General features: G+C 52.6%; 4 protein-coding genes across 4 annotated transcripts; all 4 read left to right on the forward strand.

Moving 5' to 3' along the window:
* Positions 1–4194: 4194 nt before the first annotated feature.
* Positions 4195–5594, forward strand: LOC121062545 (olfactory receptor 14C36-like). Its single transcript, XM_040542592.1, has one exon. It carries the CDS (start codon positions 4225–4227, stop codon positions 4981–4983), a length of 759 nt encoding a protein of 252 aa, XP_040398526.1. The 5' UTR covers positions 4195–4224; the 3' UTR covers positions 4984–5594.
* Positions 5595–24833: 19239 nt separating this feature from the next.
* Positions 24834–28738, forward strand: LOC121062512 (olfactory receptor 14C36-like). Its single transcript, XM_040542562.1, has 2 exons — positions 24834–25761; positions 28623–28738. Exons 1-2 carry the CDS (start codon positions 24834–24836, stop codon positions 28736–28738), a joined length of 1044 nt encoding a protein of 347 aa, XP_040398496.1.
* An 11335-nt stretch (positions 28739–40073) lies between these two features.
* Positions 40074–41000, forward strand: LOC121062513 (olfactory receptor 14C36-like). The gene has a single exon (XM_040542563.1). The coding sequence runs from the start codon at positions 40074–40076 to the stop codon at positions 40998–41000; it is 927 nt and encodes a 308-aa protein (XP_040398497.1).
* Positions 41001–56610: 15610 nt separating this feature from the next.
* LOC121062514 (olfactory receptor 14C36-like) lies at positions 56611–57537 on the forward strand. The gene has a single exon (XM_040542564.1). The coding sequence runs from the start codon at positions 56611–56613 to the stop codon at positions 57535–57537; it is 927 nt and encodes a 308-aa protein (XP_040398498.1).
* The last annotated feature ends 9167 nt before the right edge of the window (positions 57538–66704 follow it).

Consider the following 66704-nt stretch of genomic DNA (forward strand, 5'->3'; position numbering starts at 1 on the left):
TCCATGTAAACATGGATTTTTTTCCTTTTGTTGTTTTCCTTTTCTTGTTAAAGGTCCACACATATGCTTTTCTCCTTCTCTAGCTTGGAAAGTTCTCTTATAAAGAGATCTTCTATTTCCAGCTGCTTTCTCTACTCTTCTGTTAAGAGGAATCCTCCTGGTTTGTGTCTTGTCCTTGTCTCTGGGTTTGCTTGGCCAGGTGTGTGTCTGTTGTGGTTTAGCCCGGCTGGCAGTCAAACACCACACAGCCGTTCGCTCACCCTCCCCCCTCCCTCTCCGGGATGGGGGAGAGAAACGGGAAAGTGAAGCCTGTGAGTTGAGATAAAGACAGTTTATTAAGACAGGGAAAAGAATAACAACAATAATAATAATAATAATAGTATTAATAGTAATAATGTGTATGAAATAAGTGATGCACAATGCAATTGCTCACCACCCGCTGACCGATGCCCAGCCTATCCCCGAGCAGCCGGCCACCCCTCCACCCCGGCTAGCCACCCCTATATATTGTTCAGCATGACGTCAGATGGTGTGGAATACCCCTTTGGCCAGTTTGGGTCAGCTGTCCTGGGTCTGTCCCCTCCCAGCTTCTGCTGCATCCCTAGCCTGCTCGCTAGCAGGACAGAGAGAGGCTGAAAAGTCCTTGGCTTGGTGTAAGCACTGCTCTACAACAATTAAAACATCAGCATGTTATCAGCGCTCTTCTCATTCTAATCCAAAACATAGCACCCTGCCAGCTACTAGGAGGAAAATTCACTCTGTCCTAACTGAAACCAGGACAGTGTCTCAGCACTTCTGCTGAGCCTTCGCCAGCTCCATTGCCCTTCTTTTGCACAAGACAAGGCAGAGGACTTGAGGTGAGCAGCCTTGGGCCTGCTGAGGGACCTGCTTGGAGGATTCCTTTGGGATATGGCCCCCCCTCCCTGCAGAGAGGAGGGGTGCAGGGAGATGGTTGATGTTTGAGCATCGACTGATAGAATGGACTGGGGTGGAAGGGACCTTCAAGGCCATCTAATTCCACCCCTCCTGCCACGGGCAGGGACACCTTCCACCAGACCAGCTTGCTCAAAGCCCCATCCAACTTGGCCTTGAACACTTTCTGGGATGGGGCATCCACAGTTTCACTGGTAAACCTCTTTCTAGGACTCACCACCCCGATAAGAAAAGAATTTCTTCCTCATACCTAATCTAAATCTACCCTTCCTTAAGATTCAAACCATTCCTCCATCCTTGGTCTACCATCTCCTTGTCAAGCTCATGAACGGTCCAACCTGACACACGGGAATTAAGCCAAGTGGCAGGAGGCTGGCACGAATGAGAAAGGAACTCCTGACCAAAATCAACAGGAGAAGGAGGCAGATAAATGGTGGGAGCTTGCTGCCTCCCAGCATCAAAGGCTCAGTAATTCTGAACAGGAGATTCGTTACAGTTTGTGAGTTTAGGGAATGGGGGGGGGGGATTGTGGGGCAAGCTACTGGCTAGACAGAGGGCCCAAGTCCAGCTGCTGGAGGGATCCATATTGTACGTGTGTCTGTACAGGTATATGTTTTCCCAGAAAATACCCTAGCATACAAAGAGCCCAACACACGTTCCCTCTGGTCCTGGCTTTGCTTGCTTTGTAGTGTCATTGGGTGTTTCAGAGATGGTTCTCATGGTAATTCCTGCCTGGGTCGGAAATTCCACTGAACAAGTACCTCCCTTAGTGCCTGTAGAGTCCTGACACTCCTCACGCTGTTATCTTGTGAGAGTCACCACCATCAGGGTGAGCCATCGGCACCCAACCATGAACAGGTGACACAAGGGAGCTTCAGGGCAGGGGGACCTTGGGAATCTCCAGCCTTCAGCCAACAGAAACCCCCTGCAGGTGGCAAGGAGACGTGGCCAGTGCTGCACGTGGGGCAGAATACCTGCGTCCATCAGGGCAGGCTTGGACGTGAGCAGCTGAGGGGGGACCCTGGGGAGAAGGCCTGGGTGCTACGAGGACACCATAGGAGCCAGTGGGACATGCTGACGGGGAGCAAGGCCAGCTCCTTACCGGGCTGCACTAGGGGCAGCGGGGGCCACCCAGACCACTTGGGTTATCGTCCCCCTCGACTCAGTGCTGCTGTGGCTACCCCTGGAGCAGGGTGGCCCAGGCTGAGGGACCTGGGCTCCTTTGGCCCTGTGTCGTGCAGGCTCTGGGCAGTAGAGAAGTAGGCTGAGACTGCTTGAGGGGTGGTTGCAGTGATGGTGGAGTTTTTCCTCTTTGTATGAAAGAGCATGAGAAAGAAAGAACATCACAAAATTGAGATTCGGGGTGGTGAGATGGGGGCTGAGGTGAAATGTTTCTCAAAGAGCAGAGCTGTGGTGCAAGACGTCACCCAGAGGGTGTCAGGATCAGCCCCTGGCTTTGTGTTTCATGGATTACTGAGGGCAGATGGAGAGACATCAGTCAAGGCAGGGAGGTGCAAGGTGGGGAAGCAAGGTGGCTATCTAAGTCCTGCAGGGAAACAGGTGAAGACATGCAACAGCATAGGATGGCCTGTGATGGTTATTGTTAAGGATCCTTTGCAAGATGAAAGCCCCCGACAGAGCCAACAGCTTTGTCTGCTGGGCTCTGGCTCTTGTCTCTGTCAGTGAGGCCTATGAGGAGACACCTCATCCTTACAGCATTAGGGTCTCAATGCCTCCTCATCCCCCTCCAGGAGCCTAGGAGATGTGCTCCTGTAGTCTTGTACTTGGCACTGCCCTTACCCACTGCGCACTGACCCAGGAAGAGCCCTAAACCCCGCTGGAGGGACAGGATCTCCCTCCCAGAGGCTGGGGTCAGGGCCCAACTTCATGGGACACATCAAGGTTTCCTCAGCATCAGGGCCACCTTTCCTGGGCCTTGGTCTCCCCGTCATCACTGCCTGCACTTTTCTGCTCTAACAAGTCCATTGGGAGGCTTTGTCAGTAATGTCCCTCAGTGGGACCGTTAACACTGTGAGAGGCTTTGGAGTTTGCATCAGACTTGGACTACTTGAGAAGCTGCTTCAGCCACCCAGGAGCAGCTCCTCTGCCAGGTGCAGCAGGGCTGTGGGCACTGCCTGCAGCTGGCATGGGGAGAGGAGAGAAGGGGGAGAGAGGTTCAGGGCAGCCTGGCATAGAAAGGCAGGGGAGAGCTGGCCGAGGGAGAAATCCTCACAGCCACCTCCCCACGGTAAGTGTCCGGGTGCAGGGCAATGCCGCTGCGCACCCTGCCAGGCTCTCCTGGAGCTGGCACATCCCTCAGGCGATGGCAGCTGTCAGGAGGACGCTCGGTGTTGGAGTTGAAGGGCACGCAGGGCTTGTGTGCTGCAGGGTCAGCGTGCAGGGCCCGAGGGCTCCCTTCTCTTGGGGCCGGCTGCAGGCTGTGCAGCCGGGGGTGCAGGCAGGGGTGCCCAGGGCTGTGGTGCAGAGCAGGGTCCCTGCTGTGCCCCAGGGGCTGTGTGCCGGGGCAGGGCCTCTGCCGCCTGCCAGGCTCAGCACTCAGCCTGCCCGGGGAGCTGCCCAGGGGCTGCGGGGAGAAGCTGCGGGTGGAAGGAGCCCTCCCGGCACGGCACGGCAGGGCATGGGAGGGTCCTGGAGGATGGTAATGGAGTAGCAGCATCTGTATTAGAGACAAGGGCTCCTCAAGCACTGCTGCAGGTCGGTGAGCAACCTCAAAAAAAATCTCTTCACGCACATCAGCCTACAGACAGTACCAACATCATCTTTGTTATTTCCTGAGGAATTATTTGACCTTCTCCTCATGACCTGCAAACGGGGAGATGTCCCTGGCCAATGGGCTTCTCTGATCACTTTGGGTTCCCTTTTACCTGTTAATGTAGACCAGGTCTGACTGCTGTAGAGCCCACAGCAGAGCTCCCTGCTTCTTGTGGCACTCTCAGAGCACCAGAGGTAAGCCAAGGAGCTGCATCCATCTCTTCCTGAAATCAATGAGGCAGAGTACGTTGTGTTTGTGGGTGTTCTGTGAGACATGCAATGGGCTTTGCTCAGAGAAGTCTAGATTTTGCACTCTTTTTGTCGACAGACAACCTTATCCAGTGGCAGGAAATGTGTAACAGCAGCTCCATCACCGAGTTCCTCCTGCTGGCATTCGCAGACACGCGGGAGCTGCAGCTCCTGCACTTCGGGCTCTTCCTGGGCATCTACCTGGCTGCCCTCCTGGGCAACGGCCTCATCCTCACCGCCGTAGCTTGTGACCACCGCCTCCACACCCCCATGTACTTCTTCCTCCTCAACCTCGCCCTCCTTGACTTGGGCTCCATCTCCACTTCTGTCCCCAAAGCCATGGCCAATGCCCTCTGGGACACAAGGGCCATTTCCTACCCAGGATGTGCTGTACAGGTCTTTTTGCTAGTCTTCTTGATTTCAGCAGAATTATCTCTTCTCACCATCATGGCCTATGACCGCTACGTTGCCATCTGCCAGCCCCTGCACTACGGGAGCCTCCTGGGCAGCAGAGCTTGTGCCACCATGGCAGCAGCTGCCTGGGGCAGTGGCTTTCTCCATGCTGTGCTGCACACGGCCAATACATTTTCACTCCCTCTCTGCAATGGCAATTCCCTCAACCAGTTCTTCTGTGAAATCCCCCAGATCCTCAAGCTCTCCTGCTCAGACTCCTACCTCAGGGAAGTTCAAGTTCTTGTGCTTACTGCTTTTCTATTTGGGAGTTGTTTTGTTTTCATTGCTCTGTCCTATGTGCAGATCTTCAGGGCCGTGCTGAGGATCCCCTCGCAGCAGGGACGGCATAAAGCCTTTTCCACGTGCCTCCCTCACCTGGCTGTGGTCTCCCTCTTTATGAGCACCATCATGTTTGCCCACCTGAAGCCCCCCTCCATATCCTCCCCATCCCTGGACCTGGTGCTGGCAGTCCTGTATGCAGTGGTGCCTCCAGCAGTGAATCCCCTCATCTACAGCATGAGGAACCAGGAGCTCAAGAATGCCATATGGAAACTGATGACCAGGTGTTTTTCATAACCAATAAACATTCTTGCCTCTCTTCTTCTGAAAACAACCGAAAACGTTACTCATGATAGGCCATACCTGTCCTTTGTTCTTGTGTTGCTGTTACTTTCCACTAATATTCTGAGTAATTTTGTTCACTTAGAAATAATATTCTTCATTTTGGTTTTCCATTTAAACCAAATAAAGTAACATTTTTTCTTATATCCTTCCTCTGAGGCCTTTTCTGTGGCTGCAGGGACAGTGCCTGTGTGCAGAGGTGGAGGGGAAAAGAGTCGTGGCCCAGCAGTCCAGCCCGGGAGCACCAGCGCTGGGTCCATGCAGAGCTGCTCTCCTGCCACTGCCACCCTCTCCTGCTGAGCCCTGCTGGCGGTGTAAGGCCTGGCTGCTCCTGTAGCTTGGTGCCAGTGTTGCTGTGTGGCCGTGCTGGGACCGTGGGCAGGGACAGGCAGGGGGCACTTGAGTGACACAGCAGGCCTCCAGAACAGCATTTCCCTCCTAAAAGGGCCGTGCCTGAACGCTCACGTCATCTTTTGGAGTTGCCGTCACATCAGAACTTGCTCAAAGAGAGTCCCAAATGCTCCCTGGACATAGGACGTGCTGGGAGAAGAGCAGGGCCTGTCCAGGTGCAGGGGAGACATGGGAACAGAAACCCTTTGCTGCTGCTGCTACCTGCAGGCACATCGTACGCCCATGGAGAGAGGAACAAGAGCGAGCACAAAGGCCATCAGCTATCCCTAGGGGAGTCATGAAGACCAGTGGGGCAGAGTGTCTTCAGGTCCCTTCATCCTGAGAGTAACAACCATGGGGCATCTGCCTGAATAGCACAGAACAGTCCAGGTGGAAGGCACCTTCAGAGACCGTCTAGTCCAAAGTGCAAGACCTGAATGCAGCTCTGAGATGTGCTTCCTTGAACCTCCGAGGTCCCTGTTCCCATTCCTCGTGCCTTGGGGCATCTCAGAGGAGGGCAGAGCAGGGCGATGCACCGCAGGGCTGAGGTGCCTCCCAGCCTCCGGCAGTGGCTGCAGGAGCCAGAGGCACCCTGCAAGTGTGCAGTGCACTGCCTGTGTGTGTGCAAGGCAGGGACTCGTGTCTCTGAACAGCCCAGTGTGTATGAGCAGTACATGAGGCCAGCTCAGACGTGGGCACCTCACAGAGCCCTGACATTTCTCTGTGCAGAACTCCAGTAATTACCCCCAGAACTCCAGTAATTACCCCCAGTGTTCCCATGAGATTTCTGTCACTCTCCTTGCACAGGTTCATTGCAAATGCCTCTCTCTGACATATCACGCTACCCTGCCTTCTGGACTGGTGGCCACAGCAAACTGGTGGCTGTTGGTGACAGCCAACATGGCTTCACTAAGGGCAGATCGTGCCTGACAAATCTGGTGGCCTTCTACGATGGGCTTCCAGCATTGGTGGAGAGGGGAAGAGCAACCCACGTCATGAACCTTGACTTGTGCAAATCATTTGACACTGGCCCACACGATATCCTCGTCTCTCAATTGGAGAGACATGGATGTGATGGATGGATCACCTGGTGGGTAAGGAATTGGCTGGATGGTCACCCTCAAGGAGCTGGAGTCTACAGCTCAATGTCCATGTGGAGGTCAGTAAAGAGTGGTGTTCCTCAGGGGTCAGTATTGGCACCAGCGCTGTTTTAACACTTTGTCAGTGACATGGACAGTGTGACTGAGTGCAGTCTCAGCGAGTATGCTGATGACACCAAGCTGGGTGGTGCTGTCGATACACTGGAGGGAAGGGATGATATGCAGATGGACCTGGACAGGCTTGAGAAATTTTCCTGTGAGAACCTCATGAGGTTCCCAAAGGCCAAGTGCAAGGTCCTGCAACTGGATTGGGGCAATCGCAAGCACAAATACCGGCTGGGTGGAGAATGGCTAGAGAGCAGCTCTGAGGAGAATGACCTGGGGTGTCGGTGGATGAGAAGTTCAACCTGTGCCGGCAATGTGAGTTTGCAGCCCAGAAAGCCAACTGTATTCTGGGCTGCATCAAAGAAGCTTGGCCCAAAGGTTGAGAGAGGTGATTCTCTCCTTCCACTCTGCTCTCTGGAGACCCCTCCTGGATTGCTGCATTCAGCTCTGGGGCCCCAAACTCAAGAAGGACATGGAAGTATTAGAAGGAGTCTAGAAGAGGCCAAAATGTGTGAAGAGGCTGGCTGTGGGTCCCCTCTGCTGCAGCCGCCTGATGGAGTGTGGCAGGAGGAGGGCAGGCAGGGCTCGTGGCAACCACACTCACGGTTGCCTTGCCACAGGCTGCTGCAGCACTCGGGCACGGCAACCACAGCCCCAGCCCCTCGCAAGGCACCGCAGCTGCTGGGACAAATGCAGATCCTGATACAGAGCCAAAAGAAAAGGACGTCATTGGTGAATAAGCTGAAGAAGACTGGACCCAGTACTGACCCCTGGGGGACACCAGTAGCTACAGGCCTCCAACCAGACTCCGCACCACTGAGCACAACCCTCCGAGCTCTGCCATCCACCCAATTACCAATCCACCTCACTGTCCACTCATGTAGACCATGCTTCCCGAGCTTGTCTATGAGGATGTTATGGGAAACAGTGTCAAAAGCCTTGCTGAAGTCAAGGAACACCACATTCACTGCTCTCCCCTCATCTGCCCAGCTAGTCGACTCATCATAGAAGGCTATCAGGTTGGTTAAGCGTGATTTCTCCTTGGGGAATCCATGCTGACTACTCCTGATCAACATATCCTCTACATGCTTGAAGATGACCTCCATGACCAGCTTCCGTTGCGGTACATTCCAGAATGGGCAGTTTCTTGTGAAACTCTTGGATTTGGTGAATAAATCTCATTCCATTTTCCAAGGAGAAGAGAGCCTCTCTTTCCCACCTTGTGATGCTCTGCATCAGGGGCAGAACAGCTCCGTACATGACAGCAGGCTTGGAGTGGACTGCAGGAAGAGCAACCAGGAGGAAAAGAGCCTGGGCACAACTAGGGATGCCATATGAGCCGGCAGTGTTAAACATGGATATGGTCATGTCCACATTGTGCTGCACTAGGAGGAGTGTGTCCACCCAGGCAAGGGACTTCTCATCTTCCATGACTCCACACTGGTGTGGCCCTAACTGGAAGAGTCTTTCCCAGTGTGAGGCTCCTTTTCTGAGGGAATAGTGAGGAATGGAGAGGGTTCACAGGAGGTGTGCTAAGACAGGGCTAGGGGTCATGTGTGTGGAGGCTGAGAGACCTGCGCTTCCTAGGCCTGGTGAAGCTCAGGCTCAGGGCACTCTTGTAGGAGCTCCTGAGGGCTGGAAATCTGCTTTCAGAGATGATGGCCCATTTTGGGTAGGGAGAAAGAACGTGAGAAAGGAAAGCCACCACAATCTGCTGTTTTGGAGGTCCAGCATGGTGATGAGGAGAAAGAAATGCCACTCCAAGGGCAGTGCTGTGGTGACTCACAGGGAGTCTGGTTCAGCCCATGGCTTTGTGTTTCAAGTCAAAGACAGTGAGCACAAGCAGTTCCTAATATGGGTAGGGAGATGCTGTGGTGGGGAAGCAGGTTGGATGTCCCCAGGCTGCAGGGAAAATGGTTCAGGCATGGGGCAGGATAGGACAACCTGTGGGGAGACGTCCAAGGGCACTGACAGGGCTGGAAGGCCCTGACAGAGCAGAGGTCTTTGTCCCCTTGGCTCTGGCTGTTGTTTCTGCCACTGGGGCCTATGAGACGACACATTGTGCCCCTGGCACTGAAACCATGTGGCCTCCCTGCAGCCCTGTGCACTGGTGTTGTACTGTTGTCCTTTAGTTGCCATCACACACCCCAGATCCCACTGCCCCTTGAAGGGGCAGAAGTGTGAGGCACACTGAGAGGGGCAGTGTGAGGGACAGAAGCTCTCTTCCCAGAGCTGGGTGTCAGGCCTTGGTGTCTGCTTTGATAAAACACATCAAGGTTTTCCTCGGCATCAGGGCCACCTTTACTTTGCCTTTGCCTGCCTGTCGTCACTGCCTCCCATTTCCTTCTCTAACAGGTCCGTGGGGGAGCTGTGGTGGTAATGGCCCCCAGTGGGAGCAATTAACACTCCCAGAAACTTCAGCATTTCTTCTGGCCTTCCCTTCTTGTGCACCCTGCACTATCTCCTCTCAGTACCAGAGGTCCACGGACTCAGCACCAAATACACCCTGGGGCTCAGTACAATGCAGAGAGCCCTCCTGTGCCCTCTTTCTGCCCAGCAGTTCCTTCAAGGCTTCAGGGCTTGTACATCTAAGTGGGGAGATTTCGGGAGGGTAGTGCATGAGGCAGATTTCAATGAACAGTTGATAATAAGGGGGTTTTCCCTTCAAGTTGGATTCTTTATTGATTTATTTCAATTCCCTGCCCTCTCCCTTTGCTATTGATCCAGAGGGTCTCCTAAGGAGGCCTGGTCAGCTTGGAAAAGCAGTCCCTTGAGGCCAGGCACTCTGTGGGCAACCTTGCTCCTCACCTCCCCAGCCCCACCATTTCTCTCAGGAGCCACCTGGGACTTGCAGCACTTCTCCTCCCATCCGACTTCTCCAGTCGGGGCTGCAGCTGCATGTTACAGCTCCTTTGCACCAACTCCCAGACCTTTTCCCCACAGAACTGCCTGCACGCAGGCACAGAAGGATTGCTCCCCGTTGAAAACCAACCAAAGTTAAGTGTGGTGCAGTTCAGTAAACAGTAAAACACTCTCCTCAGCTGTGTGTCCAGTGCAAGCTGCAGCTAATGACGTTCACCTTCCACAAGGGATGGCCATACAAGAACTGTTTTAGACAGAGTGTTTGAGGTGATGAACATGTGCTCTTTTTTAAATTTTATTTATTTATTTTTATTTCCTTTCCTAAGTTGGAATAGTTTGTTCACCTTTCCAGGCAGACCTTGCTAGGTTCAGAGGTCCCTCTGTACTGGGGTTCGGAGCTGTCAAGAGGACCTGTGGGAGACCGGAGGCCCTCAGGAGCTGCAGGTGGAGGCTGGGCAGTGTGTCTCAGATCATCAACGCTGGCCATTATTAACTATTAAAACAAAGGAAAACAAAATCACAAAAATCGTAAAAGCGGAAATGTGCATCCATAAACTATCAATGTTTTAGAAGTTTGCCTTTATTTCTGTTTAGTTTTGTTTTCTTTTTTTAAATTTTTATTGACATTTCAAAACATTTCTAGTATTGTTAGGCCAACACCATTAAATAAGATCATTCTGCATCTTGTACAAAGCCCTGTGCTCCCTCCCCCCCCCCCCCCCCCCCCCCCCCCAAATCTTATCTGCCCATGCAAGGTCCATGACAATTCACAGTCTTTGCAGAAAAGTAAATAACACCGAGATGTTGACCTTGCTGCACAGATGGAGGAAATCAGGGCCATGAACCTGCATGCAATATTCATTTTTCCAGGTGAAAGGAAAGTGTGGCAAAAGTAGAAAACATGCTCAGCTGTCCTTTAGGGCCAGGACAGAGTATGCATTTCCCTTCAGACAGGTGAAGAGACGGAGTTCACCTGCCTGGCTTTAGATGGTCCCCTACAGCACAGGAGGATTCAGGCCCCACAGCATCTCCTCTGTCGCCACCAGAAATTGGGCCTGAGGTCAAAGGACCATAAGGCATGTTGGCAGGGACCTCAGGAGGCCTGCAGCCCAAGTTGTCACAAGCACAGCCAGAACAGGCTGTTCAAGGCTTGATCCTGTTGCATTTTGCAAAACCAGCAAAGACAGAGACTGCACAGCCTCTGGGTGACACCTGTTGCTGAGCTCATGATTAAAAGGCTCTTTGCCTTCTCTCCGGCCTGAAGCTCTCCTCTTTCACCTTCACAGCTCTTGTCTTTTGTCCTCCCACCCTGAACCCAGCTGAAGATCCTGGCTCTGCATCCTCCACAACCCCCTCACAGATACAGCCGGAGGAGCTCCCCCTCGTCCTGCCCTTCTCCAGGCTGGACAAGCCCAGCACCCTCCGCCTCTCCTCACAGGCAGAGTGCTCCAGAGCATCTTGGGGGCCCTGTGCTAAACCCACTGCAGCTTGCTGACATCCCTCCTGTCCTGGGGACCTGAAATCTGGATGCCATCTTCTGGATCATCTCTTCCCTGCATCCCCTGGCCATTCCCAGCTCACACAGCTCAGGATGCTGCTGGCTGTCCTTGCTTGTTACAATTCCTTTGTTATTATGCTTCTTTCCTTTTCTGTCCTCTTCAACAGTTTTTACCTCAACCGACAATTTCTTCCCATTTTCTGATTCTCTCCCATATCCCTGAGCACAGAGGAGAGGGAGCTTTTTGGCAAAGACTAAGGCAAGAAGGCACTGAGTCCCTCAGCCCCACCTGTGCCCGCTGCTATAAAATGACCTCTTTGGCACTGAGGAGATGCAGGGGGATGCCTCCCCTGACTGGCGTGTTGGAATGGAAGGACATGGGCTCTTTAGGAAGGACAGGCTAAGGACACGAGGAGGGGGCATCGCCCTCCCTGTCAATGAGCAGCTGGAGTGCCTGGAGCTCTGCCTGGGGACGGATGTGCCGTAGGGAGGTTCTTGGGTGCCCCTGTAATGCTTTTATACCCCGGGGAGGTTCCTAGTGCTCCAGAGAAAGCCTTGGGTGCTCTGTGGAGATGCGTTCGGTTCCCAGAGACATATCTGTGTACCCCAGGGAGGTTTTTGTGAACCATGGGGAGGGGCTGGAGGTCCCCATGGAGGATCTCGGCTATCCCTTGAGGTGCTTGTGTACCCTGGGGAGATGCTTCTCAGTTCTGTGTCAAGACTTGGGTGTCCAGGGCAAACTTTGTTTGTACCAGGAGGTGCTTGTGTGCCCTGGGGAGATGTTACAATGCTCAAAGGAGATGCCTGGATGCCCCGGGGGCACGTCTGGGTGCTCCAGGGACATGCCTGGGTGCCACAGTGAGTGCGTTATTGCTCCAATTAGATGCTTGGGTGTTCTCAGAATGTATTTGGATGCCTCTGGGAGATGCTTGTGTGATCTGGGAATTTCTTGGGTTCATAAAGGATTGCTTGCACACCCCAGGGACAGGCTTTGTCATCAATGGGAGGGACCTGGGTGTCCCACAAAAGTGCATGGATGCTTTGGGGAGATGCTTGGGTGCTCCAGAGAGATTCTCATGTGCTCAAGGAAGGTTGTCTGGGTCAAGCGAGGAGATGCTAGCATGCCCTGGAAAAATGCTTGGGGATTCCAGGGGGATCCTTGGGTCCTCCAGGAAAGTGCTTGTTTTCCCCAGGGAGACGCTTGTCTGGTTTCTCCAAGGAGGTACTTCGTTGCTGTGTGGAGATGCTTGGGTCCTGCAAGGATTTTCTTGGGTGCCCCATGGAGATGCTTGGGTGCCCACGGTTGATGCTACTCTTCCACAGAGAGGTGCTTGGGTCTTCCAAGAAGGTATTAGATAGAAGTATGGAGATGCTTGGGTGCTTGAAGGATATTCTTCTTATTTAGGGTAGATTCTTGAATGCTCTGGGTAGGGGCTTGATGTCTCCAAGGAGATGCTTGTTTGCCCTGCCACGATGACTTCAGGAGGTTCCCTGGCTTGAATCTTGCATGTCAAGGGATGTGCTTTGGAGCACGAGGGGATTGTTTGGATGCCTGGGAAGGTTTGCTCCACAAAGGTCCTGGTGTTCTCCAGGAAGATGCTTCTGTGCTGTTACAAAAGGCTTGTGTCGTCCAAGGAGGTTTTTTTCCAGTTCTTGGGGATATGCTTGGGAACTCAAAAGAGGTGCTTGAGTGCCCTGGGGTGATGCTTGGGTGCTGCAGGTAAGTGTTCACATTCCCCAGAGAGGTGCTTGGGTGCCCTGTGGAGATTCCTGAGTGCCTCAGGAGGTTTCCCCAAGGAAATATTTGTGTGCCCAGCAGAGATGCCTGGCTTCTCACAGCATGGATCTGGTTGCCAAAGGGAGATGCTTGGGTGCCAAAGCAAGATGTCAATATGTTCTGGAGATGCTTGAGTTCCCTTGGAAATGCCTCCGCACCTAGGTGAGATGATTGTGGGATCCACGGAGTTGCCTGAGCTTTGAGCAAGTGAGCTTCTCCATGGGGTACAGAAGCATCATTCATGGGCACCCCAGCATCTCCACAGGGCATGCATGAACATCCTTGGAGCTTCCAAGCACCTCCCTACAGCCATCGAGCACCTCCCAGGAGAAGACACACATCTCCCTGGGATGCCCAGGATTTCCCTGGGTCACCCACTAACCTCCATGGACTCCCGAAGCCCCTCGGCCTGGCACACCACATGTCTCTGTGCACTCAGGCATCTCTTTACAGCACCCAAGCTTATCCAAAAGGTAGACAAGCATCTTCCTGGAGGAGCCAAGGACCTCCTTGGGGTAGCCAGGCATTTCCACAGGGCACCCAATCATCTTCCCAAGGGAAACAAGCACCTCTCTTGAGGCACCAAGCATCTCTGCACAACACTCAAACATCCCCCTGGAGCAATCAAATATCTCCCCAGGACACAGAAGCATCTCTGTCAGGTACCCAAGCACCTTTCAGCAGCACCCAAACATCTCCCCAGGGCATCCAAGCACCTTCCTGAACACTCAAGCAACTTCTTGAGACACCTAAGTATTTCCTTGGGGGATCATGGAATCTCCCGTGGGGTCCCCAGCAAGTTTCTGGACCACGCCAAGCACCAATCCAAGGCACCTTGCGTGTCCCTGAAGGCTCCAGGCATCTCCCTGGAGCAGCCAAGCGTCACTGCAGGGCTCACAAGCACAAATAGTTTAAGGTCTCGAGCATTCCACAGGAGCAGAAAAGCATTTCCAAGGGCACTCAGGCATCTCCTCTGCGCACATAAGCGTATGCCTGGGCACATTGACACCTCTCCGGAGTACCCAAGATTCTGCCCTGGTTAATCCCAAGGTTCTCCCCAAGTCACCCAAGCGTCTCCCTGTGGCACAAATCACCTCCCTGGAACACCCAAGCACCCCATTGGAGTACCCACCAATCTCCCCACCACACTCCAATCAATATCTGACTGCAGAAACCAAGATATCCGTAGGAACCCAAGCATATCCAAGGAATCCAAGCATGTCCTGATGCACTCAAGCATGACCCCAGGGCATCCAAGCACCTCCCGAGGCAGACATGCAGAGTCCCTTGTGTGCCCAAGGAAGAGGTTTGTTTGATCAGGGGTAAAGCTTTGTTTCTCCAGGGAGGATTTTGGGCGCTCCAGGGAGATGGTTGGGTGCTTTCTGTGTGATGCTTGGCTCCAGGGAGATGTTGGAGGGCTGTGGGGAGATGCTTGGTTCCTGCACGTTGGTGTTTGTGTCCCCTGGGGGATGCCTGGGTGCCCATGGGGACATACTTGAATGACTGTGGCAGGTGTTTGTGCACCCCACGGAAGCCAAGGGAGGTGCTTCCCATCTCCAGTGAGATGTTTGTGTGCCCCAGGTGGTGTTTTGGAGCCCTGGGGAGATGCTTGGGTTCTCCACTCAGATGTAGGAGTGCGGTGGGGAGTCTCTTGGTACTCCAGTGAGGTGCTTGGGTGTTCCAGGGAGGTGCTTCTGTGCTGCAGGGAGTGCTTGGGTGACCTGGGGAGAATTTGGATGCTCCAGAGAGGTGTTTGTGTGCCTCAGGGATATGTTTATATGCTCTGGGGAGAAGCTTGTTTGACCTGGGAATATTCTTGGGCTCCCTAGGAAGCTGCTCAGTTCCTCTGAGAGGACACTTGGAAGCCCCAGGAGGTGGTTGGGTACTGCAGAGAGCAGTTTGTGTGGTGCAGGGAGGTGCTGGAGTGCTCCACTTGTGCTGTTGAGTCCCTTAGAGAGCTGCTTGGTTGCCCCTATGAGATTCTAGGGTGACTCTGGATGAAATTCTGACTCACAAGCAGGTGATTCCGGTCCCCAGCAAGGTGCTTGGCACCTCTCGAGGTGCTTGTGTGCCATGGGAAAATGCTTACAGACCCCGAGGAACTCCTTGGGTGCTCCAGGAAGGTGCTTGGATTCTCCAGGGAGATGCTTGTGTACCCAGGGAGATGTTTGGCTTACCCAGGGCGATGTGTGGTTTCTCCAGAGAGGTGCTTCATTGCTGGAGGGAGATTCTTGGCTGCTCGAAAGATATTCTTGGGTGACCTTTGCAGATCCTTGGGCACCTACAGGTGTTGAACTGGTTGCCCAGGGAGGTGCTTGGTATACGAAGGAGATGCTCTCAAGCATATCCTTAGGGCACCTAAACACCTCACTGGAACACGAAAGCCTCTCTTTGTATTATCCAAAAATCTCCCCAGGGAAGCCAAGCACCTTCCTGGAACACTCAAGCACCTCATGGCAGTACCCAGGAATCTCAAACCGACATTCCTACATCTGAGTGGAGAACCCGAGCATCTCCCCAGGGCTCCATAACACCACCTGGGGGACACAAACATCTCACTGGAGATGGGAAGCACCTCCCTTGGCACCCAACAGCTTCCATGGGGTGCACAAGACGCTCCTTATGTCATTCAAGTATGTCCCCATGGGCACCCAGGCATCTCCCCAGGGAACATCAGCATTTTCCTTGTGGACCCAGGCATCTCCTTCTAGTACTCAAGCATCTCACTCCGGATGCACTGAAAAATTGTCCCAGACCACTAAAGGGTTGTTTAGAAAATTCAAGAAAAAACCAAGAGTACTTAAGCATCTCCCCAGGGCACCAAAGTACATCCTTCAAGCACCCGAATACCTCTCAAGCATCTCCCCAGAGAATGCAAGCAGATTTACTCAGGAACAAATGCACTTGCTGCAGCACTCCAAGATCAGTCCAGCGCACCCCAGCACCTCCGGGGAAAAGAAGGCACCAACCAGGAGCACCCAAGCAGCTCCCTGCAGCACCTGACTGTCTCCCTGGACACACAAGGATGTCCCTGGAGCATGCAATCTTTAAGAGCCAGGCTCCTGCCCTGGAGCACCCAAGCACCTCCGGGGGAACACAAGCACCTCTTTGGGCACCTGAGCATATCCCCAGGAAAACCAAGCACCTCCTGATCATCTCCCCATGGTTTGTCCAGGGAAGACCTTGGACGGACCTCCCTGGAGAACACTCAAATACATCCTGGGAACAACAGCATCTTTCCGAACCACTGAAGCGTCTTGGAAAAAAAAAATTCCAGGAAGCCAAGCATTCCATTGGAGCTCCAAAGAATGCCCCCGGGGCAAACTCCCTGGATCAGCCCTGAAGAACCTTGGAGGAGACAAGGATTTCCCTGGGCACATCAGGCCCTTCCCAGGTTACTCAGGAACCTCCCTGGAGCACCCTGGAATCTTCCTGGGGCAACCAAGGAGATCCTTTGAGAATCCAAGCATTTTCCTGAGTCACCCCGGCATCTCCACTGAGTACCCATTGAGTCATCTTTCAGGGAACACAGAGATCTTCCTGGGTAACCCAGGCGTCTCCGTTGTATCCTCGGAGAACAAAAGCATCTCAGTATTTCAGTAGCCAAAAAGCACACTTTCCATCAAAGCATCTCTCTTGGGAAAACAAGCATCTCCCTAGGGAACAGAAGCATCCTTCTGGAGGAACCAAGCATCTCTGCACAGCACTCAAGCCTCTCCCTGGAGCTACACAGTTCCTCCCCAGGCACATTGCTTTGGAACTCCAATGGAAACATTTGGAGCTCCCTGCGGCCATTTCTTTAAGCGTCATTGCAGGGCACACAAGCATGAACATTTTAGGGACCCAAGCATTCCATAGGAGGAGTAAAGCATATCCTCAGGCACCCGGGGATATTCCTGAGGAACCAAGCACCTCCCCAGAGAACCCAGGCGTCTTCCTGAGTCACTCCAGCAGCACCACTGAGCATCCACTGAGTACCACCTCCCAGGAAACGCCAAGATATTCCTGGGCAGCCCAAGCACCTCCCTTGGAAACACAAGCACGTCCATGGGGAACACAAGCATCTCATGCCAGTAGCCCAGCATCACACTCACCATCAAAGCATCTCTCTGAGGAGAGCGGGCATCCCCCAAGGGAACAGAAACATCCTGCGGGAGAAACCAAGCATCTTACTGGACATGGAAGGAACTCCCTGGGGCAGCAATGAATGGCCCCTGGGAACTCCAACATTGTTCAGGACATGCCAAGGATTTCCCCAAGAAACCCAAGAATCACCCTGGAGCACCCAAGCCTTTCCCTGGAGCTCCAAAGAAACTCCCAGGAACACAGCTCTGTCCCTGAGGCAACAAACATTCTCCCCAGGGAACCCAAGCTTCTTTTTGGAGGACACATGCACCTCCCCATGGCTCTCATGCACCTCACTGGAGCACAGAGAATTTGCACTGTCTAAACCTCTCACCTCTTGACGCACTCCAACACTGCCCAAAGGCAGACAAGTATTACTTCGAACCACCCACAGACCTAAAGAGAGAAGCCAAGCATCTCCTTGGAAGAGCCAAGCACCTGCCTGGGGAACAGTAGCATCACTCGTGGGTGCTCAAGCATCTGCATAGGTCACCCCTGAACGTCTTTTGAGCACCCAGGAATCTCCCTCCAGCAATGAAGCACCTCTCTGGAGAAACCATCCATGGGCCTGGGTCAGCCGACATCTCCCTGGGTACACAAGCATCTCCCTGGGGAAGCATTTTCCCATGGCACCCAAGCACCACCTGGGGGACCCAAGCACATCCTTGGGGACCACAAGCACCTGCCTCGGGGTCACAAGTACCCCCAGGTGCACACAGACCTCTCACAGGGGCACCCAAGCACATCCCTAAGGCACTGCACAACACCCTTGGAGCACTCAGGCATAGCCCTTGAGGATGCAAACGGCTCTCTGCAGTACCCAAGCACCTCTTGGGGCATCCAAGTGTCCCCTAGGGGAAGAGGAGCATCTTCCTAGAGAGCCCAACGATGTTCTCAGGGCACACAAGTATTTCCTCAGGGCAAATAAGAATATCCCTGAATATCCCTGGGACACACAAACACCTCCCGGGAGCACCCAAAGTTCTCCCCAGTCACCCAAGCATCTCCCTGCAGCACAGAAGCACCTCCCTGGAACACCCAAGCACCTCATGGCAGTACCTAAGAACCTCCCCACCACACTCCTGCATCTGAGTGGAGAACCCAAGCATCTCCCCAGGGCTCCAAAACACCACCTGGGGCACACAAACATCTCACTGGAGATGGGAAGCACCTCCCTTGGCTTCCGTGGGGTGCACAAACACCTGCCACAGTCATTCAAGTATGTCCCCATGGGCACCCAGGCATCCCCCAGGGGACACAAACACCAACGTGCAGGAACCAAGCATCTCCCCACAGCCCTCCAACATCTCCCTGGAGCCAAGCATCACACAGAAAGCACCCAACCATCTCCCTGGAGCGCCCAAAATCCTCCCTGGAGAAACAAAACTTTGCCCTGGATCAAACAAGCCTTTCCCTTGGGCACACAAGCACATCTCCTAGGGCACACAAGCATCCCCAGATAGCACTCAAGCATTTGTCTGCAGCCACCAAGAAACTTTCAGGATCACCAGTCCATCCTCCTGCGACATCTAGGGAACTCCCTGCATCACCCAGGTGTCTTCTTGGAGAAACCAAGCATCTCCCTGCGCACCCAGGGAGCATCTGGATAGAGCAGCCAAGAAGCCTGGGGAGCACCCAGAATGTTCTTGGGATAGCCAAGAACCTTAATGGAGCAAGAAAGCATCTCCTGAGGCACCCAGGCATCTCAGGGAACACACAAGCACCTCCTCTGCACACACCAGCACATCCTTTGAGTTTCCTGGACCATTTAGGCTCACGCTGCGCTTCATCCCTGCTCCATCGCGCACTCACCTCCCTGTCCTGCCCTGCTGTGCCCTCTGCTGCCTGCTGCCAGGGGCTTCCATCCCGACTGGGGCCTGCCCGCACCCCTGGCCCTTTATCCCAGCTGGGCTGCCGTGTCACGGCCCCACTGTGACACCTGGGTGACACAGCCACCACTGCCCCCTGCCCACTGGGACACCTCGATCACACAGCCACCGCTGCCCTCCTGCTCACCAAAGCTTCTCCTTTCAATACCCAACCACCTCTGTGGGACAACAAAGAATCGACAGAGCTACTCGCTCATCTCCTGGGGACACCCAAAAACATCCTGGGAGCACCCAGCTCTCTCCCCAGCACACACTACCATATTCCCAGGGAAGCCAAGCACCTCCAAGAATGCCCCACGACATCCAAGTACCTTTCTGGAGAACCCAAGCAACTTCCTGGGGCACTCAAGCATCTCCCCAGAGAAAGCAAGCAGCTTTACGGAAAACACAAAGCACTCACTGGAACACTCCTTTATCAGTCCAGGGCACCCCAGCACCTCCAGAGAAAAGAAGGCACCAACCGGGAGCACCCAAGCAGCTCCCTGCAGCACCTGACTGTCTCCCTGGACACACAAGGATCTCTCTGGAGCACTTGATCTTTAAGAATTTTCTGCATATTAATGGTTCAAAAGCACCTCTCTGAAGCATGCCAAGACCTCTCTGGAGTACCCTATCTTCTCCCTGGGGCACCACGTAGATCCTCAGGACACCCAACCATCACCCTGTGTCGCCCATCACATCCTTGGTACAAACAAGCACCTCCCTTGACACAAAAACATATCCCTGAAGCACCCATGCCTCTTCCCGGAGCACGCAAGGATCTCCCCAAGACATCCAAGCATCTTCCCAGGACACCCAAAAACCTTCCTATCACTGCTGGGGCTGAAGGTCTGCAACACCGTTTGTGCAGCAGACACTTGGTACCCGTTGTGCTGTGGGGCTGCTCAAAGCCAGCCCCTGCTCGAGCAGCTGCTGAGCTCCAGCCCCTGCTCAGGCTGCAATGGGACTCTGGCCCTGCTCAGCCTCGGACACTGCTTCAGCCCCTGCTCCATCGCGCACTCACCTCCCTGTCCTGCCCTGCTGTGCCCTCTGCTGCCTGCTGCCAGGGGCTTCCATCCCGACTGGGGCCTGCCCGCACCCCTGGCCCTTTATCCCAGCTGGGCTGCCGTGTCACGGCCCCACTGTGACACCTGGGTGACACAGCCACCGCTGCCTCCCTGCGCACTGGGACACCACTCAGTATTTATTTCTTTGGACTCAAAGGTTTGTCAGTGACAGTTCAATTTAAAAGAATTTCTCAGATTCACCCCCAAGAAAAAAATATTTCTGGCATCTTCGGTAAACCTCACGGGTAATGAATACCAAATATTTCTGAATACCAAATATTTCAAATATTGTCCACAAAAATACCAAAATTTTTGTTTGGTGGTTGTTTGTTTCTTGTCCATGTTTAGCAAGTTTTCCTTTGTTGTTAAAGGTCCACACATATGCTTTTCTCCTTCTCTAGCTTGGAAAGTTCTCTTATAAAGAGATCTTCTATTTCCAGCTGCTTTCTCTACTCTTCTGTTAAGAGGAATCCTCCTGGTTTGTGTCTTGTCCTTGTCTCTGGGTTTGCTTGGCCAGGTGTGTGTCTCAGCACTTCTGCTGAGCCTTCGCCAGCTCCATTGCCCTTCTTTTGCACAAGACAAGGCAGAGGACTTGAGGTGAGCAGCCTTGGGCCTGCTGAGGGACCTGCTTGGAGGATTCCTTTGGGATATGGCCCCCCCTCCCTGCAGAGAGGAGGGGTGCACGGAGATGGTTGATGTTTGAGCATCGACTGATAGAATGGACTGGGGTGGAAGGGACCTTCAAGGCCATCTAATTCCACCCCTCCTGCCACGGGCAGGGACACCTTCCACCAGACCAGCTTGCTCAAAGCCCCATCCAACTTGGCCTTGAACACTTTCTGGGATGGGGCATCCACAGTTTCACTGGTAAACCTCTTCCTAGGACTCACCACCCCGATAAGAAAAGAATTTCTTCCTCATACCTAATCTAAATCTACCCTTCCTTAAGATTCAAACCATTCCTCCATCCTTGGTCTATCATCTCCTTGTCAAGCTCATGAACGGTCCAACCTGACACACGGGAAGTAAGCCAAGTGGCAGGAGGATGGCACGAATGAGGAAGGAACTCCTGACCAAAATCAACAGGAGAAGGAGGCAGATAAATGGTGGGAGCTTGCTGCCTCCCAGCATCAAAGGCTCAGTAATTCTGAACAGGAGACTCGTTAGAGTTTGTGAGTTTAGGGAATGGGGGGGGGGTTGTGGGGCAAGCTACTGGCTAGACAGAGGGCCCAAGTCCAGCTGCTGGAGGGATCCATATTGTACGTGTGTCTGTACAGGTATATGTTTTCCCAGAAAATACCCTAGCATACAAAGAGCCCAACACACGTTCCCTCTGGTCCTGGCTTTGCTCGCTTTGTAGTGTCATTGGGTGTTTCAGAGATGGTTCTCATGGTAATTCCTGCCTGGGTCGGAAATTCCACTGAACAAGTACCTCCCTTAGTGCCTGTAGAGTCCTGACACTCCTCACGCTGTTATCTTGTGAGAGTCACCACCATCAGGGTGAGCCATCGGCACCCAACCATGAACAGGTGACACAAGGGAGCTTCAGGGCAGGGGGACCTTGGGAATCTCCAGCCTTCAGCCAACAGAAACCCCCTGCAGGTGGCAAGGAGACGTGGCCAGTGCTGCACGTGGGGCAGAATACCTGCGTCCATCAGGGCAGGCTTGGATGTGAGCAGCTGAGGGGGGACCCTGGGGAGAAGGCCTGGGTGCTACGAGGACACCATAGGAGCCAGTGGGACATGCTGATGGGGAGCAAGGCCAGCTCCTTACCGGGCTGCACTAGGGGCAGCGGGGGCCACCCAGACCACTTGGGTTATCGTCCCCCTCGACTCAGTGCTGCTGTGGCTACCTCTGGAGCAGGGTGGCCCAGGCTGAGGGACCTGGGCTCCTTTGGCCCTGTGTCGTGCAGGCTCTGGGCAGTAGAGAAGTAGGCTGAGACTGCTTGAGGGGTGGTTGCAGTGATGGTGGAGTTTTTCCTCTTTGTACGAAAGAGCATGAGAAAGAAAGAACATCACAAAATTGAGATTCGGGGTGGTGAGATGGGGGCTGAGGTGAAATGTTTCTTGAAGAGCAGAGCTGTGGTGCAAGACGTCACCCAGAGGGTGTCAGGATCAGCCCCTGGCTTTGTGTTTCATGGATTACTGAGGGCAGATGGAGAGACATCAGTCAAGGCAGGGAGGTGCAAGGTGGGGAAGCAAGGTGGCTACCTAAGTCCTGCAGGGAAACAGGTGAAGACATGCAACAGCATAGGATGTCCTGTGATGGTTATTGTTAAGGATCCTTTGCAAGATGAAAGCCCCCGACAGAGCCAACAGCTTTGTCTGCTGGGCTCTGGCTCTTGTCTCTGCCAGTGAGGCCTGTGAGGAGACACCTCATCCTTACAGCATTAGGGTCTCAATGCCTCCTCATCCCCCTCCAGGGGCCTAGGAGATGTCCTCCTGTAGCCTTGTACTTGGCACTGCCCTTACCCACTGCGCACTGACCCAGGAAGAGCCCTAAACCCCGCTGGAGGGACAGGATCTCCCTTCCCAGAGGCTGGGGTCAGGGCCCGACTTCATGGGACACATCAGGGTTTCTTCAGCATCAAGGCCACCTTTCCTGGGCCTTGGTCTCCCCGTCATCACTGCCTGCACTTTTCTGCTCTAACAAGTCCATGGGGAGGCTTTGTCAGTAATGTCCCTCAGTGGGACCGTTAACACTGTGAGAGGCTTTGGAGTTTGCATCAGACTTGGACTACTTGAGAAGCTGCTTCAGCCACCCAGGAGCAGCTCCTCTGCCAGGCGCAGCAGGGCTGTGGGCACTGCCTGCAGCTGGCATGGGGAGAGGAGAGAAGGGGGAGAGAGGTTCAGGGCAGCCTGGCATAGAAAGGCAGGGGAGAGCTGGCCGAGGGAGAAATCCTCACAGCCACCTCCCCACGGTAAGTGTCCGGGTGCAGGGCAATGCCGCTGCGCACCCTGCCAGGCTCTCCTGGAGCTGGCACATCCCTCAGGCGATGGCAGCTGTCAGGAGGACGCTCGGTGTTGGAGTTGAAGGGCACGCAGGGCTTGTGTGCTGCAGGGTCAGCGTGCAGGGCCCGAGGGCTCCCTTCTCTTGGGGCCGGCTGCAGGCTGTGCAGCCGGGGGTGCAGGCAGGGGTGCCCAGGGCTGTGGTGCAGAGCAGGGTCCCTGCTGTGCCCCAGGGGCTGTGTGCCGGGGCAGGGCCTCTGCCGCCTGCCAGGCTCAGCACTCAGCCTGCCCGGGGAGCTGCCCAGGGGCTGCGGGGAGAAGCTGCGGGTGGAAGGAGCCCCCCGGCACGGCACAGCACAGCAGGGCAGGGCAGGGTCCTGCTGCTGCCCAGAGCCTGCTGCCTGGGGCAGGCTGCTCACAGCCCCACAGCACCCCCGGGGCTTTTCCCAGGGTCTTGGACAGAGGAAGGGGATGGCAGGGGCTGCCTGCAAAGAGAAGGCACTTTCTGCAGTCTCTGCCTGCATTTTCCTGCTCTGATTTTTGGGCAGGCTCTATGTTAACCGTGTCGCTGGATTTGCGCAGGTGGCTGAGCTTCTACTGCATTGAACTGAGATGTAAACAGGTTAGTGATGAACCTGAGAATATTCCTTCCCTTCTCTCTGCTTACAGACTGCATCAGGGTTTTTCTGAGCTGTTCTTCAGGACCTGCAGACAGGGAGAGGTCCCCAGAGCTGGCCCCATCCCCGGGAGGTGTCTGTAGGGCCAAGCTGGGCACACAGCAGCTGGGATTGGGTCTGTGAGCATGTATGGGAGGAGAGGTGGGAACAGAGAAAGAGCTGCTGACAGGGACAGCTGCGGGCAGCAGGGACATGGGCAGGCAGTGAGAGGGAGCTGCTCATTCCCTGCCATCCCCTGCAGTGCAGGCGCCTTCCTTGCAGCAGCCCCTGTTCTCTTCTCCTCCCCACCACAGCTTCTGTCATGGCACAGGGAATCTGCGGGATTCCCTGCCCCCTGCTCTCACATCCATATTATCTGGGGCAGGATCTGCCTCCTCCGTAGTTAGAGGTCCTGCAGAGGATAAGTGAGCAAAGTCTTTGCAATGTCCAAGTTCCCTTGATTATGGGGTGCCTTGAAGGTCTCCCTGCCATTGCAGGTTAGTTGCTCAAAGCACCTTAGAGAAATGGAACTTTCAAGGCTGAGGGTTGTGTCTGAGCTGATCCCTAATGAGAAATAATTCATGGGCAGAACTTCAGCTGGATCTGAGGATGATGAGGATTAGAGTAATCCTCTGCTCACTCGCTGCTGTAGCTGAGTCTTTCATGAGAGTTGAGCCTTTGGAGTTTTCCATCTCCGTATGAGGAAAAATTTCTTTATTGTGAGGCTGACAGAGCACTGGAACAGATTGTCCAGAGAGGTTGTGGAGTCTCCTTCTGTGGAGATATTTAAAACCTGTCTGGACATGATCCTGTGCAACGTTCTCTGTAGGTGACCCTGGTTGGCAGGGGGGTTAGACTAGATGACCTCCAGGGGTCCTTTCCGACCTCAACCAATCTGTGATTCTGTGAAACTCTGAGTACCCTTTCAAATCAGCATCTTTGTCACATCATTCTTACGTGCATTCTGCACCTCTGTACCAAGAGGGTGTCATTTTCATCTGCACTTGGAGGTGGTGCCCTCTTCTCCCAGCACAGCCCAGGTGATTTTTCGGCACAACCTCTGAGTGCAGCCATCCCCCAGCTGAGTGCTGCAAGCAGCCAGCAGCTGGGCACCAGGGGATGGACAGAGCAGCCCTCCTGGATGTGATCTCTGGCTAAGATTGGCACCCACAACAACAGGTACCACCGCAGGGCAGCCCATCGGGGTCTGATGGGCAGAGGTGGCTGCTGTGTACAGGAAACTCAGCCAGCACAGAGCAGCCTCCAGCCAGGGAGAGAGACAAAGGTCCCCTGCAAAGAAAGGCAATGTGAAGACTTTAATGAGTAAGGAATTAGTATTGCTCAGAGAAATTTTCCCTAACAGTCTGTATTTTTTATTCTTTGGCAGTCTCCTTGATGAAGGGCAGCAAATGCCCAACAGCAGCTCTGTGAGTGAGTTCCTCCTGCTGGCATTTGCAGACACACGCGAGCTGCAGCTCCTGCACTTCAGGCTCTTCCTGGGCATCTACCTGGCTGCCCTCCTGGGCAACGGCCTCATCCTCACCGCCGTAGCCTGCGACCACCATCTCCACACCCCCATGTACTTCTTCCTCCTCAACCTCGCCCTCCTTGACCTGGGCTGCATCTCCACCACTCTCCCCAAAGCCATGGCCAATGCCCTCTGGGACACAAGGGCCATCTCATATGAAGGGTGTGCTGTGCAAGTTCTCTTTTTCATCTTCTTCTTTGGTTCAGAGTATTCAGTTCTCACCATTATGGCCTACGACCGCTACGTTGCCATCTGCAAGCCCCTGCACTACGGGAGCGTCCTGGACAGCAGAGCTTGTGCCAAGATGGCAGCAGCTGCCTGGGGCAGTGGCTTTCTCCATGCTGTCCTGCACACGGCCAATACATTTTCCCTGCCCCTCTGCCAAGGCAATGCTGTGGACCAGTTCTTCTGTGAAATCCCCCACATCCTCAAGCTCTCCTGCTCAGATGCCTACCTCAGGGAAGTTGGGGCACTTGTGTGTAGTGTTTCTTTAGCCTTTGGTTGTTTTGTTTTCATTGTGCTGTCCTATGTGGAGATCTTCAGGGCTGTGCTGAGGATGCCCTCTGAGCAGGGCTGGTACAAAGCCTTTTCCACTTGCCTCCCTCACCTGGTCGTGGTCTCCCTGTTTCTCAGCACTGGCATGTTTGCCTACCTGAAGCCACACTCCATCTCTTCCCCCTCCCTGGACCTGGTGGTGGCAGTTCTGTACTCGGTGTTGCCTCCGGCAGTAAACCCCCTCATTTACAGCATGAGGAACCAGGAGCTCAAGGATGCAGTGAGGAAACTCTTTGGATACATGCTTCAAGCAAGTATGTGCACACAGACACCTTCAACATTAATCATGTGCCTATGATCCTATCAGGACACTGAGTTTTTTTTGAAATAAACTGTTAGGACAATTTTCTTTAATTTTCTTTCTTTCTTAGTATTGCCTAAAGGTTGTGAATTAGATTTATTGTTATTCTTACTGTCCAACATTTAATGTTTTTTCAGTTTTGACCTAGTCATCTAATGTACTTATAGAATGGGGCTTCTCGTGCTGATAAAGAAAATAAAGAGTAGAGCAGAAATTTACTGGTCTCATATCCCGTCTCCTCCCATCTCTTCTGTAGCTAGGCTGGGCTTGGGAGAGGGCAGGGAGGTGGGGAGAGGCGAGCAAGGGCTGGGCTGGGCTGGGCAGTGCCTGGCAGCGGGCAACAGCAGCATCAGGGAGCGGTGGGAGCATGCAGGGGAGGGCTCCCAGCAGGGCTTGGTGCTGCAGAGCCAGGGCTGCGCGAAGGGAGCCCAGAGCTGCAGGGGCAGGGGAGGGGAGGCCGGTCTGGGCCCTTGCTGCCCTGGGCAGAGCAGGAAGGGGGCCCAGGGCATTCATCTCCTCACCACAGCCTGCCAGGACCTGCAAGGCGGTCATGGAGTGTCCAGGGACAGGCTCTGCCCTGTGGTGCGCAGGGAGAGGGCAAAGCCACGGGGTATGGTGCGAAGCAAGAGGTGCTGGGCCTGCAGAGCAGGAAAAGCTTTGTCCCCCAGCTCGGGGCTCTTCCCCAGTCAGGTGGCCATGAGCCCTGCCTCTTTTTCACATTCATATCCCTAGTTGGAAGGGGACGATTTCCCAAAGTGGGGCAAGGTGATGGGTTCTGTCTCAGGCATTTGAAGTGTCCTGTTCTTGAGTCTTGCAGCCTGAATTTGCCACAGATGACCCAGGATGGTAAATGAATGTTCAGCTGTCTAGTAGGGACAAAGGAGAGTATCTTGGGTTCCCAATGGCCATTTCAACTTTGGGTCAGTCTCAGGAATTCACTGAAGAAGGGGTGTGTCCTTGAAGGGGTTTGTGTGCTGGGCTGGACTGTAGTTGCAGGGATAAAGAGCACTGCTGGCAGTGGAGGTGCCCTGGGAACTCCATCTACCTCCACCTGAATCCCCCAAGGGGCTCTGGTCTCCTGCAGGTCCTTTCTGACAGCTGCAAATCCAGGGAATTACCTCAAATACAATGGGGTCTCTGGTGATTTTTCCTGATTGCTTATGGTCAGACAGCAAAGCTCTGCCTCAATACCCAGTAATTTCTTTGGTACTTAACTAATAGAGCAACTACTCACTTCAGAAGATCCAATCTCTTCCATAAAATGTCAGACAGTGTAGTTTCTACCATGAAGAAATGTGAATATTCAGGATGTAAATTCATCACAGGAGAAGAAATACTGGTTTTCACCTGTACTTGCATTGTCTTTGCTTTCCCTGTCATGATGTGCTTCCTCATCTTCCAGGTACATCCACGAGTTTTGATTAAACAGACCCTGCTGAATGTCCCCTTTCCAGCTGCCTGTCTGGACCTATGCACTTCCCATGGTTCTCCTGGTTTGCGCTCCCCTTATTCTTTGATCATTCAGATGGCTCTCACCCAACCCAGTTGCTGCTTTGAGCTCTGAGTTAGAAGCAGCCCAGCTTGCCCTTCTGTCAGTAGTCTGCCTAATTGTTTCCTTAGCAAGAAACTCATAATTTCTCAATGAATTCATATGATATGGATCAATACTTACACTATTATTTTTAATTTCCTATCTATCAGTATAAAATACTTCTTGTACTGTCATCCTTTTGGGAAGGTAAACCTCACAGAAGGCATACAAGATGAGGAGATTGAGGAGATTGCTTTTTTTTTTTTTTTTTTTTTAAATTGCAGCATGTTTTCCTGTTGTTTGTTTGGAAACAGGAAAAACCCTTCTGCACCTGTGTGCAGCCAGGTCTCTAAGGAAAGCAGGAGGGAGCTGGTGCAAAGGGGCTGTAACATCCAGCTGCAGACTTGAGTGAAGTCTGGTGTAAGGAAAGGAGAAGGAAGTGCCAGGTGGCCAATGGGAGAAATGGCACTGCTAGGGTGGTGAGGAGCAAGGTTGTCCATGCAGTGTCATACCTCAAGAGTCTTCTTTTCCTCCCTATGCAGGTCCCCTGGATCAATATCAATTAGAGAATAGTACTTCAAACCGAAATTCAACTAAACGCATCCTTTAAGATGAGAAAGGATTTTTATTAGGTGCTTTTTGCAATCTTCCTCCTTAACTATACCATGAAAGCTCTCCAATTAGCTGTACAAGTCTTGAAGTCTTGAACAAAACTATGCAAGAGATGTTAGGAGTTTCTTCCTTTTAATGAGTTCCATGGTGTATTTTGGTGCTGAGTCTATGAAGCTCAGGTACTGAGAGGAGAATGATGCAATTGCTTGAGAAAGTAAAGTCAGAAGGAAAAGTTGAAGTGACTTGGAGTATTAACGGGCCCCACTGAGGGCTATTACTAAGAGAGCCTCCCCAGGGACTTGTTTGAGAAGATAATTGGAGGCCATGATTACAAACAGGCAAAGGCAGTGTGCTGAGTAAGGTCTTGGTTTGCTTTGATGAAGCAGGAGGTCCAAGGCCTATCACCAGCCATTGGGAGGGGAGATCCTGCCCCCCCATGTCTGGCACAGGCCTTTTCCTGAGGATCTGTTGGATGCGGTGGGCAGTGTGATGCCAGAGAAGAACAGTGGTATGACACCTCCCAGCCTTTGCACAGGGTTGCAAGGTAGCAGTGAGTCTCCATTGCAATGACTGTATCTCGTCTCCTCATAAGCTCTAGCCAAGGGGACAAAAATGTCAGGGTTGTTGGGGCCTTCCATTCTTGCCAGCACCCTCTCCCTTCTCCTCTGCAGGTTCTCCTATGCTGTCCCACACTTTGCCCTATTTCCTTGAAGACTACAGACACCCGTCTCTGTTCACCACCTTGCTCTCATCCCAGCATCTCCATCATTTCACCAATGTCTCATGAACCCTCACCAGCTGTTCCTTAAAATACAAAGCCGTGGTCTGATCACAGACACTCTTTGGGTGACCTCAACACAGCATGACACCTTGATGGACATTTCTTCAACCTCGTGGCCAGTGCCACCCTTCCAATGTGCACTCTGTGGCAGTTTTTTCTCTCCTGCTCTTTCCTACTACCAAAGAAAGCTCCTTCAAGGTGGAAACCACTCCTAAAGTAGGCATCTGAACCCATCAGCTTTCTTGCGGCCTGTCAGCCAACCAGACACAAGTCACCTCACCACCATCTTCCAAGCCATGGGCCTGCTGCTGGCCTTGCAGCTTCTTTTGTAGACACACCCAAGCCTTGTGTCTCCTGCTTTCCAGTCATGTACTCAAGCAGAAGGGACACGACAACCCATATCCAGGCCTTCTTTCTGTCTGGGTCCTCCTGGGTATGTACGCAGAGGGGATCCCACAGTCAGCATGCCAACCAGGTGCCTTCTGCTGACCTACCAGGGCTACTGGCCAAAAAGTACAGATCCCAGGTCTAAGTCAAGGATGACCTGTCAGCTAGTCCAGAGAGAAGTGACCTCACAGTCCCTTTCTGCGGCATGTTCCTGCTGCTGCCCTATCAACTGCAGAGACAGAAGTGACCTCACAGTCACTTCCACAGTCACATTCCTCCTGCTGGTGCAGGAGATCTTGAGGCAGAGCTGAGCTCATCAGATCATTCCCAGCCATCTCCTCCTTGTGGCCCACAAGCTGATCAGATCCATGGCCCCCCACATTCATCTTTGAATGCCATGTGACTGCACAGCAACCTCACGGTTCCTGCCCTGTCCCAAGGGATCAAGGGCATAAAGGTAAGGGTTAGGAGAGGGGCTGAAGGTGAGGAGGTTAATGCACAGGAACAGGGGTTTAGGATGTTAATTATTCATGTATGGGATTAGAGATTAGATTAGGGATTAGATTAGGGATTAGAGATGGGGTTAGAGATTAAGCAAGTGTGTAATGGGAGGGTTTGGTGTTCTGCTTGGGGTGTCAGGTCTGTGGTTTTGTGGTTATGTGAAAGCTCTTTGCTTTAGGGTTTTGTTTAGGGTTTTTCTGCCAAGAAGTCTAGGGTTAAATAGAGCATTTTAATGGTAGTGTTAAGGGCAGGGATCAGGGTGAGCAAGAGAGTAAAGGTAAGGGAATGGGGTTTGGGCTGAGTTTTGCTTCAAGGGATACTCTGAGGTCAGGCTTTACAGTAGTGGATTCCTGTCAGGGTTTGGAGTAGCATTTAGGTTTAGGGATAAAGATTACATGTTAAAATAGGGGAAAGGCTTCACATGACCGTTTTAAGACTGTTTTACGGCAGGATCTACATTACCTGAACCCTCTTACCTTTTCAAAATCGTTAATTTCTGCTGGCCAAGCTCCTCTTCCCTACCTCAAATCTCACATCTCTCCTGTCCAGCCCTCACCTGACCTTCCAATATCAGTCATCTTTTTGGAAGCAGGATTCTCATGACATTCATGATCTCAGAGTATGTGTCTCACCGCTGTTGGCCACTGCGTTCCTGAGAAAGAAGCAGCTCCTAAGCCAGCATGGAGCACCCTGCATAATGTGCCCAACAGCTCTGCAGCACCACAAACGTGTGTGTCCTGCCTACAAGTTTTGGTTCCAGAATGGCTCCTATGGGTCCAGAGTAACTTTTCCCAGGTCCTCATGCATGCTTCAGTTTCCCCCAGGCATCTTGCAGGCAGTAGCTGCCTCTGTGTGGAAAACAGAAAGCAGTCCTGAAGGATGGCTTTAGGCAAAAGCTGATACCTCTGACATGACAACCTGTGTCCAAGACCTCTTCCCCTATGGGGCCTACCTCGTACTTAGGAAGAGTGGATCTCACAAACTATGTGCAAAGCAGGCGCATATGCTGGCCTTTCACGGACACTGGCAGATGTGAGCCTAAATGCACCGTTCCCAGCCAGGAGTCAAGGGATGACCTGTCAGCTACTACAGAAAGAGCTCAACTCACAATCCACTTTATAGACATTGACTTAGGAGTGGATTAGGAATTTCCGAGGCATCACTAAGCTTATAATACCACACCTACAAAATACCCTCTTTTTGGCCCAGGACCTACCCAGCTAGAAGTGAGCTGGTTGTGATCCTTCCAGCCCATGGCACTGCTGCTTGACTCCCAGCCTCTCTGACGCACAGGAGCCTGTTATGCACCAGTCTTGTGAGGTGCTAGGGCAGGAGGGGCCTTGCAGGCAATGTTCCAGCCCCGTGCCTGTTGGTGGCCTCTCAGCTCCTTGTGCACAGTGAAGAACATGCTCAGGTCTAGAAGCTGTGTGCCTGAAGCTGGCCTAGAAGACACACAGGGGAAGCGCCCTCCCATCCCCATCCCCATCCCCATCGCCATCCCCATCGCCATCGCCATCGCCATCGCCATCCCCAGCCCCAGCCCCAGCCCCAGCTGGCGGTGCTGCTCTGCAGAGCGAGGGGGCTGTGGTGCCTGCGGCACGGTGGCACTCGGCAGGGCTGTGCTGGGCAGGCTGGGAGGCAGACCCAGCTCATGGGGTCACTGCCATTGCCCCAGGGCTGCAACAAATCACTTGCCAGACTCCTTTGCTGGGGCTGCTGCGTGGCCTGGGGCTGCAGAGCTCTCCTCTGCCTGCTCACACCAGATTGAGCACTTGAGCCTGGTCAGTCCACCTTGGAAAGGCTCACACTCTGCGGGCTCCATTCACTGCACTCTCTCAGGCTCACGCTGCCCCTGAAGATGTCCCCGCATGCTCTGCACACACCACTCTTGCCAGCAGGTCCCACATGTCTCTCCAACCCTCCCGTCTTCCCCTGCAGTAGTGGCCCCTCACCGCAGCATGTTGGTGCATCTCCAGGCTCATGGGTGTTTCCTGAGGGCCTGCTCCATGTGGGGAGTGGTGGGGAGGAAGAGAGCAAGGTCAGCTCCTGGGGCATGGCTGAGCACAGCCCAACCATCCCGCACCGCGGGCAGGCCCCTTGTCCCAGGCTCAGGCACACATGCAACGTGGACACTTCTCCATCAGCCCAGCTTCACACAGAGTCCTTCAGCTCTTCCCCAGTCCCATGACTCGCCAATTCTTCCTCCTCCACCCACAGACATACATTGGTTTCCATTTGGGGACTCAGGCAGTACTTTAAGGATCTGCTAAAGCCCTGAATTTCTTCGTTTCTCACAGCCTTCACTCAAGTCTTTCTCCTTCCCCTCCCCAGTGCAGAGCACTGCCTCTCAGGTGGCACTCAGTGACCCTTCAGAAGGGCCTTTGGGCTTCCTCAGTTGTCCTGGTGCTTATTAGCACCTTTGTGGCTCCTTCCGGAGCTCGGAGGGAGCCTTCTTGTCCAGCGTGGGGCCCTCTATTGTCTCTGTCTGGGACAGAGTTACTCTCTGCAGAGCAGCCCCTGTGGTGCTGTGTTTTTGATATGTGACTAGAGCAGTGTTGGTCACCCACAGCTGTAGTTGTTGTTCCTGTGCAGTGGTTGCACAGCATCAAGGCCTTCTCTGCTTCTCACTCTGCCCCACCATCGAGTCGGCTTCCACTAGACCAGGTTGCTCAAAGCCCCATCCAACCTAGGCTTGACTACTTCCAGGGATAGGGCATCCACAACTTCTCTGGGCAGCCTGTTCTACTGCTTTACCACCCTCTAAGTAAAGAACTTCTTTCTAATATCTAATCTAAATCTACCCTCTTTCAGTTTAAAACCATTACCGCTAGTCCTATCATGACACTCTGATGAAGACTCCCTCCCCAGCTTTCCTGTAGGCTCCCTATTGGTACTGGAAGGGCTCCTTAAGGTCTCCCCAGAGCCTTCTCTTGTCCAGGCTGAACAAACCCATCTTCCTCAGCATGTTCATAGGAAAAGTGCTGCAGCACACTGATTGTCCTCATGGCTCTCCTCTGGACTCCTTCTAATAGATACACATGCTTATTGGGGCCACAGAGCTGAACACTGTACTTGAGTTGTAGCCTCACAAGCCCTCCTACCCTTGAACAGATCAACATTCACTCCAAACTTGGTGTCGTCTGCAAACTTACTGAGGGTGCACTCGATCCCCTCATTCACATCATTGATGAAGATATTGATGAGAACTGGCTCCAGTACTGAGCCCTGGGGGACACCACTAATAACAGGCCTCCAACTGCATTTATCTGCATTTAGCAGGACTCTTTGGGCCAGTTTTTAACACAACAAAGCGTACACCTGTCCAAGCCTTGAGCAGCCAGTTTCTCTGGAGAGTGCTGTGGGAAAAGACGTAAAAAGCCTTACTGTGGTCTAGGTAGACCACAGCCACAGCCTTTCCCTCATCCACTGAGAGCATCACCTTGTCATAGATTGAGATCTGATTTACCAAGCAGGACCTGCCTTTGATAAACCCATGCTGACTGGGCCTGATTTCCTGGTTGTCCTGGAAGCGTTGTGTGATGGTACTCAAGATAATCTGCTCCATGAGCTTCCGCAGCACCAAGTTCAGACTGACAGGCCTGTAGTTCCCCAGATCCTCCTTCCAGCCATTTTGTAGGTGGGCATCACATTTGCTAGTTAACAGTTGACTGGGAATTCCCCTGATAGCCAGGACTGCTGACAAATGGTGGAAAGCACCTGGGTGAGCACCTCTGCAATCTCTCTGTACCCTCGGGTGGATCCCATCTAGCTCCATAGACTTGTGAACATCCCCCACGAGGGATGCCATACAAGCAACGGTGCCTGCTCACCAGGAACCAGGCCAGCTTCATACAGAGCTGCCTTACGAGGGGCATGGCCACCAAGAAAATCTGAGTTATCATACTCAGCTCAGATGCAGTGTGACACCACACAGATAAGAGTCTACAGTCAGCGGGCAAAGATGTGTGGGTCTGGGAGTCCCTCAGACAGTTTGGTGTGGAGAGGAGCAAGGGCTGTAGCAAGGCTGAGAGTCCCAACAGGACCGAGGTCTTTGTGTCCAGGGCTCTGGCTGTTGTCTCTGCCACTGAGGCCTGTGAGGAGACAGCTTAACGTTAAAGCACCGGGACCTCATTGCCTCCTCGCCCCCAACCATGAATCAGGCAGGGGTCGTACCATTCTCTTGCACTTGGCAACGCACATCCCCATCTCCTACTGCCCCAGGAAGAGCCCTGAGCCAGGTGTGAACGGAAAGGATCTCCCTTCCCACGGTCAGGGGGTCAAGGCCTGGCCCTTGTACTTGGTGAAACACATCCGGATTTTCTACACATCAGTGTGCCTTGACATTGTCTTTCTCTATTTGTCCTCACTGCCTCCAGTGTTTTGCTCTAACGAGCTCCAAGGGAGGCTATGTCAGTGCTGGCCCTCAGGGGGACACTGCAGGAAACTTGCATCACACTTGGACTTCTTGAGAGATTTCTTCAATTTGCCCTCAGTGCCTGAGGTTTTTTGGGCTCATCACCAAAGCCACCAGAGGGGTGATTACAATGCCTTGGCTGATGGGATGGGAGTCATGCTTGAGGTAAATATTGTGAGACCATAGAATCATAGAATGGCTCATATTGGAAAGGACCTTAAAGGTCATCTAGTTCCAACCCCCCGGCCATAAGCAGGGATGCCCCCCATGAGATCAGGTTGCCCAGGGCCTCATCTAACCTGCTCTTGATCAACTCCAGGGATGGGGCATCTCTAAGGTCTCTTGGCAACGTGTTCCAGTGCCTCACCTCCCTCTAAGTGAAGAATTTTCTCCTAACCTCTAATCTAAATCTCACCTCTTTTAGCTTAAAACCATTCTCCCTTGTCCTGTCATTATCTGATTGAGCAAAGAGTCACTCTCCATCTTTTTTAGAAGCCCCTTTTAAGTACTGAAAGGCCACAAAGAGGTCACCCAGGGGCTTTCTCTTCTCCAGGCTGAACAGCCCCATCTCTCTCAGCCTTTCTTCATAGGGAACGTGCTCCAGCCCCTTGATCATCTTCTTGCCCCTCCTCTGGACCTGCTCTAACAGATCCACATCCTTCTTATGCTGGGGGCTCCAGACCTGGATGCAGGACTCCAAGTGGGGCCTCACAAAGGCAGAGCAGAGGAGGACAATCACTTGCCTCCACCTGCTGGCCACTCCTCTTTTGATGCAGCCCAGGATGCAGTTGGCCTTCTGGGCTACAAGTGCACACTGCTGGCTCATGTTGAGATTTTTGTCCAGCAGAACCCCCAAGTCCTTCTCTGCAGGGCTGCTCTCAATGAGGTCTTCTCCCAGCCTATCCTCCTGTCTGGGATTTCCCCGGCCCAGGTGCAGCACTTTGCACTTGGACTTGTTGAACCTCCTTAGGTTCACAGAGGCCCAAATTTCAAGCTTGTCCAGGACCCTTTGGATGGCATCCCTTCCTCTGTTGTATCAACTACACCACTCAGCTTGGTGTCATCTGCAGTCTTCCTGAGGGTGCACTTGATCCCACTGTCTATGTCATTGATAAAGATATTAAACAGCACTGGTCCCAGGACAGACCCCTGAGGTACACAACTCATCACTGGCCTCCACTTGGACATAGAGCCATTGACCACTGCTCTCTGGGTGTGACCTTCAAGCCAACTCCTTTTGATGGGTCCACCCATCAAAAGCATATCTCTCCAATTTGGAGACCAGGATGTCATGTGGGACCATGTCAAAGTCTTACAGAAGTCCACGTGGATGACATTGGTCAGTCTTCCCTTGTTGTCTGATGTGGTCACTCCATTGTAGAAAGGCATCAGATTAGTCAGGCACTATTTACCCTTTGGTGAAGCCATGCTGGCTGTCTCGGATCACCTCTTTGTCTTGCATGTGCCTTGACATTGATTCCAGGAGGATCTTTTCCACAATCTTGCCAGGCACATAGGTGAGGCTCACCATTCTGTAGTTCCTTGGGTCCTCCTTTCTACCCTTTATAAAAATGGGAATATTTTCCTTTTTCCATTCACTAGGGACTTCACCCAACTGCCACGACTTTTCAAATATGATGGAGAGAGTCTTGGCAACTACATCAGCCAGTTCCCTCAGGATCCTGGGATTCAAGTCATCAGGCCCCATAGATTTGTACATGTTTAGTTTCGTCAGGTGATCTCGAACCTGCTTTTTACTTACAGTGGGTGGGACTTTGCCCCCCAGTCTCCATCTATGGGTTCAGGGAGATGAAAGACTTGGGAAGCCTGACTGGCAGTGAAGACTGAGGAAAAGAAGTTGTTGAGTACCTCAGCCTTCTCCATGTCTCTCAGTACCAGTTCACCCTTCTCATCCCTCAGAGGGGGTACACTCTCCTTGGCCTTTCTTTCCTGAGCAATGTATCTATAGAATCCCTTCCTGTTATTTTTTGCACCCCTTGCCAAGCTCAGTTCCATCCTTGCTATGGCATTCCTTCTCCCATCCCTGCACATGCATGGCCGGCAGAAATTAATGATTTCAGAGAGGTAAGAGGGTTCGTGTAACGTCGAAGCTGCAGTAATATTGATTTAAAAGAGTCATTTATGGCCCTTACCTTATTTTAACCAGTAATTTAAATCCCTAAAACATAAGTGCTACTCCAACACTCTGACAAGAATCCACTACTCTAATGCTTGAATTCAAAGTATGCCTTGAAGCAAAACTCAGGCCATAGCCACTTTCCCTTACCTTTACTCTCTTGTTCACCCTAATCCCTTCTCTTAAGACTAGCATTAAAATGCTCTATGTAACCCTAGACTTCTTGGCAGACCTGATACCCACAGAAGAACACCAAACCTTCCCATTAAACCTTTGTTTACTGTCTAACCCAGAAAGTTGAGCTCTAGTCCTGTGGGTATCTGAAAGTGGTCAGCTCCGCCAAGGAATGTGACTATGGCAGTGACTGTGAAGTCACTTCTGTCTCTGCAGTTGACAGGGCAGCAGCGGGAAAGTGTCACAGAAAGGGACTGTGAGGTCACTTCTGTCTCAGGTAGATGACAGGTCACCCTTGACTTAGACCTGGGATCTGTACTTTTCGGCTGACATCTGCCAGTGGCCCTGGTAGGCCAGCAGAAGGCACCTGGTTGGCATGCTGACTGTGGGATCCCCTCTGCGTACATACCCAGGAGGACCCAGACAGAAAGAAGGCCTGAATATGGGTTGTCCCGTCCCTTCTGCTTGAGTACATGACTGGAAAGCAGGAGGCACAAGGTTTGGGTGTGTCTACAAAAGAAGCTGCAAGGCCAGCATCAGGCCCATGGCTTGGAAGATGGTGGTGAGGTGACTTGTGTCTGGTTGGCTGACAGGCCTCAAGAAGGTTGATGGGTTGGGATGCCTACTTTAGGAGTGGTTTCCACCCTGATGGAGCTTTCTTTGGTAGTAGGAAAGAGCAGGAGAGAAAAAACTGCCACAGAGTGCACATTGGAAGGGTGGCACTGGCCATGAGGAGGAAGAAATGTCCAGGGGAACAACTGGTCTTTTGCTAGAGACTGAGGCAAAGAAGGTACTAAGTGCCTCTACCTTTACCTCATCTCTTGTCACCAGGTTTCCCCCCAAATGCAATAAAGGATGATGAGTCTCCTTAATCCTCCTTTCTTAAAGTATTTATATAAACAGTTTTATTGTCTTTCAAGTAATGGATGGATAGAGCTCCAGTTGGGCTTTGGCCCTTCTAACTTTGACCTGCACAGCCCCATAACATTTAGGACACAGCTCCAGACAAACTGACAGCATGCATGACAAGGAAGCACAGAAGAGGTGGAACCTGGCAGCCTTCCCTCCTCTACCCTTCTGTGATTCTGTGCTGCAATTCCATTCAACTGGGTACTCCTGTATTATCCAAACTTTCCTGCAACTCCTGATGCTGCTATCTTGTCAGAGATAGCACAATCACACAAAGGTAGAACCGTCTGCCTGCAGACATTAACAGCTGACAGAATGGAGCATCAGTGTGGGGGAGCCTTGAAATACTCCAGGATTTTGCCTACAGAAACCTCTTGACATTTACAAGGAGAAGAGCCTAGTCCTGCACTAGTGGAAGAGTAACCTCACACATCAGGGCAGACTGGGACCCTGCTGAGTGAGCAGTGCCCAGGAGGAAGAGGGCCTGGACACCTCGAGGGATGCCATGTGAGCAGTGGTGCCTGCTCACCAGGAACCAGACCAGCTTCCTACAGAGCTGCATTACAAGGAGTATGGCCACCAAGAAGATCTGAGTTATCATACTCAGCTGAGATCCAGTGTGCAAACTCACCCACAAGGCTCTGCAGCCAGCAGGGAAAGACGTGGAAGTCTGTACGTCCCTAATACAGATTGGCATGGAGACGAGCAATGGCTGTGGCAAGGCTCAGAGTCCCAACAGGACCGAGGTCTTTGTGTCCATGGCTATGGCTGTTGTCTCTGCCACTGAGGCCTATGAGGCAACAGCTTATCGTTAAAGCACTAGGGCCTCATTGCCTCCTCACCCCCACCCATGAATCAGGCAGGGGTCATATCATTCTCCTGCACTTGGCAATGCACATCGCCATCTCCTACTGCCCCAGGAAGAGCCCTGAGCAAGGTGTGAAAGGAAAGGATCTCCCTTCCCAGGGACCAAGGGTCAAGGCCTGGCCCTTGTGCTTGGTGAAACACATCCAGTTTTCCTACACATCAGTGTCATGTTCACACTGCCTTGGTCTACTTGTCCTCACTGCCTCCAGTGTTCTGCTCTAACAAGCTCCAGGGGAGGCTGTGTCAGTGCTGGCCCTCAGGGGGACACTGCAGGAAACTTGCATCACACTTGGACTTCTTGAGAGATTTCTTCAATTGTCTCTCAGTGCCTGAGGTTTTTTGGGCTCATCACCAAAGCCACCAGAGGGGTGATTCCAATGCCTTGCGCTGGGCCTCTGGTGCTGAGCTGGGCCGGGCTCCTGGGAAAGAGAGAGCTCCTGGCAAGAAGGCCCTGGTGCAGAGAGACAGCTCTGCCCAGGAGCAGCTCCTCTGCAAAGCACAGCAGGGCTGGGGGCTCTGACCACAGCAGACACATGGAGAGGAGAGAAGGAGAGAGGGGTTGGAGGCAGTTGGGAGTGGGAGGATGCTGAGAGCTGACTGCAGGAGAAATCTGCACAGCCCTTGACAAGGTAAGTTTCTGGCTGCAGGGCCATGCAGCTGCAGGTCCTGGAAAGGTCTCCTTCTGGGTCTTGTTTCTGAGAAGGCAGTGGGCAATGGAGTAGGCTTTGGGAGTCCTGCTGGATTGCGCTGTGAGGTGAGGAAGTCTGCCAGAAGCCCCTTGCAGTGCCCTAAGCCAGGTGCCCCCTGTCAGCCCAGAACACCCTGCCCTGGCTGGCCGTGCTGGGCTCTCTGTCAGCTTCCCTGTAGCTCCTGCAGCCATGGAGGTGCCCCTTGGCAGTGCCCTGTTGGTGGCAGGGTGCTGCAGGGCAGCACTGAGCACGGGGATGGGGTCTGTGGGCACGGGCAGGGGGAAAGAAGAGGTGGGCCCAGAGAAGCAGGAGCAGAGTGGCCAAGCCTCCTCCAGACACTGCAGGGGGTGCAGCTGGGATCCTGGCACACTGCAGCTTTAGGATATTGAGCTCTGTCTGTGGGGCATACCCCTGGGATGCAGGCTGCCCTCCATCAGAACTCATCTCTCTCGTGGCATCCTTGTGTTATGCAGGTGCCCCAAGGGGAAGACACTTCTGTGCTAAGGCCATGTCCGTGCTGTTGGATGACTGTCTGTGGGTAGCTGGAGTCAGGCTTCTGCACCCCTGGCTAGGAGGGAAGAGCTGAGATCCTGCTCAGGCCCCTGGAGACAAGGTGAGGATCCTGTCCAGGTGCACTTGGACTGGGGTTTCTCTGCTCTCAGCTGTTTCCAGTTTCATCTCAGGGAAAAACCTGAGTGGGATGGTCCTGCAGCTCACAGGGAGATGACACAGGGCAGCTGAGAACAGGACTGCTGGGCAGAGCTGCTCTGCTCAGTCTTCATCAATTGACGATCTATTTGCCTCCTGGTACCCACAGGATTTCACCAGGAGTGCACAGGAAATGTCAGGGAGTTCAACCTTCCAACACCTCTCTTAAGCATTACAGGGGCAACTGGGATAAAAGAAAGCAAACGAAATCCCTACAGCTCTGCTCTGCATTCAGATAAGTTTTCCACCACCTTGTAAAGCTCATGGATATGACAAGTGGACTGAACTTGAGTTTCCCCCAGGTTCCTGCTTCCCTCCTGTTGCACATCAGGAAGGACTTCTCTGCAGCCCACTGCAGCCACTGATCCCAGTGCCACTCTCAGCCAGCAGCAGCCACAGCTTAAGCAAGAGAGCTGCAGAAAGGTTCTCCTGCAAAGAGAGATTCTCAGGCTGGTAGGTGCTCTAAGTCTTGCAGAAAGTTTTCATGAGGTAAAACTGTTCTAAATTTGTTCTGCCTTCTCCTCTTCAACAGAAAACTGCATCCAGAGTCAGAAAATGCCCAACAGCAGCTCTGTGAGTGAGTTCCTCCTGCTGGCATTTGCAGACACGCGCGAGCTGCAGCTCCTGCACTTCGGGCTCTTCCTGGGCATCTACCTGGCTGCCCTCCTGGGCAACGGCCTCATCCTCACCGCCGTAGCCTGCGACCACCGCCTCCACACCCCCATGTACTTCTTCCTCCTCAACCTCGCCCTCCTCGACCTGGGCTGCATCTCCACCACCCTCCCCAAAGCCATGGCCAATGCCCTCTGGGACACAAGGGCCATCTCATATGAAGGGTGTGCTGTGCAAGTTCTCTTTTTCATCTTCTTCTTTGGTTCAGAGTATTCAGTTCTCACCATTATGGCCTACGACCGCTACATTGCCATCTGCAAGCCCCTGCACTACGGGAGCGTCCTGGACAGCAGAGCTTGTGCCAAGATGGCAGCAGCTGCCTGGGGCAGTGGCTTTCTCTATGCTGTCCTGCACACGGCCAATACATTTTCCCTGCCCCTCTGCCAAGGCAATGTTGTGGACCAGTTCTTCTGTGAAATCCCCCACATCCTCAAGCTCTCCTGCTCAGATGCCTACCTCAGGGAAGTTGAGATAGTTGTATTTAGTTTTTCTTTAGTATTTGGTTGTTTCATTTTCATTGTTTTCTCATACGTGCATATCTTCAGGGCTGTGCTGAGGATGCCCTCTGAGCAGGGCCGGCACAAAGCCTTTTCCACGTGCCTCCCTCACCTGGCCATCATCTCCATATTTGTCATCACTGCCATGTTTGCCTACCTGAAGCCCCCCTCCATCCCCTCCCCATCCCTGGACCTGGTGGTGTCTTTTCTGTACTCTGTGTTGCCTCCAGCAGTGAACCCCCTGATCTACAGCATGAGGAACCCGCAGCTGAAGGATGCAGTGAGGAAACTCTGGGGGTTTTTCTGTAAATAAAGACAGTAGAGAAGCCATCAGATATACACTAGTCTCAACTGCTTTCTCTTTCCATTTCCTCTGGAGCTGGGGGAGCAGCCCCAGCACACAGGAGGGGCTCGGGGCCAAGAGCCCAGCTGCCACATGGAGGAGCAGCCCCGGAGGCCCTCGGGGCTGCCCCTCACTGCCCGCTGGGCTCTGCCTCTCTGCTGCCTTCGGGTCGGGGCTGCTGCTTCCCTGGAGCCATGGCCATGGCCAGCAGCAGGACAAGACCTTTTCACTGCTGCTCTCTTTTGGCTTCAATGTTGTTCCCTTGTGCTCTAGTGTTTGGGTAGGACCTCAGATCTCGTGTACCTTGGTGACCGTCCTGTTTTCTCTACAGTGGCTTCTCTGCACTCCTCTTCCAAAGCTCATGTTAGGAAGACACCCAAGGAGCTGCTCCCTGAACAGACCTCTTGATATTCTGGGCTTCACCATGGATCAGTGTCCCAGAGTGACCAGTGTAAGACCGAGGGCTAGACTGGGATCTGCCTTCTTGGCTGCACGTGGCTCAGCAAACATTAACTGCCCTTTGATTTATCTGGCTGGTAGTGTCCTACTTGTGTTGGGGTTGATTGCAAATGGCATCCTGGAGAGAAATCTGGATGTATCAGGAGATGTCAAGGGATCTCCAGGGAGAGTGTGAGAGTACAGGTGTGCAGTGTGCAGTTCCTCATTTAATGAGTGACTATCCAAGATAGACCTTCTCAAAGGAAAAGGAGAACCTGAGGATCCCACAGGCTAAGGAGGGCTCTACAATGGCCGAAGTGGTTGGGAAGAGCCAGCAAGCAAAAGCCCTTAAGACTTAGGAATGATTGTTGATAGCCTCTTTGAAGCTGCGTTATCCAGGTCTAGTGCAGCCCTCATCTGCCCTTCGTGCCCTTAGAGACACCCCATGGCACTGCCAAGCACTGCTCTGTGCTGCTGAGCCATCAAGGCAGATAGAAAGGGGCTCAGCAGCAGAGATCCCCATGGAGTTGGGTCTGCTGCCCACGCTGAGCAGCACAGGCAAGGGGCAGTGCCCCAGGACTCCCAATGCACCACAGCCCCCTGGCTCTACAGAGCAGCAAAACCAGCCCCGGGCACTCCATCTCCTGAGCCGTGGCTGGCCCCAGCCCGGGGTCAGCTGGGGAGGCCCAGAGCCGCCTTTGTCCCAGCAGCTGCGGTGCCTTGCGAGGGGCTGGGGCGGCGGTGGCCATGCCCAGAGCTCTGCAGCAACCTGCGGTGGGCACTGCCCTGGGGCCAGCTCAGCCTGGAGAGGGCAGGGAGATGGGGAGAGGTGGGCAGGGGCTGGGCTGGGCAGTGCCCGGCAGAGGGCAACAGCAGTGTCAGGGAGTGGTGGGAGCATGCAGGGGAGGGCTCCCAGCAGGGCTTGGTGCTGTTCTCTGATGCACGCAGGACCTCGCACATCTGCTGAGGGCCAGCGCGGCTGCTGCTGGGGCAGGGAGCTCAGCAGCTCCCTTGCAGCCCTCTGCCCTAGGCCTGCCTCTCCCCTTGCCCTCAGCCCTGGCCTTGTCTCTGCTGGCCGGAGCATTCTTGGCATGTGCTTCCTGGCCTCCCCTCACCTCCGCACAGCTGCTGCCCACTCAGGCTGCTGGCACAAATGTGTCCTCACAAGCAGCACCACGCCTTGGGCTGCTTCTCCTGGCCTCTCCCACCCCACTGCCTTGACTGCTTGTCTCTGCTGGGCCCCACCTTCCACACCCAAATGCGTCCCTTGGCTGTCACCTCCCTGTCCTCTGCCTCATGGGATAACAGAGCCAGGGTGGGACGTGTTACCTTTATTTGATATAGTTCTTGTGTAATTGGCATTGGTGATGGCACAAAGGGACAGTTCCTTCTGCAGTAATCAACATCCTTCTTCATTTTAGGCCACAACTCAACATCCTTCACTGAGCTTCAAGTTTTTTTTTTTTTCTGTATCTTGTGGATGAACTGGATTAGGTCTCCTTCATTAGTCTGAGGCACAATGCAATGCTTTTTGCCTTCTACCACTACAGCACAATATGTATGACTCTTCCTTACTCTGTGCATTGACCTGATGGGTCACTTCACATTTTTCGCTTTCATACCCATAGATGGAAGGGGACGATTTCCCAAAGTGGGGCAAGGTGATGGGTTCTGTCTCAGGCATTTGAAGTGTCCTGTTCTTGAGTCTTGCAGCCTGAATTTGCCACAGATGACCCAGGATGGTAAATCGATGTTCAGCTGTCTAGTAGGGACAAAGGAGAGTATCTTGGGTTCCCAATGGCCATTTCAACTTCGGGTCAGTCTCAGGAATTCACTGAAGAAGGGGTGTGTCCTTGAAGGGGTTTGTGTGCTGGACTGGACTGTAGTTGCAGGGATAAAGAGCACTGCTGGCAGTGGAGGTGCCCTGGGAACTCCATCTACCTCCACCTGAATCCCCCAAGGGGCTCTGGTCTCCTGCAGGTCCTTTCTGACAGCTGCAAATCCAGGGAATTACCTCAAATACAATGGGGTCTCTGGTGGTTTTTCCTGATTGCTTATTGTCAGACAGCAAAGCTCTGCCTCAATACCCAGTAATTTCTTTGGTACTTAACTAATAGAGCAACTACTCATCACTTCAAAAGATCCAATCTCTTCCATAAAATGTCAGACAGTGTAGTTTCTACCATGAAGAAATGTGAATATTCAGGATGTAAATTCATCACAGGAGAAGAAATACTGGTGTTTACAGATTGTCATCGCTTTCCCTGTCATGATGTGCTTCCTCATCTTCCAGGTACATCCACTAGTTTTGATTAAACAGACTCTGCTGAATGTTCCCTTTCCAGCTGCCTGTCTGGACCTATGCACTTCCCATGGTTCTCCTGGTTTGCCCTCCCCTTATTCTTTGACCATTCAGATGGCTCTCACCCAACCCAGTTGCTGCTTTGAGCTTTGAGTTAGAAGCAGCCCAGCTTGCCCATCTATCAGCAGTCTGTCTAATTGTTTCCTTAGCAGGAACCTCATCATTTAGAATTGAATTCATATGATACGGATCAATACTAACACTATTGTTTATAATCTCCTATCAATCAGTATAAAATAATTCTACGGTCATCCTTTTGGGAAGGTAAACCTCACAGAAGGCATACAAGATGAGGAGATTGCTTTTTTATTTTTAAATTGCTGCATGTTTTCCTGTTCTTTGGTTGGAGATGGGAAAAACCCTTCTGCACCTGTGTGCAGCCAGGTCTCTTAGTACAGCAGGTAGGAGCTGGTGCAAAGGGGCTGTAACATCCAGCTGCAGACTTGAGTGAAGTCTGGTGTAAGGAAAGGAGAAGGAAGTGCCAAGTGGCCAATGAGAGAAATTTCAGGGCTGGGGTGGTGAGGAGCAAGGTTGTCCATGCAGTGTCAGACCTCAAGAGTCTGCTTTTCCTCCCTATGCAGGTCCCCTGGATCAATATCAATTAGAGAATGATGCTCCAAGCTGAAATGCAACAAAATTCACCCTAAAATTAGAAAAGATTTTTATTAGGTGCTTTTTGAAATCTTCCTCCTTAACTACAACATGAAATCTCTCAAATTAGCTGAACAAGTCTTGAAGTCTTGAACAAAACTATGCAAGAGATGTTAGGAGTTTCTTCCTTTTAATGAGTTCCATGGTGTATTTTGGTGCTGAGTCTATGAAGCTCAGGTACTGAGAGGAGAATGATGCAATTGCTTGAGAAAGTAAAGTCAGAAGGAAAAGTTGAAGTGACTTGGAGTATTAACGGGCCCCTCTGAGGGCTATTACTAAGACAGCCTCCCCAGGGACTTGTTTGAGAAGATAATTGGAGGCCATGATTACAAACAGGCAAAGGCAGTGTGCTGAGTAAGGTCTTGGTTTGCTTTGATGAAGCAGGAGGTCCAAGGCCTATCACCAGCCATTGGGAGGGGAGATCCTGCCCCCCCATGTCTGGCACAGGCCTTTTCTTGAGGATCTGTTGGATGCGGTGGGCAGTGTGATGCCAGAGAAGAACAGTGGTATGACACCTCCCAGCCTTTGCACAGGGTTGCAAGGTAGCAGTGAGTCTCCATTGCAATGACTGTATCTCGTCTCCTCATAAGCTCTAGCCAAGGGGACAAAAATGTCAGGGTTGTTGGGGCCTTCCATTCTTGCCAGCACCCTCTCCCTTCTCCTCTGCAGGTTCTCCTATGCTGTCCCACACTTTGCCCTATTTCCTTGAAGACTACAGACACCCGTCTCTGTTCACCACCTTGCTCTCATCCCAGCATCTCCATCATTTCACCAATGTCTCATGAACCCTCACCAGCTGTTCCTTAAAATACAAAGCCGTGGTCTGATCACAGACACTCTTTGGGTGACCTCTTGCAACACAGCATGACACCTTGATGGACATTTCTTCAACCTCGTGGCCAGTGCCACCCTTCCAATGTGCACTCTGTGGCAGTTTTTTCTCTCCTGCTCTTTCCTACTACCAAAGAAAGCTCCATCAAGGTGGAAACCACTCCTAAAGTAGGCATCTGAACCCATCAGCCTTCTTGAGGCCTGTCAGCCAACCAGACACAAGTCACCTCACCACCATCTTCCAAGCCATGGGCCTGATGCTGGCCTTGCAGCTTCTTTTGTAGACACACCCAAGCCTTGTGCCTTCTGCTTTCCAGTCATGTACTCAAGCAGAAGGGACATGACAACCCATATCCAGGCCTTCTTTCTGTCTGGGTCCTCCTGGGTATGTACGCAGAGGGGATCCCACAGTCAGCATGCCAACCAGGTGCCTTCTGCTGACCTACGAGGGCTACTGGCCAAAAAGTACAGATCCCAGGTCTAAGTCAAGGGTGACCTGTCAGCTAGTCCAGAGAGAAGTGACCTCACAGTCCCTTTCTGCGGCATGTTCCTGCTGCTGCCCTATCAACTGCAGAGACAGAAGTGACCTCACAGTCACTTCCACAGTCACATTCCTCCTGCTGGTGCAGGAGATCTTGAGGCAGAGCTGAGCTCATCAGATCATTCCCAGCCATCTCCTCCTTGTGGCCCACAAGCTGATCAGATCCATGGCCCCCCACATTCATCTTTGAATGCCATGTGACTGCACAGCAACCTCACGGTTCCTGCCCTGTCCCAAGGGATCAAGGGCATAAAGGTAAGGGTTAGGAGAGGGGCTGAAGGTGAGGAGGTTAATGCACAGGAACAGGGGTTTAGGATGTTAATTATTCATGTATGGGATTAGAGATTAGATTAGGGATTAGATTAGGGATTAGAGATGGGGTTAGAGATTAAGCAAGTGTGTAATGGGAGGGTTTGGTGTTCTGCTTGGGGTGTCAGGTCTGTGGTTTTGTGGTTATGTGAAAGCTCTTTGCTTTAGGGTTTTGTTTAGGGTTTTTCTGCCAAGAAGTCTAGGGTTAAATAGAGCATTTTAATGGTAGTGTTAAGGGCAGGGATCAGGGTGAGCAAGAGAGTAAAGGTAAGGGAATGGGGTTTGGGCTGAGTTTTGCTTCAAGGGATACTCTGAGGTCAGGCTTTACAGTAGTGGATTCCTGTCAGGGTTTGGAGTAGCATTTAGGTTTAGGGATAAAGATTACATGTTAAAATAGGGGAAAGGCTTCACATGACCGTTTTAAGACTGTTTTACGGCAGGATCTACATTACCTGAACCCTCTTACCTTTTCAAAATCGTTAATTTCTGCTGGCCAAGCTCCTCTTCCCTACCTCAAATCTCACATCTCTCCTGTCCAGCCCTCACCTGACCTTCCAATATCAGTCATCTTTTTGGAAGCAGGATTCTCATGACATTCATGATCTCAGAGTATGTGTCTCACCGCTGTTGGCCACTGCGTTCCTGAGAAAGAAGCAGCTCCTAAGCCAGCATGGAGCACCCTGCATAATGTGCCCAACAGCTCTGCAGCACCACAAACGTGTGTGTCCTGCCTACAAGTTTTGGTTCCAGAATGGCTCCTATGGGTCCAGAGTAACTTTTCCCAGGTCCTCATGCATGCTTCAGTTTCCCCCAGGCATCTTGCAGGCAGTAGCTGCCTCTGTGTGGAAAACAGAAAGCAGTCCTGAAGGATGGCTTTAGGCAAAAGCTGATACCTCTGACATGACAACCTGTGTCCAAGACCTCTTCCCCTATGGGGCCTACCTCGTACTTAGGAAGAGTGGATCTCACAAACTATGTGCAAAGCAGGCGCATATGCTGGCCTTTCACGGACACTGGCAGATGTGAGCCTAAATGCACCGTTCCCAGCCAGGAGTCAAGGGATGACCTGTCAGCTACTACAGAAAGAGCTCAACTCACAATCCACTTTATAGACATTGACTTAGGAGTGGATTAGGAATTTCCGAGGCATCACTAAGCTTATAATACCACACCTACAAAATACCCTCTTTTTGGCCCAGGACCTACCCAGCTAGAAGTGAGCTGGTTGTGATCCTTCCAGCCCATGGCACTGCTGCTTGACTCCCAGCCTCTCTGACGCACAGGAGCCTGTTATGCACCAGTCTTGTGAGGTGCTAGGGCAGGAGGGGCCTTGCAGGCAATGTTCCAGCCCCGTGCCTGTTGGTGGCCTCTCAGCTCCTTGTGCACAGTGAAGAACATGCTCAGGTCTAGAAGCTGTGTGCCTGAAGCTGGCCTAGAAGACACACAGGGGAAGCGCCCTCCCATCCCCATCCCCATCCCCATCGCCATCCCCATCGCCATCGCCATCGCCATCGCCATCCCCAGCCCCAGCCCCAGCCCCAGCTGGCGGTGCTGCTCTGCAGAGCGAGGGGGCTGTGGTGCCTGCGGCACGGTGGCACTCGGCAGGGCTGTGCTGGGCAGGCTGGGAGGCAGACCCAGCTCATGGGGTCACTGCCATTGCCCCAGGGCTGCAACAAATCACTTGCCAGACTCCTTTGCTGGGGCTGCTGCGTGGCCTGGGGCTGCAGAGCTCTCCTCTGCCTGCTCACACCAGATTGAGCACTTGAGCCTGGTCAGTCCACCTTGGAAAGGCTCACACTCTGCGGGCTCCATTCACTGCACTCTCTCAGGCTCACGCTGCCCCTGAAGATGTCCCCGCATGCTCTGCACACACCACTCTTGCCAGCAGGTCCCACATGTCTCTCCAACCCTCCCGTCTTCCCCTGCAGTAGTGGCCCCTCACCGCAGCATGTTGGTGCATCTCCAGGCTCATGGGTGTTTCCTGAGGGCCTGCTCCATGTGGGGAGTGGTGGGGAGGAAGAGAGCAAGGTCAGCTCCTGGGGCATGGCTGAGCACAGCCCAACCATCCCGCACCGCGGGCAGGCCCCTTGTCCCAGGCTCAGGCACACATGCAACGTGGACACTTCTCCATCAGCCCAGCTTCACACAGAGTCCTTCAGCTCTTCCCCAGTCCCATGACTCGCCAATTCTTCCTCCTCCACCCACAGACATACATTGGTTTCCATTTGGGGACTCAGGCAGTACTTTAAGGATCTGCTAAAGCCCTGAATTTCTTCGTTTCTCACAGCCTTCACTCAAGTCTTTCTCCTTCCCCTCCCCAGTGCAGAGCACTGCCTCTCAGGTGGCACTCAGTGACCCTTCAGAAGGGCCTTTGGGCTTCCTCAGTTGTCCTGGTGCTTATTAGCACCTTTGTGGCTCCTTCCGGAGCTCGGAGGGAGCCTTCTTGTCCAGCGTGGGGCCCTCTATTGTCTCTGTCTGGGACAGAGTTACTCTCTGCAGAGCAGCCCCTGTGGTGCTGTGTTTTTGATATGTGACTAGAGCAGTGTTGGTCACCCACAGCTGTAGTTGTTGTTCCTGTGCAGTGGTTGCACAGCATCAAGGCCTTCTCTGCTTCTCACTCTGCCCCACCATCGAGTCGGCTTCCACTAGACCAGGTTGCTCAAAGCCCCATCCAACCTAGGCTTGACTACTTCCAGGGATAGGGCATCCACAACTTCTCTGGGCAGCCTGTTCTACTGCTTTACCACCCTCTAAGTAAAGAACTTCTTTCTAATATCTAATCTAAATCTACCCTCTTTCAGTTTAAAACCATTACCGCTAGTCCTATCATGACACTCTGATGAAGACTCCCTCCCCAGCTTTCCTGTAGGCTCCCTATTGGTACTGGAAGGGCTCCTTAAGGTCTCCCCAGAGCCTTCTCTTGTCCAGGCTGAACAAACCCATCTTCCTCAGCATGTTCATAGGAAAAGTGCTGCAGCACACTGATTGTCCTCATGGCTCTCCTCTGGACTCCTTCTAATAGATACACATGCTTATTGGGGCCACAGAGCTGAACACTGTACTTGAGTTGTAGCCTCACAAGCCCTCCTACCCTTGAACAGATCAACATTCACTCCAAACTTGGTGTCGTCTGCAAACTTACTGAGGGTGCACTCGATCCCCTCATTCACATCATTGATGAAGATATTGATGAGAACTGGCTCCAGTACTGAGCCCTGGGGGACACCACTAATAACAGGCCTCCAACTGCATTTATCTGCATTTAGCAGGACTCTTTGGGCCAGTTTTTAACACAACAAAGCGTACACCTGTCCAAGCCTTGAGCAGCCAGTTTCTCTGGAGAGTGCTGTGGGAAAAGACGTAAAAAGCCTTACTGTGGTCTAGGTAGACCACAGCCACAGCCTTTCCCTCATCCACTGAGAGCATCACCTTGTCATAGATTGAGATCTGATTTACCAAGCAGGACCTGCCTTTGATAAACCCATGCTGACTGGGCCTGATTTCCTGGTTGTCCTGGAAGCGTTGTGTGATGGTACTCAAGATAATCTGCTCCATGAGCTTCCGCAGCACCAAGTTCAGACTGACAGGCCTGTAGTTCCCCAGATCCTCCTTCCAGCCATTTTGTAGGTGGGCATCACATTTGCTAGTTACCAGTTGACTGGGAATTCCCCTGATAGCCAGGACTGCTGACAAATGGTGGAAAGCACCTGGGTGAGCACCTCTGCAATCTCTCTGTACCCTCGGGTGGGTCCCATCTAGCTCCATAGACTTGTGAACATCCCCCACGAGGGATGCCATACAAGCAACGGTGCCTGCTCACCAGGAACCAGGCCAGCTTCATACAGAGCTGCCTTACGAGGGGCATGGCCACCAAGAAAATCTGAGTTATCATACTCAGCTCAGATGCAGTGTGACACCACACAGATAAGAGTCTACAGTCAGCGGGCAAAGATGTGTGGGTCTGGGAGTCCCTCAGACAGTTTGGTGTGGAGAGGAGCAAGGGCTGTAGCAAGGCTGAGAGTCCCAACAGGACCGAGGTCTTTGTGTCCAGGGCTCTGGCTGTTGTCTCTGCCACTGAGGCCTGTGAGGAGACAGCTTAACGTTAAAGCACCGGGACCTCATTGCCTCCTCGCCCCCAACCATGAATCAGGCAGGGGTCGTACCATTCTCTTGCACTTGGCAACGCACATCCCCATCTCCTACTGCCCCAGGAAGAGCCCTGAGCCAGGTGTGAACGGAAAGGATCTCCCTTCCCACGGTCAGGGGGTCAAGGCCTGGCCCTTGTACTTGGTGAAACACATCCAGATTTTCTACACATCAGTGTGCCTTGACATTGTCTTTCTCTATTTGTCCTCACTGCCTCCAGTGTTTTGCTCTAACAAGCTCCAAGGGAGGCTATGTCAGTGCTGGCCCTCAGGGGGACACTGCAGGAAACTTGCATCACACTTGGACTTCTTGAGAGATTTCTTCAATTTGCCCTCAGTGCCTGAGGTTTTTTGGGCTCATCACCAAAGCCACCAGAGGGGTGATTACAATGCCTTGGCTGATGGGATGGGAGTCATGCTTGAGGTATAGTCTGTGAGACCATAGAATCATAGAATGGCTCATATTGGAAAGGACCTTAAAGGTCATCTAGTTCCAACCCCCCAGCCATAAGCAGGGATGCCCCCCATGAGATCAGGTTGCCCAGGGCCTCATCTAACCTGCTCTTGATCAACTCCAGGGATGGGGCATCTCTAAGGTCTCTTGGCAACGTGTTCCAGTGCCTCACCTCCCTCTAAGTGAAGAATTTTCTCCTAACCTCTAATCTAAATCTCACCTCTTTTAGCTTAAAACCATTCTCCCTTGTCCTGTCATTATCTGATTGAGCAAAGAGTCACTCTCCATCTTTTTTAGAAGCCTCTTTTAAGTACTGAAAGGCCACAAAGAGGTCACCCAGGGGATTTCTCTTCTCCAGGCTGAACAGCCCCATCTCTCTCAGCCTTTCTTCATAGGGAACGTGCTCCAGCCCCTTGATCATCTTCTTGCCCCTCCTCTGGACCTGCTCTAACAGATCCACATCCTTCTTATGCTGGGGGCTCCAGACCTGGATGCAGGACTCCAAGTGGGGCCTCACAAAGGCAGAGCAGAGGAGGACAATCACTTGCCTCCACCTGCTGGCCACCCCTCTTTTGATGCAGCCCAGGATGCAGTTGGCCTTCTGGGCTACAAGTGCACACTGCTGGCTCATGTTGAGATTTTTGTCCAGCAGAACCCCCAAGTCCTTCTCTGCAGGGCTGCTCTCAATGAGGTCTTCTCCCAGCCTATCCTCCTGTCTGGGATTTCCCCGGCCCAGGTGCAGCACTTTGCACTTGGACTTGTTGAACCTCCTTAGGTTCACAGAGGCCCAAATTTCAAGCTTGTCCAGGACCCTTTGGATGGCATCCCTTCCTCTGTTTCATCAACTACACCACTCAGCTTGGTGTCATCTGCAGTCTTCCTGAGGGTGCACTTGATCCCACTGTCTATGTCATTGATAAAGATATTAAACAGCACTGGTCCCAGGACAGACCCCTGAGGTACACAACTCATCACTGGCCTCCACTTGGACATAGAGCCATTGACCACTGCTCTCTGGGTGTGACCTTCAAGCCAACTCCTTATCCACTGAATGGTGCACCCATCCAAAGCATATCTCTCCAATTTGGAGACCAGGATGTCATGTGGGACCATGTCAAAGTCTTACAGAAGTCCACGTGGATGACATTGGTCACTCTTCCCTTGTTGTCTGATGTGGTCACTCCATTGTAGAAAGGCATCAGATTAGTCAGGCACTATTTACCCTTTGGTGAAGCCATGCTGGCTGTCTCGGATCACCTCTTTGTCTTGCATGTGCCTTGACATTGATTCCAGGAGGATCTTTTCCACAATCTTGCCAGGCACATAGGTGAGGCTCACCATTCTGTAGTTCCTTGGGTCCTCCTTTCTACCCTTTATAAAAATGGGAATATTTTCCTTTTTCCATTCACTAGGGACTTCACCCAACTGCCACGACTTTTCAAATATGATGGAGAGAGTCTTGGCAACTACATCAGCCAGTTCCCTCAGGATCCTGGGATTCAAGTCATCAGGCCCCATAGATTTGTACATGTTTAGTTTCGTCAGGTGATCTCGAACCTGCTTTTTACTTACAGTGGGTGGGACTTTGCCCCCCAGCCTCCATCTATGGGTTCAGGGAGATGAAAGACTTGGGAAGCCTGACTGGCAGTGAAGACTGAGGAAAAGAAGTTGTTGAGTACCTCAGCCTTCTCCATGTCTCTCAGTACCAGTTCACCCTTCTCATCCCTCAGAGGGGGTACACTCTCCTTGGCCTTTCTTTCCTGAGCAATGTATCTATAGAATCCCTTCCTGTTATTTTTTGCACCCCTTGCCAAGCTCAGTTCCATCCTTGCTATGGCATTCCTTCTCCCATCCCTGCACATGCATGGCCGGCAGAAATTAATGATTTCAGAGAGGTAAGAGGGTTCGTGTAACGTCGAAGCTGCAGTAATATTGATTTAAAAGAGTCATTTATGGCCCTTACCTTATTTTAACCAGTAATTTAAATCCCTAAAACATAAGTGCTACTCCAACACTCTGACAAGAATCCACTACTCTAATGCTTGAATTCAAAGTATGCCTTGAAGCAAAACTCAGGCCATAGCCACTTTCCCTTACCTTTACTCTCTTGTTCACCCTAATCCCTTCTCTTAAGACTAGCATTAAAATGCTCTATGTAACCCTAGACTTCTTGGCAGACCTGATACCCACAGAAGAACACCAAACCTTCCCATTAAACCTTTGTTTACTGTCTAACCCAGAAAGTTGAGCTCTAGTCCTGTGGGTATCTGAAAGTGGTCAGCTCCGCCAAGGAATGTGACTATGGCAGTGACTGTGAAGTCACTTCTGTCTCTGCAGTTGACAGGGCAGCAGCGGGAAAGTGTCACAGAAAGGGACTGTGAGGTCACTTCTGTCTCAGGTAGATGACAGGTCACCCTTGACTTAGACCTGGGATCTGTACTTTTCGGCTGACATCTGCCAGTGGCCCTGGTAGGCCAGCAGAAGGCACCTGGTTGGCATGCTGACTGTGGGATCCCCTCTGCGTACATACCCAGGAGGACCCAGACAGAAAGAAGGCCTGAATATGGGTTGTCCCGTCCCTTCTGCTTGAGTACATGACTGGACAGCAGGAGGCACAAGGTTTGGGTGTGTCTAGCCAAGAACCTGCAAGGCCAGCATCAGGCCCATGGCTTGGAAGATGGTGGTGAGGTGACTTGTGTCTGGTTGGCTGACAGGCCTCAAGAAGGTTGATGGGTTGGGATGCCTACTTTAGGAGTGGTTTCCACCTTGATGGAGCTTTCTTTGGTAGTAGGAAAGAGCAGGAGAGAAAAAACTGCCATAGAGTGCACTTTGGAAGGGTGGCACTGGCCATGAGGAGGAAGAAATGTCCAGGGGAACAACTGGTCTTTTGCTAGAGACTGAGGCAAAGAAGGTACTAAGTGCCTCTACCTTTACCTCATCTCTTGTCACCAGGTTTCCCCCCAAATGCAATAAAGGATGATGAGTCTCCTTAATCCTCCTTTCTTAAAGTATTTATATAAACAGTTTTATTGTCTTTCAAGTAATGGATGGATAGAGCTCCAGTTGGGCTTTGGCCCTTCTAACTTTGACCTGCACAGCCCCATAACATTTAGGACACAGCTCCAGACAAACTGACAGCATGCATGACAAGGAAGCACAGAAGAGGTGGAACCTGGCAGCCTTCCCTCCTCTACCCTTCTGTGATTCTGTGCTGCAATTCCATTCAACTGGGTACTCCTGTATTATCCAAACTTTCCTGCAACTCCTGATGCTGCTACCTTGTCAGAGATAGCACAATCACACAAAGGTAGAACCGTCTGCCTGCAGACATTAACAGCTGACAGAATGGAGCATCAGTGTGGGGGAACCTTGAAATACTCCAGGATTTTGCCTACAGAAACCTCTTGACATTTACAAGGAGAAGAGCCTAGTCCTGCACTAGTGGAAGAGTAACCTCACACATCAGGGCAGACTGGGACCCTGCTGAGTGAGCAGTGCCCAGGAGGAAGAGGGCCTGGACACCTCGAGGGATGCCATGTGAGCAGTGGTGCCTGCTCACCAGGAACCAGACCAGCTTCCTACAGAGCTGCATTACAAGGAGTATGGCCACCAAGAAGATCTGAGTTATCATACTCAGCTGAGATCCAGTGTGCAAACTCACCCACAAGGCTCTGCAGCCAGCAGGGAAAGACGTGGAAGTCTGTACGTCCCTAATACAGATTGGCATGGAGACGAGCAATGGCTGTGGCAAGGCTCAAAGTCCCAACAGGACCGAGGTCTTTGTGTCCATGGCTATGGCTGTTGTCTCTGCCACTGAGGCCTATGAGGGAACAGCTTATCGTTAAAGCACTAGGGCCTCATTGCCTCCTCACCCCCACCCATGAATCAGGCAGGGGTCATATCATTCTCCTGCACTTAGCAATGCACATCGCCATCTCCTACTGCCCCAGGAAGAGCCCTGAGCAAGGTGTGAAAGGAAAGGATCTCCCTTCCCAGGGACCAAGGGTCAAGGCCTGGCCCTTGTGCTTGGTGAAACACATCCAGTTTTCCTACACATCAGTGTCATGTTCACACTGCCTTGGTCTACTTGTCCTCACTGCCTCCAGTGTTCTGCTCTAACAAGCTCCAGGGGAGGCTGTGTCAGTGCTGGCCCTCAGGGGGACACTGCAGGAAACTTGCATCATACTTGGACTTCTTGAGAGATTTCTTCAATTGTCTCTCAGTGCCTGAGGTTTTTTGGGCTCATCACCAAAGCCACCAGAGGGGTGATTCCAATGCCTTGGGCTGGGCCTCTGGTGCTGAGCTGGGCCGGGCTCCTGGGAAAGAGAGAGCTCCTGGCAAGAAGGCCCTGGTGCAGAGAGACAGCTCTGCCCAGGAGCAGCTCCTCTGCAAAGCACAGCAGGGCTGGGGGCTCTGACCACAGCAGACACATGGAGAGGAGAGAAGGAGAGAGGGGTTGGAGGCAGTTGGGAGTGGGAGGATGCTGAGAGCTGACTGCAGGAGAAATCTGCACAGCCCTTGACAAGGTAAGTTTCTGGCTGCAGGGCCATGCAGCTGCAGGTCCTGGAAGGGTCTCCTTCTGGGTCTTGTTTCTGAGAAGGCAGTGGGCAATGGAGTAGGCTTTGGGAGTCCTGCTGGATTGCGCTGTGAGGTGAGGAAGTCTGCCAGAAGCCCCTTGCAGTGCCCTAAGCCAGGTGCCCCCTGTCAGCCCAGAACACCCTGCCCTGGCTGGCCGTGCTGGGCTCTCTGTCAGCTTCCCTGTAGCTCCTGCAGCCATGGAGGTGCCCCTTGGCAGTGCCCTGTTGGTGGCAGGGTGCTGCAGGGCAGCACTGAGCACGGGGATGGGGTCTGTGGGCACGGGCAGGGGGAAAGAAGAGGTGGGCCCAGAGAAGCAGGAGCAGAGTGGCCAAGCCTCCTCCAGACACTGCAGGGGGTGCAGCTGGGATCCTGGCACACTGCAGCTTTAGGATATTGAGCTCTGTCTGTGGGGCATACCCCTGGGATGCAGGCTGCCCTCCATCAGAACTCATCTCTCTCGTGGCATCCTTGTGTTATGCAGGTGCCCCAAGGGGAAGACACTTCTGTGCTAAGGCCATGTCCGTGCTGTTGGATGACTGTCTGTGGGTAGCTGGAGTCAGGCTTCTGCACCCCTGGCTAGGAGGGAAGAGCTGAGATCCTGCTCAGGCCCCTGGAGACAAGGTGAGGATCCTGTCCAGGTGCACTTGGACTGGGGTTTCTCTGCTCTCAGCTGTTTCCAGTTTCATCTCAGGGAAAAACCTGAGTGGGATGGTCCTGCAGCTCACAGGGAGATGACACAGGGCAGCTGAGAACAGGACTGCTGGGCAGAGCTGCTCTGCTCAGTCTTCATCAATTGACGATCTATTTGCCTCCTGGTACCCACAGGATTTCACCAGGAGTGCACAGGAAATGTCAGGGAGTTCAACCTTCCAACACCTCTCTTAAGCATTACAGGGGCAACTGGGATAAAAGAAAGCAAACGAAATCCCTACAGCTCTGCTCTGCATTCAGATAAGTTTTCCACCACCTTGTAAAGCTCATGGATATGACAAGTGGACTGAACTTGAGTTTCCCCCAGGTTCCTGCTTCCCTCCTGTTGCACATCAGGAAGGACTTCTCTGCAGCCCACTGCAGCCACTGATCCCAGTGCCACTCTCAGCCAGCAGCAGCCACAGCTTAAGCAAGAGAGCTGCAGAAAGGTTCTCCTGCAAAGAGAGATTCTCAGGCTGGTAGGTGCTCTAAGTCTTGCAGAAAGTTTTCATGAGGTAAAACTGTTCTAAATTTGTTCTGCCTTCTCCTCTTCAACAGAAAACTGCATCCAGAGTCAGAAAATGCCCAACAGCAGCTCTGTGAGTGAGTTCCTCCTGCTGGCATTTGCAGACACGCGCGAGCTGCAGCTCCTGCACTTCGGGCTCTTCCTGGGCATCTACCTGGCTGCCCTCCTGGGCAACGGCCTCATCCTCACCGCCGTAGCCTGCGACCACCGCCTCCACACCCCCATGTACTTCTTCCTCCTCAACCTCGCCCTCCTCGACCTGGGCTGCATCTCCACCACCCTCCCCAAAGCCATGGCCAATGCCCTCTGGGACACAAGGGCCATCTCATATGAAGGGTGTGCTGTGCAAGTTCTCTTTTTCATCTTCTTCTTTGGTTCAGAGTATTCAGTTCTCACCATTATGGCCTACGACCGCTACATTGCCATCTGCAAGCCCCTGCACTACGGGAGCGTCCTGGACAGCAGAGCTTGTGCCAAGATGGCAGCAGCTGCCTGGGGCAGTGGCTTTCTCTATGCTGTCCTGCACACGGCCAATACATTTTCCCTGCCCCTCTGCCAAGGCAATGTTGTGGACCAGTTCTTCTGTGAAATCCCCCACATCCTCAAGCTCTCCTGCTCAGATGCCTACCTCAGGGAAGTTGAGATAGTTGTATTTAGTTTTTCTTTAGTATTTGGTTGTTTCATTTTCATTGTTTTCTCATACGTGCATATCTTCAGGGCTGTGCTGAGGATGCCCTCTGAGCAGGGCCGGCACAAAGCCTTTTCCACGTGCCTCCCTCACCTGGCCATCATCTCCATATTTGTCATCACTGCCATGTTTGCCTACCTGAAGCCCCCCTCCATCCCCTCCCCATCCCTGGACCTGGTGGTGTCTTTTCTGTACTCTGTGTTGCCTCCAGCAGTGAACCCCCTGATCTACAGCATGAGGAACCCGCAGCTGAAGGATGCAGTGAGGAAACTCTGGGGGTTTTTCTGTAAATAAAGACAGTAGAGAAGCCATCAGATATACACTAGTCTCAACTGCTTTCTCTTTCCATTTCCTCTGGAGCTGGGGGAGCAGCCCCAGCACACAGGAGGGGCTCGGGGCCAAGAGCCCAGCTGCCACATGGAGGAGCAGCCCCGGAGGCCCTCGGGGCTGCCCCTCACTGCCCGCTGGGCTCTGCCTCTCTGCTGCCTTCGGGTCGGGGCTGCTGCTTCCCTGGAGCCATGGCCATGGCCAGCAGCAGGACAAGACCTTTTCACTGCTGCTCTCTTTTGGCTTCAATGTTGTTCCCTTGTGCTCTAGTGTTTGGGTAGGACCTCAGATCTCGTGTACCTTGGTGACCGTCCTGTTTTCTCTACAGTGGCTTCTCTGCACTCCTCTTCCAAAGCTCATGTTAGGAAGACACCCAAGGAGCTGCTCCCTGAACAGACCTCTTGATATTCTGGGCTTCACCATGGATCAGTGTCCCAGAGTGACCAGTGTAAGACCGAGGGCTAGACTGGGATCTGCCTTCTTGGCTGCACGTGGCTCAGCAAACATTAACTGCCCTTTGATTTATCTGGCTGGTAGTGTCCTACTTGTGTTGGGGTTGATTGCAAATGGCATCCTGGAGAGAAATCTGGATGTATCAGGAGATGTCAAGGGATCTCCAGGGAGAGTGTGAGAGTACAGGTGTGCAGTGTGCAGTTCCTCATTTAATGAGTGACTATCCAAGATAGACCTTCTCAAAGGAAAAGGAGAACCTGAGGATCCCACAGGCTAAGGAGGGCTCTACAATGGCCGAAGTGGTTGGGAAGAGCCAGCAAGCAAAAGCCCTTAAGACTTAGGAATGATTGTTGATAGCCTCTTTGAAGCTGCGTTATCCAGGTCTAGTGCAGCCCTCATCTGCCCTTCGTGCCCTTAGAGACACCCCATGGCACTGCCAAGCACTGCTCTGTGCTGCTGAGCCATCAAGGCAGATAGAAAGGGGCTCAGCAGCAGAGATCCCCATGGAGTTGGGTCTGCTGCCCACGCTGAGCAGCACAGGCAAGGGGCAGTGCCCCAGGACTCCCAATGCACCACAGCCCCCTGGCTCTACAGAGCAGCAAAACCAGCCCCGGGCACTCCATCTCCTGAGCCGTGGCTGGCCCCAGCCCGGGGTCAGCTGGGGAGGCCCAGAGCCGCCTTTGTCCCAGCAGCTGCGGTGCCTTGCGAGGGGCTGGGGCGGCGGTGGCCATGCCCAGAGCTCTGCAGCAACCTGCGGTGGGCACTGCCCTGGGGCCAGCTCAGCCTGGAGAGGGCAGGGAGATGGGGAGAGGTGGGCAGGGGCTGGGCTGGGCAGTGCCCGGCAGAGGGCAACAGCAGTGTCAGGGAGTGGTGGGAGCATGCAGGGGAGGGCTCCCAGCAGGGCTTGGTGCTGCTCTCTGATGCACGCAGGACCTCGCACATCTGCTGAGGGCCAGCGCGGCTGCTGCTGGGGCAGGGAGCTCAGCAGCTCCCTTGCAGCCCTCTGCCCTAGGCCTGCCTCTCCCCTTGCCCTCAGCCCTGGCCTTGTCTCTGCTGGCAGGAGCATTCTTGGCATGTGCTTCCTGGCCTCCCCTCACCTCCGCACAGCTGCTGCCCACTCAGGCTGCTGGCACAAATGTGTCCTCACAAGCAGCACCACGCCTTGGGCTGCTTCTCCTGGCCTCTCCCACCCCACTGCCTTGACTGCTTGTCTCTGCTGGGCCCCACCTTCCACACCCAAATGCGTCCCTTGGCTGTCACCTCCCTGTCCTCTGCCTCATGGGATAACAGAGCCAGGGTGGGACGTGTTACCTTTATTTGATATAGTTCTTGTGTAATTGGCATTGGTGATGGCACAAAGGGACAGTTCCTTCAGCAGTAATCAACATCCTTCTTCATTTTAGGCCACAACTCAACATCCTTCACTGAGCTTCAAGTTTTTTTTTTTTCTGTATCTTGTGGATGAACTGGATTAGGTCTCCTTCATTAGTCTGAGGCACAATGCAATGCTTTTTGCCTTCTACCACTACAGCACAATATGTATGACTCTTCCTTACTCTGTGCATTGACCTGATGGGTCACTTCACATTTTTCGCTTTCATACCCATAGATGGAAGGGGACGATTTCCCAAAGTGGGGCAAGGTGATGGGTTCTGTCTCAGGCATTTGAAGTGTCCTGTTCTTGAGTCTTGCAGCCTGAATTTGCCACAGATGACCCAGGATGGTAAATGGATGTTCAGCTGTCTAGTAGGGACAAAGGAGAGTATCTTGGGTTCCCAATGGCCATTTCAACTTCGGGTCAGTCTCAGGAATTCACTGAAGAAGGGGTGTGTCCTTGAAGGGGTTTGTGTGCTGGGCTGGACTGTAGTTGCAGGGATAAAGAGCACTGCTGGCAGTGGAGGTGCCCTGGGAACTCCATCTACCTCCACCTGAATCCCCCAAGGGGCTCTGGTCTCCTGCAGGTCCTTTCTGACAGCTGCAAATCCAGGGAATTACCTCAAATACAATGGGGTCTCTGGTGGTTTTTCCTGATTGCTTATTGTCAGACAGCAAAGCTCTGCCTCAATACCCAGTAATTTCTTTGGTACTTAACTAATAGAGCAACTACTCATCACTTCAAAAGATCCAATCTCTTCCATAAAATGTCAGACAGTGTAGTTTCTACCATGAAGAAATGTGAATATTCAGGATGTAAATTCATCACAGGAGAAGAAATACTGGTGTTCACCTGTATTCACATTGTCATCGCTTTCCCTGTCATGATGTGCTTCCTCATCTTCCAGGTACATCCACTAGTTTTGATTAAACAGACTCTGCTGAATGTTCCCTTTCCAGCTGCCTGTCTGGACCTATGCACTTCCCATGGTTCTCCTGGTTTGCCCTCCCCTTATTCTTTGACCATTCAGATGGCTCTCACCCAACCCAGTTGCTGCTTTGAGCTTTGAGTTAGAAGCAGCCCAGCTTGCCCATCTATCAGCAGTCTGTCTAATTGTTTCCTTAGCAGGAACCTCATCATTTAGAATTGAATTCATATGATACGGATCAATACTAACACTATTGTTTATAATCTCCTATCAATCAGTATAAAATAATTCTACGGTCATCCTTTTGGGAAGGTAAACCTCACAGAAGGCATACAAGATGAGGAGATTGCTTTTTTATTTTTAAATTGCTGCATGTTTTCCTGTTCTTTGGTTGGAGATGGGAAAAACCCTTCTGCACCTGTGTGCAGCCAGGTCTCTTAGTACAGCAGGTAGGAGCTGGTGCAAAGGGGCTGTAACATCCAGCTGCAGACTTGAGTGAAGTCTGGTGTAAGGAAAGGAGAAGGAAGTGCCAAGTGGCCAATGAGAGAAATTTCAGGGCTGGGGTGGTGAGGAGCAAGGTTGTCTATGCAGTGTCAGACCTCAAGAGTCTGCTTTTCCTCCCTATGCAGGTCCCCTGGATCAATTTCAATTAGAGAATGATGCTCCAAGCTGAAATGCAACAAAATTCACCCTAAAATTAGAAAAGATTTTTATTAGGTGCTTTTTGAAATCTTCCTCCTTAACTACAACATGAAATCTCTCAAATTAGCTGAACAAGTCTTGAAGTCTTGAACAAAACTATGCAAGAGATGTTAGGAGTTTCTTCCTTTTAATGAGTTCCATGGTGTATTTTGGTGCTGAGTCTATGAAGCTCAGGTACTGAGAGGAGAATGATGCAATTGCTTGAGAAAGTAAAGTCAGAAGGAAAAGTTGAAGTGACTTGGAGTATTAACGGGCCCCTCTGAGGGCTATTACTAAGACAGCCTCCCCAGGGACTTGTTTGAGAAGATAATTGGAGGCCATGATTACAAACAGGCAAAGGCAGTGTGCTGAGTAAGGTCTTGGTTTGCTTTGATGAAGCAGGAGGTCCAAGGCCTATCACCAGCCATTGGGAGGGGAGATCCTGCCCCCCCATGTCTGGCACAGGCCTTTTCCTGAGGATCTGTTGGATGCGGTGGGCAGTGTGATGCCAGAGAAGAACAGTGGTATGACACCTCCCAGCCTTTGCACAGGGTTGCAAGGTAGCAGTGAGTCTCCATTACAATGACTGTATCTCGTCTCCTCATAAGCTCTAGCCAAGGGGACAAAAATGTCAGGGTTGTTGGGGCCTTCCATTCTTGCCAGCACCCTCTCCCTTCTCCTCTGCAGGTTCTCCTATGCTGTCCCACACTTTGCCCTATTTCCTTGAAGACTACAGACACCCGTCTCTGTTCACCACCTTGCTCTCATCCCAGCATCTCCATCATTTCACCAATGTCTCATGAACCCTCACCAGCTGTTCCTTAAAATACAAAGCCGTGGTCTGATCACAGACACTCTTTGGGTGACCTCAACACAGCATGACACCTTGATGGACATTTCTTCAACCTCGTGGCCAGTGCCACCCTTCCAATGTGCACTCTGTGGCAGTTTTTTCTCTCCTGCTCTTTCCTACTACCAAAGAAAGCTCCTTCAAGGTGGAAACCACTCCTAAAGTAGGCATCTGAACCCATCAGCTTTCTTGCGGCCTGTCAGCCAACCAGACACAAGTCACCTCACCACCATCTTCCAAGCCATGGGCCTGCTGCTGGCCTTGCAGCTTCTTTTGTAGACACACCCAAGCCTTGTGCCTCCTGCTTTCCAGTCATGTACTCAAGCAGAAGGGACACGACAACCCATATCCAGGCCTTCTTTCTGTCTGGGTCCTCCTGGGTATGTACGCAGAGGGGATCCCACAGTCAGCATGCCAACCAGGTGCCTTCTGCTGACCTACCAGGGCTACTGGCCAAGAAGTACAGATCCCAGGTCTAAGTCAAGGGTGACCTGTCAGCTAGTCCAGAGAGAAGTGACCTCACAGTCCCTTTCTGCGGCATGTTCCTGCTGCTGCCCTATCAACTGCAGAGACAGAAGTGACCTCACAGTCACTTCCACAGTCACATTCCTCCTGCTGGTGCAGGAGATCTTGAGGCAGAGCTGAGCTCATCAGATCATTCCCAGCCATCTCCTCCTTGTGGCCCACAAGCTGATCAGATCCATGGCCCCCCACATTCATCTTTGAATGCCATGTGACTGCACAGCAACCTCACGGTTCCTGCCCTGCCCCAAGGGATCAAGGGCATAAAGGTAAGGGTTAGGAGAGGGGCTGAAGGTGAGGAGGTTAATGCACAGGAACAGGGGTTTAGGATGTTAATTATTCATGTATGGGATTAGAGATTAGATTAGGGATTAGATTAGGGATTAGAGATGGGGTTAGAGATTAAGCAAGTGTGTAATGGGAGGGTTTGGTGTTCTGCTTGGGGTGTCAGGTCTGTGGTTTTGTGGTTATGTGAAAGCTCTTTGCTTTAGGGTTTTGTTTAGGGTTTTTCTGCCAAGAAGTCTAGGGTTAAATAGAGCATTTTAATGGTAGTGTTAAGGGCAGGGATCAGGGTGAGCAAGAGAGTAAAGGTAAGGGAATGGGGTTTGGGCTGAGTTTTGCTTCAAGGGATACTCTGAGGTCAGGCTTTACAGTAGTGGATTCCTGTCAGGGTTTGGAGTAGCATTTAGGTTTAGGGATAAAGATTACATGTTAAAATAGGGGAAAGGCTTCACATGACCGTTTTAAGACTGTTTTACGGCAGGATCTACATTACCTGAACCCTCTTACCTTTTCAAAATCGTTAATTTCTGCTGGCCAAGCTCCTCTTCCCTACCTCAAATCTCACATCTCTCCTGTCCAGCCCTCACCTGACCTTCCAATATCAGTCATCTTTTTGGAAGCAGGATTCTCATGACATTCATGATCTCAGAGTATGTGTCTCACCGCTGTTGGCCACTGCGTTCCTGAGAAAGAAGCAGCTCCTAAGCCAGCATGGAGCACCCTGCATAATGTGCCCAACAGCTCTGCAGCACCACAAACGTGTGTGTCCTGCCTACAAGTTTTGGTTCCAGAACGGCTCCTATGGGTCCAGAGTAACTTTTCCCAGGTCCTCATGCATGCTTCAGTTTCCCCCAGGCATCTTGCAGGCAATAGCTGCCTCTGTGTGGAAAACAGAAAGCAGTCCTGAAGGATGGCTTTAGGCAAAAGCTGATACCTCTGACATGACAACCTGTGTCCAAGACCTCTTCCCCTATGGGGCCTACCTCGTACTTAGGAAGAGTGGATCTCACAAACTATGTGCAAAGCAGGCGCATATGCTGGCCTATCACGGACACTGGCAGATGCGAGCCTAAATGCACCGTTCCCAGCCAGGAGTCAAGGGATGACCTGTCAGCTACTACAGAAAGAGCTCAACTCACAATCCACTTTATAGACATTGACTTAGGAGTGGATTAGGAATTTCCGAGGCATCACTAAGCTTATAATACCACACCTACAAAATACCCTCTTTTTGGCCCAGGACCTACCCAGCTAGAAGTGAGCTGGTTGTGATCCTTCCAGCCCATGGCACTGCTGCTTGACTCCCAGCCTCTCTGACGCACAGGAGCCAGTTATGCACCAGTCTTGTGAGGTGCTGGGGCAGGAGGGGCCTTGCAGGCAATGTTCCAGCCCCGTGCCTGTTGGTGGCCTCTCAGCTCCTTGTGCACAGTGAAGAACATGCTCAGGTCTAGAAGCTGTGTGCCTGAAGCTGGCCTAGAAGACACACAGGGGAAGCGCCCTCCCATCCCCATCCCCATCCCCATCGCCATCCCCATCGCCATCGCCATCGCCATCGCCATCGCCATCCCCATCCCCAGCCCCAGCCCCAGCTGGCGGTGCTGCTCTGCAGAGCGAGGGGGCTGTGGTGCCTGCGGCACGGTGGCACTCGGCAGGGCTGTGCTGGGCAGGCTGGGAGGCAGACCCAGCTCATGGGGTCACTGCCATTGCCCCAGGGCTGCAACAAATCACTTGCCAGACTCCTTTGCTGGGGCTGCTGCGTGGCCTGGGGCTGCAGAGCTCTCCTCTGCCTGCTCACACCAGATTGAGCACTTGAGCTCTGGTCAGTCCACCTTGGAAAGGCTCACACTCTGCGGGCTCCATTCACTGCACTCTCTCAGGCTCACGCTGCCCCTGAAGATGTCCCCGCATGCTCTGCACACACCACTCTTGCCAGCAGGTCCCACATGTCTCTCCAACCCTCCCGTCTTCCCCTGCAGTAGTGGCCCCTCACCGCAGCATGTTGGTGCATCTCCAGGCTCATGGGTGTTTCCTGAGGGCCTGCTCCATGTGGGGAGTGGTGGGGAGGAAGAGAGCAAGGTCAGCTCCTGGGGCATGGCTGAGCACAGCCCAACCATCCCGCACCGCGGGCAGGCCCCTTGTCCCAGGCTCAGGCACACATGCAACGTGGACACTTCTCCATCAGCCCAGCTTCACACAGAGTCCTTCAGCTCTTCCCCAGTCCCATGACTCGCCAATTCTTCCTCCTCCACCCACAGACATACATTGGTTTCCATTTGGGGACTCAGGCAGTACTTTAAGGATCTGCTAAAGCCCTGAATTTCTTCGTTTCTCACAGCCTTCACTCAAGTCTTTCTCCTTCCCCTCCCCAGTGCAGAGCACTGCCTCTCAGGTGGCACTCAGTGACCCTTCAGAAGGGCCTTTGGGCTTCCTCAATTGTCCTGGTCCTTATGAAGACTTCCTGGCTCCTTCCAGATCTCAGAAGGAGCCTTCTTGTCCAGCGTGGGGCCCTCTATTGTCTCTGTCTGGGACAGAGTTACTCTCTGCAGAGCAGCCCCTGTGGTGCTGTGTTTTTGATATGTGACTAGAGCAGTGTTGGTCCCCCACGGCTGTGGTCACTGTTTCTGAGCAGTGCTTGCACAGCATCGAGGCCTTCTCTGCTTCTCACTCTGCCCCACGAGCCAGTGGGCTGTGGGTGGGCAAAAGGCTGGGAGGGGAACCCGCTGTGACAGCTGACCCAGCCTGACCAAATGGACATTCCATGGCACATAACATAGTGCTCAGCAATACATATTGGTGTCATCTTTCCAAGACAAGGTGGCAGTTTCTCAGAGACTGCCTGCACAACGGTCTGCTGGTGGGAACTGATGAGTTACAAAATGTTCATCATGTTTGGCGTTTGATTTTCGTTTCTTTCTTTTTTCTTTTCCTTTCCCTTCCTTATGTGTCTTTCTCTCAATGTGTGACTTTTACTTATTTATGCTGTTCCATCCCCTCTGCCCTCTAGAGGAGGAGGAAGGAGGCAGCCAATGCATGTTGCTGTCTGGTGTGAGCAAGGAGGAGGCTGGCTATGGTGCAAAGAAATGGAGGTCTGTGAAGCCACAGGAGCCCTGGTCTCTTGCCTGGGAGATCCCCAGCACAGAGTGCCTGTGCCCCGCAGGGCCAGCCCCGCTCCCCAGGCCAGCACAAGAGGCCTGGCCCAGGCACAGAGCAGCCTGCCCCGAGCAGGTGCCTGCACAAAGAGCTTTCTCTTCTCCTTTACCCATCTGTGCAGGCCCAGAAATGCTGTCCTGCTCTTCCCCAGGGCCATCCCTGCTCCCAGAGAGCCTTGCCCAGGGCAGTGTGTCCGTGCTGGCCTGGCTGGCCATTGCTGCTTCCCTCCCCGTGCTCCCTGCAGGGCCCTGAGCTGGCAGTGCTGCTGTGCAGAGCCAGGGGGCTGTGGTGCCCTGGGACACTGTGGGGACTCCCCACTGCCCGTGCTGCTCAGGGTGCTGGACAAGTGCTGCACCAGACCTGGCCCATGAGGCTTCAAAGAGGGTCTCCTCAATTACAATGCAGTCTTATGTGCCTTCACTTGCTGGCTCTTCACCACCTCCCCTGGCATTGCAGAGCCCTCCTTAGCCCACAGAGTCCTCTGATTTGCCTTTTCCTTTGCTAATCTTCTTTGGATGATCACTAATTTTATGAGGTTTTAATCCTACCTAATGAGCACGTTGTCCTAGGGTTTCCCTGATGTCTCCTGGCAGCTCCAGATTCCCCTCCAGGCTGGCATCATCAATCTGCCCCACTGCAGGGTGCGTAGTCCCATGAAGAGGCGTCCAAGACCAGTTGTCAGATTAGACAGGTGAGGCCATAAAGGGAGCTCTTGGTCCAGTCCTTGGCTACTCACACACCGCCCTGGGACTTTCATCCTTTGTCTTACACTCCATGAAGAATCCCAGAAAACAGAAGAGCAGGGAGCAATCCCTTGGCTCTATACTTGGCAGCAGCTTTGGAAGAGGCATCCAGGGTTCTAGGTTTGCCCTGAATAGCCCCTTTTGTTACTG

This window comes from Cygnus olor, chromosome 31, assembly GCF_009769625.2.
Source record: "Cygnus olor isolate bCygOlo1 chromosome 31, bCygOlo1.pri.v2, whole genome shotgun sequence".
Classification (NCBI taxonomy): Eukaryota; Metazoa; Chordata; class Aves; order Anseriformes; family Anatidae; genus Cygnus; species Cygnus olor.

Excerpts from the sequence above, each read along its gene's own strand:
- LOC121062545 (XM_040542592.1), top strand. The coding sequence starts at position 4,225 with ATGTACTTCTTCCTCCTCAACCTCGCCCTCCTTGACTTGGGCTCCATC.
- LOC121062512 (XM_040542562.1), top strand. The coding sequence starts at position 24,834 with ATGCCCAACAGCAGCTCTGTGAGTGAGTTCCTCCTGCTGGCATTTGCA. Across the intron at positions 25,762-28,622 it reads TGGATACATGCTTCAAGCAA|GTTCTCCTATGCTGTCCCAC; the intron begins GTATGTGCACAC and ends TCTCCTCTGCAG.
- LOC121062513 (XM_040542563.1), top strand. The coding sequence starts at position 40,074 with ATGCCCAACAGCAGCTCTGTGAGTGAGTTCCTCCTGCTGGCATTTGCA.
- LOC121062514 (XM_040542564.1), top strand. The coding sequence starts at position 56,611 with ATGCCCAACAGCAGCTCTGTGAGTGAGTTCCTCCTGCTGGCATTTGCA.